Source organism: Nicotiana tabacum, chromosome 8 (genome assembly GCF_000715075.1).
Source record: "Nicotiana tabacum cultivar K326 chromosome 8, ASM71507v2, whole genome shotgun sequence".
Lineage (NCBI taxonomy): Eukaryota > Viridiplantae > Streptophyta > Magnoliopsida > Solanales > Solanaceae > Nicotiana > Nicotiana tabacum.
Window position 1 is genome coordinate 47,600,984 of NC_134087.1, and position 72,089 is coordinate 47,673,072.

At 38.6% G+C, this 72,089-nt stretch overlaps 2 protein-coding genes across 2 annotated transcripts; both read right to left on the reverse strand.

Moving 5' to 3' along the window:
• Positions 1 to 25,806: 25,806 nt before the first annotated feature.
• Positions 25,807 to 26,352, reverse strand: LOC142163084 (secreted RxLR effector protein 161-like). Its single transcript, XM_075220337.1, has one exon. It carries the CDS (start codon positions 26,350 to 26,352, stop codon positions 25,807 to 25,809), a length of 546 nt encoding a protein of 181 aa, XP_075076438.1.
• Positions 26,353 to 29,230: 2,878 nt separating this feature from the next.
• LOC142163085 (uncharacterized) lies at positions 29,231 to 32,138 on the reverse strand. Its single transcript, XM_075220338.1, has 3 exons — positions 32,049 to 32,138; positions 31,785 to 31,863; positions 29,231 to 29,802 (listed from the first exon to the last, which is right to left on the reverse strand). Exons 1-3 carry the CDS (start codon positions 32,136 to 32,138, stop codon positions 29,231 to 29,233), a joined length of 741 nt encoding a protein of 246 aa, XP_075076439.1.
• Positions 32,139 to 72,089: the final 39,951 nt, after the last annotated feature.

Below are 72,089 nucleotides of genomic sequence, written 5' to 3' on the forward strand. Positions count from 1 at the left end.
TTCAGAGAAAATAACGGGGTAAGTGTTCTTAACTTAATTTTGGTTAGATTACCCGAATCTATTACTAGTTTTGATACTAAATCTGTGAATTTAGTTGGAAGAGTTTGAAAACTCTCTCGGATAGATTTGAGGATTTGAGGGTCAAAATGTTATCGAAATTTAATAATTTTGGTATGGTTAAACTCGTGGTTGGATGAGGTTTCATATTCCGTAATTTTTGTCGGGTTCCGAGATGTGGGCCCTACTGGCAAATTTTTAGTGCAATTTCGGATTTTAATGGAAAATATAGAATTTCATATGGAATTAATTCCTATAATTTTTATTGACTGAATCGAATTGTTTATGACTAGATTTGAGAATTTCGGGCACGAATTCGCGAGGCAAAGACTTGTTGGAATTTTGAATTGGTTGCAAAGCGAGGTAAGTGTTTGGTCTAACCTTAGCTTGAGGGATTAGGAATTGTGTCTTATTTGTTACATGTTACTTGTGGAGTACGACATATAGGCATGGTGACGAGTATCTATACGTTGGTGTCAGGCATGCCCGCGAGTCTTATACTTTGATTAACCTGACTCCGTTTCGTAGTGTATATGCTCTATATGATGATTTTTATTGAGGAATATGACTTGTGGAAGTATTATTGTTTTGATGTTGTTTCCCTTGCATGGATATTATTGTTTTGATGTTGTTCCCTTACCGAGATGTTATTTTGATGATGTTTCCCTTGCCGGGATATTATTGTTTTGATGTTGTTTCCCTTGCCGGGATGTTATTATTTTGATGTTTTTCCCTTGCCGGGATTTGATTGTTGTACTATTGTTCCCTTGCCGGGATTGAATTGTTGAACATTATAGAGCATTGGCTCAAGTTGAGAATTGAATTGTTGAACATTATAGAGCATTGGCTCAAATTGTGATATTTTTTATTTTGCCTTGCCCAAATTGCTTTGTGATTGTTGCTTGGGTGAGGAAGAGCGATAAAGCACGAAGGGTGATGCCGTGCACATTTATATTATTCATATGGTAAGGAAAGAGTGTTAAAGTACGAAGGGTGATGTCGTGCCACACGATGTACAATTCCGTGCCGATTATATTGATTTTATGGTGCGGATGAGAGTAAAAGCACGAAGGGTGATGCCGTGCAGATTATATTGATTTTTATGATGAGGACGAGAGTAAAAGCACGAAGGGTGATGTCGTGCACTTGTCCTTTATTTTCCCGATTCTTGTTGATAATTGAATTATGGTTTTCCTTATATTCCTTTATTGGTTTCTTGTTAATACCTGATATTATTGACTTCCTTGCCTGGATTGCTTTGTGAATGTTGCTTGGGTGAGGAAGAGTGTAAATCACGAAGGGTGATGCCGTGTATGGTGAGGAAGAGTGTAAAGCACGAAGGGTGATGTCGTGTATAGTGAGGACAAGAGTAAAAGCACGAAAGGTGATGTCGTGCACTTTCTATTTGTTGTGTTTTTTTGTTATTAACATTTCAAGTATATTAACTGTTTAGAGTCCTTTACTGTGTTGTGATACCTTGTGTTGTAAGCCATATTGTTTTCAATATCTCGCCGCATTTATATAAAGCTTTCAATACTTAAATTTTCAACAATTGTACTTTAATTAAAAAGGGTATTTTCTTTATTCGGACGATTTCAAAAAATAACTTCATCTTTTCTTGTTTATTTTCTAGTTGGGTTGGAAGTTGTACTCTACTTTATATTAAGTAAATGAGGCTCTTTAAATATTTTTAATTGTATTGGGTTATGGACCCTATGAATTGAGTAACATGAGAATGTTGTTGCGAAATGTGAGACGGAGACATGTGGGCACAAGGTGACGAGAAAAATATGATGATTTTTATTAATGACAAATTATGATATAGGCACGAGGTACCAGAGAAAATATTATGGTTTTATTTAATAGCACGTGAGTTGTCCGTACAGTTGTGATATAAATATGGGCACGAAATGTCGTGAAAAATATGAAAGTGGGTTGAGACCTATATTAATTATGATTATGAAATGAGGTGTCATAAGATGACCTTTACTCGAAAGAATTATATTCGAAAGATGCTTATTTGAAAGAGATTTATTTGAAGGAAATATATTCAAAAGATATTTATTGAAAAGCATATTATCTTAAAGATTATTACTTGAAGGATTTATAGGTGAAAGATTTATATTTGAAGGACTTGATTAGATGATTGCACCTGTATTTATTAATTGTTGAGAAACATTTATGGTATTCTTGTTACCTGCTTTTTATATCATTGGTTCATCATTGTTGCCATCATCGGTACCTGCTTCGTATTATTTTTGTACGCTATATTGCACAGGTTTATTTGGTAGTCTGGTCCTAGCCTCGTCACTACTTCGCCGAGGTTAGGCTAGGCACTTACCAGCAGATGGGGTCGGTTGTGCTGATACTACACTTCTGTATATTTTTGTGTACAGATCCAGGTATTTGATCGATAGTAGCTATTCGTTGCGGTGGAAACTCAAGGTAAACCTGCTGCAGCGTTCGTAATCCTCAGAGTCACCTTCAATTGTACTTATTTCCATTTGTTCCCTTTGTTTCGGAATAGTGATGTAATTATGTTGTATGACTACTCCTAGAAAGGCTTATGACTTGTACTACCAGTTTTGGGAATTGTAAATTGTTTAGAGAAATTTCATTTGAAGTTAATAAATATCAATGTTATTTTAGTAAATTTTAGGCTTACCTAGTTTAGAGACTAGGTGCCATCACGACTCCTTCGGAGGAATTTTTGGGTCGTGACAAAGGCGAGGTGTTCAGTAAGATATGGTAATGCTAGAGTTTACTTGAAGAGAATACATTACCAGATTTTGTCCCACTTGAAATGGGTGATATCAAAGTCTAAGTGTAATAGGCAATGGGCAGGGAGTTGGGTAGATATATGTCAACATGTGTTATTACTCATTCCCAAAATTGATAACGTAGTTGTTAAATGGCATAAACCTCCTGAATATTGGCTTAAGATTAATACCGATGGAAGCAAAGGTGCAGAAGGAAATTCGGGTATTGGTGGCATATGCAGAGATCATAGGGGTAAGCTAACTATGGCGTTTGCTTCTTCAATTGGCAGAACAAGTAGCAACATGGCTGAAGCTAGTGCAGCCTTAGCGGGGGGTGGAATGGTGTAGTCGCAATGGTTGCAACAACATTATACTAGAGTGTGATTCCCAGCTTGTGGTTGATTTGATCAATGGTAAATCAAAACCTCCTTGGAAAATGCAGGGCATTATCAGACGGATTCAAGACATTGCCGGTCAACTCAATCGTGCTATTCACCATTGTTATAGAGAAGCTAATCAAGTTGCGGATGCATTAGCAAAATGGAGCATTGACAATGAAGAACTTCTTATTTTCTCCCATCATGATCTTCCTATTTCTGCAATTGGACCTTACAGATTGGATTACATCCAGATGATGTCACTAAGGCATAAACATAGGAAGAATACTTTTTTGTGAAGAGTTTTTTTTGATTGGTAGATTATTGTATATGCAATGGTATATATGCCAAAAAAAAAATAGTTACAAAACATGGAAAAGCTAAAAAGATGATTATTGATCTTTTCATTTTAAACATGGAGCCCGATTGGCCAAGTTACCAAAAATCGCTTATTTTGAAAAGTGCTTTTGTTCAAAAATATTTTTTGAAAAAGTATTTTTGCAAAATAGTAGTTTATGTTTGGCCAATTCATTTGAGTTGTGCTTTTTTGCAAGCTCATTGTGTTTGGACATTCTTTTAGAAAAGTACTTTTAAATATCAAATTACGAAAAAGGACAGTAAAAGTTCTATTCTTAGTTAGTATTATTTAGAAAAGAAAAATAAATTCAAATATTTATTAAAAGAATTCAATTAATATACAAAACATAAATTAAAATTTTCAATCAATATAAAATATAGTTATTTCGAAGCAATAATATTAAGTGTTTGGTATTGCTTATTATTTACATGATAATTTAAATATGTCAAAATATATCATTCAATATAAACTTAAAATCTACTCTTAGGAATAGGAAAAAAAAGAAAAAAAAATTTGATTAAAAAATGTATAGTAGAAATAAAAAGATAAAGGAAAAGGAAAAGAAAAATATTAAATTAATGAGGGATAATTTGGAATATAAATTTAATGTAAGGTTATTTTTATGTTGAATAAATTAATTTTTATTTTTATCTTGAATAAATTAATTTTCTACTCCTACTTCTTGGAAGAAGCTAGAATTTTTAGCTTTTCCCTAAAATAGAAAAACTGCTTTTGCTATTCAAAATTTTTTTTTTTTTTTGGCCAAACACCTTCAACTTTTTAAAAAGTACTTTTTTTGTCCCAAAATCTTGGCAAAAGTCACTTAGTGAAATTAGAAACGTTCTGACTCACCCTTTGTTTTTATCTTTTTATTTCTATTTAATATAATCTAGTCACCTTGGCTAATTTTCTTTTTTTGAAAAACTAGCTATTTTCAACATTAAAAATTCTTGATAAACTTGAATTTCTTATTTATACTCAGATTTTCGAGCAAAAAGCATCTGATGATTCTTTTTTGGTGCGTCAAAATAAGAGAAGGATTTCAATTTCTCTGTCTTTTGTACCAAAAAATGGAAATAAAAATAAAGGTTAAGCTATATTATTCGAGCTGTTTTTTTCTTAATATTGATGGTGATGAGTTACCAAAGATATGATAGTGAAACTAGAAACTAAGGTTAGCAAAGTATTCCTTGGATGACTTTCATTTAAAAAAATCCTAATATAATTTCATTTTTAGCAAGCTTTCGATCGAAACATATTACGAGTTTTCCTGGTGGTAATAAGTGGATGCGAATAAATAATTGATCAATCACCAACTAAGTAATAAATATGTACAGTGAATAATTCCGAGATTAATTAGTTGATCCTGGAGGATTGAAAAAAAATCTGTATTTCATTTATCATCAAAAGCATAATAATCCGAAGTAAACTACATATTAGTCACATTTGTGTATGTTAGGAATTGTAATTTCCTTTGGTGGCATTACGATTTCTTTTCATGCATCCATGACTTGTTATATATGCATAGGAATGACAAACGAGTGGGTCGGGTCGGATATGGTTCGGGTCGGAAATGGATAATGAAAAAATGGATCAATTATCCGATCCGACTCATATTTAATACGGATAAAAAACGGGTTAACCAGCAGATAATATGGATGAATTCTTGCATATGATCACTTTTGGGAGAATTCTTAGTCTCCCTAGCTTGAAGAACCCCCAATTTGAGGCTTTACAAATGTAAAAGTTAGACTCATTGGTTACTCATTGGTTATCCATTTTCTAAATAGATAATATGGTTCTTATCCATATTTGATCCATTTTTAAAAAGTTCATTATCCAACCTATTTTTTAGTAGATAATATGGGTAATTAACTATTTTCTTTTAACTAATTTGCCACCCATATATATGCGCGAATCACTTGATGCACATACAGAATTAATTGTCAAGAAAATGAGGTAAATAAATAAGGAGTACAAAATAAGAAAGAGGTGTCTAAACATGGGATGTTGCACTAGGAAGGTTAGCCTAATTTTTTTAGTTTTAGCCAACCTATTTAGAGTAGGTTATTTAGAGCATGCTTTTGTAAATTCAGTTCTCAACGCTGTATTTAATTTGATATGTATAACTTTTTTGCCATGTGCGTTTTTAATTTGATAAAACTAACTCCGGCAATGAAAAATAAATTTGTTATAACTAACTTCGGTGATGCCTTCATATCTGAAATTGCCTTGTAGGTACTATCTTCACTTCGAATCCAACAATATTTTTCACCAAAAAATTTGATGGGAAAATAAGATTACTCCACCTTTAATTTGAGTACTCATAAAAATCTTTTAATAGGGAGCCTTTTTTTCTTTAATAGATTCTACACGACACAAATATGAATTAATTGAAACAAGTGTTTTAAAAGGCAGGGGCGTGAGTCGGGGCGTTTTACTTGATACAGGGCGGCGCGTAAGCCTCGAGACATAGGGCGTAAGTCTCACGGATCTTTAAATTTTTTAATTTATAAATTAATAATATAACATTATAACACAAAAAATACAAAAAGTACATTCAAAGTTCAAGAAAACTGAAAAAAATTAAAGAAACTCATAGAAAATATAATAGGAAAAATGCATAAGTACCCCCTGACCTATACCCGGATTCCCAACTACACATTTTTTCTTTGCGGGAATCCTTTTACCTCCCTAAACTTATTTTAAATGTAATTATTTGCACCCTTAACGCTGATGTGGCAGAGTGTGTGTAAAGGAGAGTGAAAAGCAAGAAAAAATAATTTTCAGATTATTTTTTATTCTTTTTTACCATTTTTTCTTACTTTTCCTTTTCCTTTTCCTTTTTCTTTGTCTTTTTTCTTTTACTTTTTTTTTTCGGTTCTTCTCTAATTCCGGCGGATATTTATTCACCGGCGACTTTGTCTAACCGTTTTTCTTTCATTTTTTTTTCACACACAAATTAAACTCTCAAAAAGATCTATTCCTAAGCAAAGCAAAATACACTCAGATTTGGGGAAAAAAAATTCATCATCGGAAAACCTTCCCATGCCGGAAAAAAAGTGATGTATTGAAATTTTAACTGGAAAAAGTTTTCTCAGCTTATATTCGTTTTTATTTCTTTTGCTCTTCCTCCCACACATAAATTAAACTTTCAAGAAAAATTTATATATATAACAAAACACACTTAGATCGGGATAAAAATCTATCGCCGAAAAAAAAAATTCGACGGAAAAAATAGTGTTTGTGAAATTCCGACGACCACCATTTTATGCCGCCGGTGACCAAAACAAAAAGAAAGAGAATGAAATAACCAAAAAAAATGAGAATAATAAGAAATAAGAAAAAAGGATAAGAAAAAGAAGAAAGAATAAAAAAAAGTACTAAAAATACATGTGGGGGCACGTGTAGCTCACCACTTGCCAAGAGTTTGGTTGTCAGCGTTAAAGGTGTAAATAATTACATTTAAAATAAGTTTAGAGGGGGTAATAGGATTCCCGTAAAGAAAAAGTGTGTAGTTAGAAATTCGGGTATAAGTTAGGGGGGTACTTATGCATTTTCCAAATATAATATCTAGTAGGTTTAATTTTACAAATATAAATAATGCATTAATGTTAAAAGTTACTAATAAATCAACTATAACGTCTTAAATTTCAAACAATTACAAATTATAACTTCTAAAAATATATTATCAAACTGCATATTTTACCTCCTTAGTAAAAAATACACTATAAATTTTATCAATATTATAATTTAAAATTATTACTTTATGAGTAAAAATAAAATTATTTATAAATAGCAAAATAATAGATGTATAATAATTTTGAGAGACATTAAACTAAGACATGGAGATTTAGCAAGTAAAGATATAAATTTTGGTTATCTATTTTCAGAAAAAATATTCAAATGATATACGCCTCATAATGACATCAATGAGTAAATATGCAATATTATGCTTCATTACTTGAGTTACTCAAAATTTTCATATTTATATAGATGAAAAAACTTTAATTATTCAATTGTGTCACACCTCCTTTTTACTTGCGCCCGCAAGGGCGTAAGGGAGTTTTTCCAATTAAAAGACAATCGAAACGGGATTTTATTTAAAGATTCAGAGTCGCCACTTGGGAGATTTATGGTGTCCCAAGTCACCGGTTGAATCCCGAATCGAGGAAAAGATTGACTTTGTATTACAGTCCGCGAACCAGAAATCCGAGTAAGGAATTATGTTAACCCGGGAGAAGGTGTTAGGCATTCCCGAGTTCCGTGGTTCTAGCACGGTCGCTCAACTGTCATATTCGGCTTATTTGTCTGATTTTAATACATGTTGAACCTATGTGCAAATTCTAACTTTTTACCGCTTTATTATTATTATTTTAAAAGAGAATTGCAACGTCGTAAAAAAGGCGTCTCAAACCACGTCACATCAATGTACCCGTGGTTGTGGACACATCTCAACTCCGTTGAGGTTTGGATTTGGGTCACATAAATGCGCTCCCGAGTTTAAGGATGCAATGTTATTAAAATACGCGCCTAAAGAGACTAACGCATTATTATTTTGGGAAAAGCCGTGAAATTCGCTAAACAGTCCGCTCCCTGAAATCTAAGGATTTGAATATATACATCTCATGAGGGCCCCGCAATTTATGCATTTTTATTAGGCGAAGCTCGCCTTATTTTTATTATTTTTAAAGGTCCATCCTAAAACAATCTATAATTTTCTATTTAATTCGTCTCTAAAATGAAAGCAGTCCTAGTTAATTAATGTGCGTGAAAGATCCGAAATTACATAACTCGATTTCAAACAGTTAAGCCCCAGAGTTGAACAAAGAGAGCGGGACATTTCCAGTACACGACCAAAGTTTCATTTCACAGAAAATGGGCCGCCTGAGCCCGCAATGGTTCATACACCTAGTATCCTATCAATTGAACTTCCATAGCCAGGGCAGGAATTATTTAGGCCTCAGGGATCATGACAGTCCAACTTGATCAATGGGTGTATGGGGGAGCTAACTTACAGGATTAATCATACTTGCATCAAACTCATAATTTCTAATTTTTGCACTCGAGATTGACATCATTTTTAAGCTATTGTAGCACTGATTTTAACACATAGATCAATTCTCATTTGGTTTAGCACATAACTCACAACTGTTTGCTCATCCCTATTAGAGTAGGAATGGTCTTACCTATAACTCACTCTGACGAATCACTTATCCAATAATGATTTAAATCACACATGGAGTCATGGATAATTTCCAATTCGAAACTAAACATACGTGACCTGGACTAATGTGAATATGCACCTATTTGCTGTGATTTGCCTTTGATTTTTGGTGTGACGAGCAATTAACCCGAACAGTGAAACTATTTGACACTATGGACTTGATTTCAACAGAAATGAGTTACATATTAGAGTTAACAGTCCATCACAATTCAAAACAACTCAAATCGGTTAAACAACAATCCTAATTATACAGGTACCTATTGTCCACAAGTTACAAAACAGTACATAGCATGTTAATAATCCAACTAGTCCCTTACAGGCGCATTAATGCACAAATTTATCATACAAATCTTAAAGCTAACTGTATCATAATAAACTAAAAAACAGTAAAACTTTAACGAATGTCAAACAACAATTGTCTTTCCATTCCACTGGAGAAATTACACCAAAACAAGTTCAAATGTGTACCTGGAGAAATGCAACACAAGAAGAGGAGAAAGAATAGTCAGCAGCAGGCTAGTAACAGTCAATACAACAACAATACACCAGCAGCAGCAACTCAATTAATACTCCAGAAAGAAAAAAACCCAGAAAGGTTGTAAACCAACAACAACAGCAAATACCAAGACAAACAGACTCACCCAAGCTTGTATTAACCCAAAACTGAACCAGTAGACCACTAAACCACTTAAGCAATCAAAAGGAATGAGAATCACTGTCCAGAATTCGAATTACATCTACGGATGCAATGAAACAGTATCTTTCTTTTTGTTTTCTGTTCTTAAACTCTCCAACACTCTCTAAAAGAAACTGATCACTTTCAAAGCTCCCAAAATGTTGTTTTTTCTTCTTTTCTTTTTTTCCTTTTTCTCCCTTTTTTTCTAAAATCGATCCCCCATATTTATACCCAACTCTTGAACCCCTTTCCAGTGCCCTTTTTCTTTACAGTTGTCAAAGAGATCTTTTATTATTGCCCCCATGTTTCTTTTACTTTCCAGCTTGTAATATTCCTCTACTATGTGTATCCTTTTAGCTTTTATCATTATCCCCATACCATTATGTCTTGTTCTCCACTAACATGTTAGATTAATAGTTAATTAAGTACTTTACTGACAACCCACTTAGAAGACCATTTGCCAAACTTTTAAACCCCCAAAATACCCCTGAAGACCCTGTGACTGCAGCTATAACCAATTCTCCTAAGTTCTGAATACAACCTTATAACTCACTACTATCTAATGAACATTATCATACCAACACTGAATTCAAACCAATGTCAGATTCATTTCAGACCCTAAACAGTAGGATTCAATTCATCAAACTCAACAACAGCTTAAGCTTGAACCAGGTTGAATCAAATAGCAACAAAATAAAGGCCAAGGATTTTAATGATTCAGAACACCCTTACAGGGAATGATACAGTAGGTTCAGGTGACAACCAAAACAACAGTTCATGTATTTTCAAAATATTTCAACTGACCAAGCAATTCAAAACAATGTGACGACCAACTAAGCGATTCAAACATTGTGATGAACTAATCCTTAATTTATCGATTGTAAAATCGGAAAATGTTCTAACAAATCGACAAACTGACTAGCTTCAATTGACTAAAATTAACGAGTCAACACCAATTACCAAACCAAAACAAATTGACGTGACAGGAAATTAATCTGAAAAGACACATATCGAATGAAGCCTAAAAAACGAGATGAAATAGAGAATAGAAATACCTAAGATGAACGACCAGCTCGGCTTGAACAAAATCCGGCATCTTTCGATTTTGGTCGGAATAGGTCTTAATCACGAGTTCTCAAACGAGAACACACGAATAAAACCTATTTCGGCCTCAAATCTTCAATACAGGCTCTTGATTTGAAAACTCAGCGTTCGTTCATTCGAATTGAGATTCGACAAACTCCAGTTTGATTCGAGGGGAACTAGGGTTGGTTTAGGGACGAGGGAAGTCAGGTGGACATTGGGTGTTAACCTAGAATCGGTTGGATTAGTTAGGGTTTTTTGGTCGATCTTTGATTGAAGATTTGAAGGCCCTGATCAGGATTCGAGGGATAAAAGTTAGAGATTCGGAATGAGGAGGTCGAGGGGAATCAATTGTGTAAAGATGGGGTCGTTTGGACCACCGGAACCGTTGTGAGGCGATTTCCGTTGGGCGGAGCACGGTGGTAAGGGGCGGAGGGTTCGTTTGGTCTCTAAGGCTTAGAGACGAAGAGGTGATGGGGGGTTTGGCTTGGGGGCGGGGTATGGTTTGGGCTTATATATGTGGGGAAGTGATTTGATCCTAGCCGTTAGATCAATTGAGATCGACGGCTTGGATCAACTCACTTAAAGAGACGGTGTCGTTTCGTTTACCTCGAGACCGGTTCGGTCTTTGGATGGGAATGGGTCGGGGCATGCGGGCGATTTGCGGCCATTGGATTAAATGAAATGAAAGGCCTAGATCGACAGGCTTGAAACGACGTCGTTTCTTCGATGCTGGGGGTGGACTGGATTGGGGCGAGTATTGGGCTGATTTTTGGGTAAGAATTGGGCTGTGGCCAATTTGGCCCAGTCCGGTTTCCATTTTGTTCCTTTTCCTTCTTTTTCTTTTATTTCCTAATTAATAAAACTAAAATTCTAAATTAAATTATAAACCAAATTAAAAATAATAATTAATTCCTAATAACAATTATCACACACAATTAAATACCAACCAAAATAAAATCACACAATTGGAGATTACATGCTAAAAAATGCCAAGTACATATTTTTGTGATTTTCATTCTCGCAACCAAATATTGTTTAATTAATTCCTAATTGTAAAATTAAATCCTAAATGCACATGCAACACATATTTTATATTTTTTCTTAATTAAAGTAAAAATAAACATGCACAGACAAATAAAAATAAATCACAAGCAACACAAAACTATTTTATTTTGAATTTTTGGGAGTAGTTCTTGTAGGGCAAAAATCACGTGCTCACAAATTGTTAAAGAATTTTGCGACTAAAAAGTGCTAATTAGTGAGTTCGACACATGATCTACATAGGAACTGTTGGGCGAGCGTGTTTAGGGCGCAAAGTCGGGCGCTTCAGGGCGTAAGATTCATAGAACTAAGCCCCACACATAAGTGTCAAGGCGTTTTGATAGTGTCCCGCCCCGGGACGAGCCCCGAGGCGAGTCCCAAAAAAGCCTTTTAAAACACTGGTTGGAACAATATGTACCAGATAGCAATTAATCCAGCAAGAGTTTGTTGTTGAAGGGATTTTGGAGAGAGGGCTGCGGTCAACTGAAGAGATTAATGAGAATGCACAAAACTTTCTATTCTGTCTTTTTTCTTAAAGCTAATTTACTAAAAAGGATTTAATTATATGTGCTTCAAGTATTAAAAAAAAATGTACTTACATTACTGGTGTAGTTTTATATATATGTTCTTTATCATTTACCATCATTAGCAAGTTTTCAATCTATGTTTGTATCAAAGTTCGTAGTAATTGGTTTTTGTGTAACACACAGTGTGTAAATAATCTTTTAATTGTCAGTTAATTAAGCTCTTTTAAAAAGCAAAGTTCTATGTCATTTTGCTTTTAACACTCGTGCGAAACGAGCATAGGGTAAATAAAATCCCCAAGATGAGCAGACATCGGCCGGGTAAAACTATATGATATATACTATATATTTTGATAACATCGACTAATTTCATGGGATATATATCACCTCCCACTAATAACAAATACCAGGTAACTCTATGAACCAAAGCTTGGATATATAGGAAAAAATCACCTACTATTTTTTGCCTCCATTGAAATTTGAACCTATGGTAAAGGATTACATATATTATCTCTTTTCTAGATTGCCGATGGAAAATTCTCGTACAAACTCAAATGGGATATATACTAGATGATGTAAGCTTGTAAGTGATTAATGCTTTTGATACATGCTTGATCCCCTCTTCTTCTTCTGTGGCAACAGTTTCATTTTAATTTTATCTAAGTAATGGGGAAAGATTTAATGAATAATCCGATTGGCAGCAAGGTCCAGGACTTCAGCAGATCAAAGGGAAAATGGTCATATTTGCCCTTTACTACGCCAAATTTACCCTTCCTCATATTATCTGTCTTAAAATACTCCAGCCAATGCCATTAGGGTGATATTTAAAAGCCGACTATATCGACGAATCGTACCGCACCAAATTAATTTTTATGTTTCTTTTAATAAAACTGTAGATTTTTATATAAATCTACAATTGTACCGATAATTAGGGTATGTTTTTTATTTTATGAAAATAAATCCAAAAAATATCGAACCGTACCGAATAAATTTATATGTGAAAAATATATTTATATATTAAGTTAAAAAATAATAATACATTAAATTTTTACTTGGGCCTTGGAATTATGAAAATGGTTACAAACCAACAAGTAATTAAAATCAAAATCCTAATTCCCAAACCTATTATGCTACTCCTACTAAAACCAAATTATTTCCAGCATATTCACTAGCAAGACACAAAGTATTCGAGCGATTATGAGTAGCAAATTGAATATTTTTAATTTCCTTTTGTATGATTTAGATTTATCTTTTTGAATATTTAATCTTCTATAGACTTTATTCTTGAGTCCCTGTTTAGTTAATATCTTTCTAGTCGCGTGATTTATCTATTCGTTGTGTTTGTTTAGCTTCTTTTACGATGTTGTAGAGTAGTTGGTGGATCTATACACCAGCCATCTTTCATGTTTCTCAATTCATCACCATTTAAATAGTAAAACTGTCTAGAGAGTTTTGCTAAGTCCTATAAAGTATGTATATTGTTGCACTTTACTTTTACTAGTAACTTTTTGTGATGACCAGGCCGGTCGTCTCATGAGTTACCACTCTGTTTTTCCCATTTCTGCTTCTTTATGCTTTGTTTATCCGTGTTATATGATATCGGGTTGGTCGGATCGAATCCGAAAGAAATTTGGTAAGGTTGAGACACCTAGTCTCTTTTAAGGAAGTTTAAGTTGAAAAAAGTCAACTGGATATTGACTTATGTGTTAGAGGGCTCAGATGTGAGTTCTGATGATTCGTTTAGCTTCGGGAGGTGATTTGTGGCTTAGGAGCGCGATCAGAATGAATTTTGGAGGTCCGTAGTAGATTTAGGCTTGAGAATTGGCGAAGTTGATATTTTAGCGATTTCCGGTTGATAGGCGAGATTTTATATGGGGTCGGTATGAATTTCCGAGAGTTGCAGTAGTTCCGTTGTGTCATTTGGGATGTGTGTGCAAAATTTCAGGTCATTCGGACGTGGTTTGGTTGGATTTTTTATCGGAAACGTAATTTGGAAGATTTTAGAAAGTTTGGCTTGAATCCGATGTGTTTTGGGTAATTTGATGTTGATTGAAGTGTTTTTATGATTGGAACAAGTTTGGACAAGGTATTAGGATATGTTGGTACTTTTGGTTGAGGTTTCGGGGGCCTCGGGGTGATTTCGGATGGTTGACGGAAAGGTTTAGACTTGTGAAGTTGCAGAATCTCAGCTGTTTCTGGTATTTCCGAACCTGCGGATTTGGGGACCGCAGGTGCGACGCCGCACGTGCGGAATAGGAGCCGCAAAAGCGGATTTTGGAGGGAACCTCAGATGCGGTAGTTTGACCGCACCTGCGAAGGCGCAGGTGCGAAGAGTTGACCGCAGATGCGGAGTTGGTCCTTTAAGTGAATAACTGCAGAAGCGGTAAATTGACCGCATATGCGGTACCGCAGAAGCAGTGGGCGGGTCGCAGATGCAAAAATCCCTGGCCAGAAGGTATATATTGCTTCCTTCGCGAGTTTTTGCAAAGAACTCCATTTTTGAAGACGGGAAAGAGGCTAAGACATAGGATTTCAAGTGGAATCAAAGGATATCGGTTGGGTAAGTTCCCTAAGCTAAATTACTTGGGTTTAAAATCAGTTTTCGTTATAAAATCACGTTTCCAATTTAAACATTTGAAATCAAACACTTAGCGGTATATCAAACAGAGGCTTATTTAAAAGAAAAGTCAAATTAGTGAAAACATCATAACAAAACCTCTCGGGCAAGGAATCACTCAGAATATGGCCCCTCGGGCAGCCTCTCAGTCACTCGGGACTCGACTCTCGTCACACAGTACTCACTCTCAGCACTCGGCTCATTAGTATCTAATAATAATAGAAATCATAGTAACCGCTGCGGCGTGCAACCCAATCCATATATAATAGTCGACTACGCTCATTGGGGGTGTACAGACTCCGGAGGGGAGAGCCCAAGCGTCATATCGCTACGGGGTGTAGCCCGATCCAATATATATATCGCTGTGGTGTGCAGCTCGATCCATATAAGTATATATGCGGCGTGCAACCCAATCCATATATATATAAATATCCTCGCAATTGGGTTCTCAACCTCTCTCAGTCTTTAACCTCACAACCTCTCGGGCACAACAATGGAAATTAGGGAACTCAGCCCAAACAGTCCTCACAATTTGGAGTAGAGTAATAAAATCAATTTTAATCATTTAATTAGGTAAAACATGACTGAGGATTTGCATCTAGCAGGTAAAGTGAGGAAAATAGTCAAAGTGCCCCTAAGGGTTTCTACAAGTCGGCACAAGGCCCCAAATATGACATACATCCCATAATACAATATAAATATCCAAAATACTGGATAACATAATATTTCCAAATCAAATACGCGGCTTAATAGTCGCTGCGGGACGAACCATGTCACAATCCCTACCGGTGCATGCTCACACGCTTTTCACCTAGCATGTGCGCCACCGCTTTTATCAAAACAAGTCAAATACCGGGGTTTATACCCTCAGTTCCAGATTTACAATGGTTACTTACCTCAAACCGGTGAAAATGCTACTCCGCGGCGCCTTTGCCCCTCGAATCGGTCTCCACTCGCATCGAATCTAACCAAAATTAGAACGAGGACGTCAAAATAAGCCAAGGGGATGAAACCCAAGCGGAAACAATCAATAAATGACACAAATTTTAGGTCATTCGGACATGGTTTGGTTGGATTTTTGATCGGAAATGTAATTTGGAAGATTTTAGAAAGTTTGGCTTGAATCCGATGTGTTTTGAGTGATTTGATGTTGTTTGAAGTATTTTGATGATTGGAACAAGTTTGAACAAGGTATTAGGATATGTTGGTACTTTTGGTTGAGGTCCCGGGGGCCTCGGGGTGATTTCGGATGGTTGACGGAAAGGTTTGGACTTGTGAAGTTGCAGAATCTCAGCTGCTTCTGGTATTTCCGCACCTGCGGATTTGGGGACCGCAAGTGCGACGCCGCTCGTGCAGAACAGGAGCCGTAGAAGCGGATTTTGGAGGGAACAGCAGGAACCGCAGATGCGGTAGTTTGACCGCACCTGCGACAGTTGACCGCAGATGCGGAGTTGGTCCTTTAAGTGAATAACCGCAGAAGTGGTAATTTGACCGCATATGCGTTACCGCAGAAGCAGTAGGCGGGTCACAGATGCGAAAATCCCTGGCCGGAAGGTATATATTGCTTCCTTCACAAATTTTGCAAAGAATTCCATTTTTGAAGACGGGAAAGAGGCTAAGGTATAGGATTTCAAGAGGAATCAAAAGATATCAGTTAGGTAAGTTCCCTAAGCTTAATTACTTGGGTTTAAGATCTTTTTTTTACTGTTTAATCTTGGTTTTAGAGGAGAATAAAGGCTAAAAATGGAGGATTAAAGCTTGAGTTTAAGAGGCCTTTAAATGGGGATTTGAGAGGCCATTTGGACTCCGATTTCAGTGTTCTTAATATGCATAGACTCGTGGGGAGATGAGGAATCTATTTATGTAAAAAATTCTGAATTTCGAGAGATGGGACCGAAGGTCGGTTTTTGGTAATTTCGAGATTTGTGTCATTTATTGATTGTCTTCGCTTGGGTTTCGTCCCCTTGGCTTATTTTGATGTCCTCATTCTGATTTTGGTTAGATTCGACGCGAGTGGAGGCCGATTCGAGGGGCAAAGGCGTCGTGGAGTATCATTTTCACCCGTTTGAGGTAAGTAACCATTGTAAATCTAGAACTGAGGGTATAAACCCTACCGGTGCACGCCAGGGATTTTCACATCTACGACCCGCCCACCATTTCTGCGGTACCGCATATGCATTCAAATTACCGCTTCTGTGGTTATTCACTTAAAAGACCAACTCCGCATCTGCGGTCAACTCTCTGCACCTGCGCCTTCGCAGGTGCGGTCAAACTACCGCATCTGCAGTTCTTTTCAAAATCTGCTTTTGTGGCTCCTGTTCCGCACGTGCGGTGTCGCAACTACGGTCCCCAAATCCGTAGGTGCGGAAATACCAGAAGTAGCTGAGATTCTGCAACTTCACAAGTCTAAACCTTTCCGTCAACCATCCGAAATCACCCCGAGGCCCCCGGGACCTCAACCAAAAGTACCAACATATACTAATACCTTGTTCAAACTTGTTCCAATCATTAAAACACTTGAAACAACATCAAATCACCCAAAACACATCGGATTCTAGCCAAATTTTTTAAAATCTTCCAAATTATGTTTCCGATAAAAAACCCAACCAAACCACGTTCGAATGACCTGAAATTTTGCACATACATCCCAAATGACACAACGAAACTACTGAAACTCTCGGAATTCCATTCCGACCCCTATATCAAAATCTCGCCTATCAATCAGAAATTGTCAAAATATCAACTTCGCCAATTCAAGCCTAAATCTACTACGGACCTCCAAAATTCATCTCGATCGCGCTCCTAATCCACAAATCAACTCCCAAAGCTAACTGAACCATCAGAACTCACATCCGAGCCCTCTAACACCTTTTTTCAACTTAAACTTCTTTAAAAGAGACTAGGTGTCTCAACCTTACCAAATTCCTTCTGGATTCGATCCGACCAACCCGATATCACATAACACAGATAAACAAAGCATAAAGAAGTAGAAATGGGGAAAATGGAGCAGTAACTCATGAGACGACCGGCCGGGTCGTCACATCCTCCCCAACTTAAACAATTGTTCGTCCTCGAACGAGTCAAGAAACATACCTGAAACCTCAAACAGGTGAGGATATCTGCTTTGTATCTCCCGCTCGGTCTTCCAGGTAGCCTCCTCCATGGGCCTCTCCACTGCACTTTCACTGAAACTATATCCTTTGACTTCAACTTCCGAACTTGACGACCTAAAATAGCTACTGGCTCCACATCATAGGTCAAGTCATCATCCAGATGAACCGTGCTGAAATCCAGAACATGAGACGGATCCCCAATATACTTCCGGAGCATAGAAACATGAAATACCGGCAGCACGCTTGACAAGTTGGGCGCCAAAGCAAGCTCATAAGCCACCTCCCCAATCCTCGGAAGCACCCCAAAAGGCCCAATAAACCGAGGACTCAATTTCCCTTTCTTCCTGAATCTCATAACACCCTTCATGGGTGAAACCTTCAACAACCTTATCGCCAACCATGTATGACACATCTCAAACCGTCCTATCAGCATAACTCTTTTGTCTCAACTGCGCTGTACAAAGCCTCTCCTGAATCACCTTCACCTTGTCTAAAGAATCCTGCACCAAGTCGAACCAACCAACTGGAGATCTACATCGCCTCCCATACAAGGCCTCATATAGAGCTATCTGAATACTCGACTGGTAGCTGTTGTTATAGGCAAACTATGCAAGCGGTAGAAACTGATCCCATGACCCTCCGAAATCAATGACACAAGCACGCAACATGTCCTTCAATATCTGAATAGTGCGCTTGGACTGCCCGTCCATCTGAGGATGAAAAGTTGTGCTCAACTCCACCTGAGTACCTAACTCTCTCTGCACAGACTTCCAAAACTGTGAAGTAAACTAAGTGCCCCTATCTGAAATAATGGAAACTGGGACACCATGCAAACGAACAATCTCCCGGATATAGATCCCTACCAACTGCTCTGAAGAATAGGTGGTACACATAGGAATGGAGTGCGTGGACTTGGTCAACCGATCCACAATCACCCAAATAGCATCGAACTTCTTCAAATTCCGTGGGAGTCTAACAACAAAGTCTATAGTGATCCTCTCCCACTTCCACTCGGGAATATCCATCTGCTGAAGCAAGTCGCCCGGTCTCTGATGCTCATATTTCACCTGCTGACAATTAAGACACCGAGCTGCAAATCCAACAATGTCCTTCTTCATTCTTCTCCACTAATAATGTTGCCTCAAGTCCTGATGCATCTTCGCGGCTCCCGGATGAATGGAATACCGCGAGCAATGGGCCTCCTCCAGAATCAACTCCCGAAGCCCATCCACATTGGGCACACAAATTCGGCCCTGCATCTTCAACACCCCATCATCACCGATTGTCACATCTCTGGCATCATCATGCTGAACTCTGGCTTTCAGGACAAGCAAATACGGATTATCATAATAGCGCTCTCTGATGCGATCATATAAGGAAGACCGAGAAACTACACAAGCCAACACCCGACTGGGCTCCGAAATATCCAACCTCACGAACCGATTGGCCAAGGCCTGAACATCAACCGCAAGAGGTCTCTCCCCAACTGGAATATATGCCAAACTCCCCATACTCACTGCCTTTCGGCTCAAAGCATCGGCCACCACATTGGCCTTTCCCAGATGGTACAATATAGTGATATCATAATCCTTAAGCAACTCCAACCATCTCCGCTGCCTCAAATTAAGATCCTTTTGCTTGAACAAATGCTGAAGACTGTGATGATCAGTGAACACCTCACAAGATACGCCATACAAGTAATGCCTCCAAATCTTCAATGCGTAAACTATGGCAGCTAACTCCAAATCATGAACGGGGTAGTTCTTTTTATGGGGCTTCAACTGACGAGAAGCATAATCAATAACTCTACCCTCCTGCATCAACAAACAACCAATCCTAACTCTCAAAGCATCACAATACACGGTATATGAACCTGAAGCTGATGGCAAAACCAACACTGGAGCTATGGTCAAAGCTGTCTTGAGCTTCTGAAAGCTCTCCTCACACTCCTCCGATCATACAAATGAAGTACCCTTCTGAGTCAACTTGGTCAAGGGCGATGCGATAAATGAGAATCCCTGAACAAACCGTCTATAATAGCCTTCCAAACCAAGAAAGTTGCGAATCTCTGTGGCTGAGGACAGTCTGGGCCAACTCTGAACCACCTCTATCTTCTTCGGATCAACCTAAATACCCTCGCTAGACACCACATGCCCCAAGAAAGCTACTGAACTGAGCCAAAACTCACACTTGGAGAATTTTGCATAAAGCTTCTCCTCCCTCAATCTCTGCAATACAATTCTCAAATTCTCCGCGTGCTCCTCCTGACTACGCGAATACACCAGAATATCATCAATGAAGACTATGACAAATGAATCAAGATAAGGCCGGAATACGCTGTTCATCAAATACACGAACACTGCTGGGGCATTGGTCAACCCAAAAGACATCACCAAGAACTCATAATGACTATATCGGATCCTGAAAGCAGTCTTAAGAATATCCGAATCCCTGATCTTCAACTGATGATAACCCGAACGGAGATCAATCTTGGAGAACACTCTCGCTCCCTGAAGCTGGTCGAATAGATCATCAATGCGAGGCAAAGGATACTTGTTCTTAATTGTTACTTTGTTCAATTGTCTATAATCAATGCACATTCTCATTGTGCTATCCTTCTTCTTCACAAACAGAACCGGTGCACCCCAAGGTGACACACTAGGCCGAATGAACCCTTTATCAAGGAGTTCCTGAAGTTGTTTTTTAATTCCTTTAACTCCGCTGGCGCCATACGATACGGCAAAATAGAAATGGGTTGAGTGCCCGACACCAAATCAATACCAAAATCAATATCCCTGTCCGGTGGCATGCCCGACATGTCTGCAGGAAACACATCTGGAAAATCCCTCACAATTGGAACAGAATCAATATTGGGAGTCTCAGCTCTGACATCCCTCACAAATGCTAGATATGAAAGACAACCTTTCCCAACCATACGATGGGCTTTCAAGAATGAGATCACTCTACTGGGAACATAATCAGTCACACCTCGCCACTCGATCCGTGGCACACCCGATATAGCCAATGTGACCATCTTAGCATGACAGTCCAGAATAGCACGATACGGGGATAATCAATCCATGCCTAAAGTGACATCAAAATCCACCATAATCAATAATAATAGATCCACTCGAGTCTTCGAAGCTCCAGTAGTCACCACATACGACCGGTACACACGGTCGACAACAACAGTATCACCCACCGGGATAGATACATGAACAGGTAAGGCAAGAAACTCACGGGGCGTACCCAAATAACAAGCAAAGTATGTTGACACATAAGAAAAGGTGGATCCAGGATCAAATAATATAGAGGCATCTCTGTGGCAGACTGAAATAATACATGTAATGACAACATTTGAAGCCATAAAATCGGGTCTACTTGGAAGAGCAAAGAAACGGGCCTGACCACCACCTAATCAACCTCCTCCTCTAAGGCGACCCTTGGCTGACTAACCTCCACCCCTAGCTGGCTGGGCGGGTGGTGAAGTAACTAGAGTAGAAGTCGAGGGCTGATCCCTCTACTGAGACTGATCATCACAAAGACGAGGACACTGCCTCCTCATATGCCCAAACTCTCTACACTCATAACAACTCCCCGGTGCTAGAGATGGGGACTGAAGGGAACCCCTAGCACCGGAAGGACCAGTAGAAGGACCTGGCATGGAAGAACCTTGGACTGATGAAGTACGAGACGAGCTCTAAGTTGGAAGGGCACTAAGTGATGAGTGGCCCTAATGAAAACTGTGAAAGCCATGACCCGATGATGCTCCATGGTAACCTGGGTGAGCTGAATGTTCTTGCCTGAATGAACTGCCTCTGCCCTGCTAGACCGACTCCTCGAAGGAGCACTACTAAAGCTACCAGATCCCCGAGGCCTCTTGGCCTCCCTCTCCTCTCGCTCCTGCCGGTGAACCGTCTCAATCTCATGGGCGATATCAACAACCTCCTCGAAGGTAGCACCTGTCACCCTCTCTCTAGTCATGAGAATCCAAAGCTGGTACGTGAGGCCATCAACAAACCTCCTGATCCTCTCTCGGTCTGTGGGAACCATCCAAACCGCATGACGGGCTAACTCAGAGAACCGCATCTCATACTGCATCACCGTCGTCTCCCCCTGACACAGCTGCTCAAACTGTCTGTGCAGCTCCTCTCGGCACGGCTGTGGCACATACTTCTCCAGGAAGAGAACAGAGAACTGCTGCCAAGTAAGGGGCACTGCACCAACAGGCCTACACTTCTCATACGCCTCCCACCAAGTGAAGGCAGCCCTAGAAAACTGAAAAGTGGTAAATGCCACTCCACCAGTCTCAAGAATCCCTGTTGTACGAAGCATCCGCTGGCACTTATCCAAGAAACCCTGACATCCTCGCCCTCTGCACCACTGAATGACGGAGGCTGGAGCCTACCAAACCTCTCAAGTCGACGCTGCTCATCATCTGGCATAACTGGTTCCACAAACTCCTGAGCTGGTGCAACCGGCTGGGCTGGAGGTGCCTCCGGTGTCTGGAGTCCCTGTACAACCTGCTCAGGTGTGTGAGCAACGGAAGTCTAAGTGCCTCCCCCGGCCTGAGAAGTAGTTGCGACCGTAGTAACTGAAACCGCCTGAGCCAAACCGGTACACACTGATAAGATATGAGCTAAAGCCTCCTGAAGGCCTGGAATCACAATGGGCACAGCTGGTGCCTGAGCTGGTGCTGTTATAGCATCCACAACTGGGACCTGATCCTGAACTGGGGCAGCTGGTGGATTTGCAGGTGCTGCCCTAACTGCTCTGCCCCTACCACGGCCTCGACTGCGTCCTCGGCCTCAGGTAGCCCCAGCTGGTGGTACTGGCGGTCGTCCATCCTACCCGGTAGCACGTGTCCTCACCATTTGTGAGAGAATGGGATAACAGAAGTTTAGTACCCGGATCAACAAATTCGCATGACAAGAATTTCAAGAATATGAAGTTTTTCCTAAAGGTTCTGCAGCCTCTCGAGGATAAATATAGACGTCTCCATACCAATCCGCGAGACTCTATTAAACCGGCTCTTGACTCGCGAGACCTATATAACCTAGGCTCTGATACCAACTTGTCACGACCCCAAATACCGGCCGTGATGGCCCCTGTCATATTACTAGGCAAGCAAACTAATCAATAACCACAACCCTCTTTCTAATAACAGTAAGCCATTTTCTAACGCAAGTTTTAGATACCAAATTCATTATAAGTGTTAAGGTAGCAAAGATACGCGGAAAGTCAAAATAACAATAAACTACACAGCCCCAACAATTTGGTGTCACAAGTTTAGAGCCTCTAATACAAGTCTGAATACCTATTACATTAATAGTCTAGGAAATGCGAAAAAATAATAAGATAGGAGGGAGAGAACAGGGTTGCGGACGCTATGCAGCTATCTCGAAGTCTCCGTCAAATACTGAAACAGCTGAAAGCCCTCACTCGGTCGCTCGGGCACCTGGATCTTTATGCTTTGTTTATCCGTGTTATGTGATATCTGGTTGGTTGGATCGAATCCGGAAGGAATTTGTTAAGGTTGAGACACCTAGTCTATTTTAAGGAAGTTTAAGTTGAAAAAAGGTCAACCGGATGTTGACTTATGTGTTAGAGGGATCGGATGTGAGTTTCGATGATTCAGTTAGCTTCGGGAGGTGATTTGTGGCTTAGGAGCGCGATCAGAATGAATTTTGGAGGTCCGTAGTAAATTTAGGCTTGAATTGGTGAAGTTGATATTTTGGCGATTTCTGGTTGATAGGCGAGATCTTGATATAGGGGTCGGAATGGAATTTCGAGAGTTGCAGTAGTTCCGTTGTGTCATTTTGGATGTGTGTGCAAAATTTCAGGTCATTCGGACGTGGTTTGGTTGAATTTTTGATTAGTTGGCTTGCCTAGTAATGTGATAGGCGCCATCACGACCGGTATTTGGGATCGTGACACTTTTACATGACATTTATAAAAATATCAAAATTAATCGAATCATACCAATATCGAAAAGAAACTAATATGATTGAAACGATTTCGAAAAGTCTAATTTCGATTATATATAATAGAATAACCGAAAAATTGGTGTGATACAAATTTTATAAAATAACCAGTCGAACCGTACCATTGACATCCCTAAATGTCATGGTTCAAATAGTACTCCCTTCGTTTCAAAAAGATTAGTACTTTTTTTAGTCTGTTTCAAAAGTACAAATACTTTAAAATATTTCTTAATACGAAGCATTTATAGCCATACAGATGTAATGTCAAATTTCAAACAACAAAGTTTTAAAAGTTTTATAGTCAAATGCTATGACTTATTTAATACCACATATTTTTTAAAAAAAAAATTTTAATTAAAATTTGTGGCAAATCAAACAAAGACAATATTTTTGGAACAGAGGGAGTATGAATTTTGCATAATAATTGAAGAAGAGTAAATGCAGGTAACGAATGTACAGAATGAAAGGTCATATCCAGAAGTGGATAAGAGTAGAAAAGGTAGAAGTCACGAGTCCATTATGACTGACGCCTCTTGTCACGAGAAGTTTTTTACCTTTCTGAGTCCTCTCATTTTCTTCAAACCCAAGAAAAATAAAGAAAGAGAGTATAAAGAAAAATATCAATAGTATAAAGTAAAGAAGGAAAAAAAATGTGATAATAAGTAGAAGGCCAACGTGGTCCTATGTTCCTTGGAACAAAATTTCACCATTTTTCGCGATCAAATTCTTATGAACACATCGATTCCCTCCGAGGTCTAATAAAAGTGTCAACGGTAGGAGGTTAGAAATATTAATTTAAGTGGACCATAGTAACTACACAAATATATTACTACTATAAGATTATCTACATGTTATACTCAGGTCTCTTTCTAGTCTATCCTTAGCCTTGATTCTTGAACTGTTACGTCAATCTTGGAACTGATCTTTGCTAATTCTAAACGAAAAGGGAAGGAAAGCAAAGCAATTTAGTACTTTAAGAAATAAAGACTCTATCGTTGTTTTCTTTCTTTGCTTAATTAGGAAAACAAGTCATTTAAGTACTATATATACTAATAGCTTAAGCTTACCACTAAATAGTGGAGTATATTCCAATTTACAAAATTTAAATTGAAAGTAAATTATTACTTGTCGTATAACTGAAATAAAAATAATTATTAGTTCCAAACTTCCAACCTCCTGTATGAGTGCTGTTTTTTTATTAATTGTATGAGGCATGTACTGTAAGCATAAACTTAATTTACACCAGGATCTTAAACATGATAATCTTATACAAAATCGTTACAGAAAACATACCTGAAGCAGAATCTATTATCTTGAAGCGGAAGCGTTAATCAGTTTCTCGCCCCTTGCCCTAACTTTACGTTACCGCCGACTTTAGTGATGAAAAAGAGAATAAAAATACGGTAACCCTAATGGGTGGGGAGAGGACCAATTTATAGAGGTTCTTATTTAATCCGGTACGTCCATCAAGCAACCGATCAGATGGATGAGATTTGCTCATTAATTAAATATTAATTATGGGCCTAATCCTATTGTGCCATATATACACGTAGGAAATAACTTACATTCTCCCACTTGGCCCAATAATCACATAATATTAATATTTAATATAGGGACATTAGTTGCGCATAAACAAATCTCTTCTATAATGTCCATCATAAATACCATAATACGATAAACTACTAAATGTGAGTTATGGTGGTTATATATAATATGTCTACATACTCCCTTCCACATACTACAACATTAGCAATTCATCGTACCAGGTTCATAAGTTATAAAATATTATGGTCCACAATACTGTCTCATTGAGACTTATCCTGTAATATCTCAAAACAATAATGTGTACACCATTATGAGAAACAGGAAATTACTAATGTATATCAAAAACACATAAATGAGCTTAGAGTGTCAAAACATCATTAATACATCAATCATAAATGCAGCCAAGACCCATTTAATGTACATGTTCTTTAAATATCTTTGGCTATAAACCTTTCGTTAGCGGATATGCAATTATGATATCAGTTCTAATATGCTCAAGTGACACTCTATGTTTCTGAACTTCCTCCTTGACGGTAAAGTACTTTAATTCCATATGTTTGACACCTTTGGAGTACTTATCGTTCTTAGAGAAGAATACTGATGCAGAATTATCACAGTAAATTTTCAGTGGCTTGGTAATGGTGTCGACAACCCCAAGTCCTGAAATAAAGTTTCGCAGCCATAATGCATGGATTATGGCTTCAAAACATGCCACAAATTCTGCTTCCATCGTGGATGTAGCAATGACAGACTGTTTGGCACTCTTCCACGATATTGCTCCTTCAGCTAATTGAAACAAATAACCAAACGTGGATTTTCTAGTGTCAATACGTCCAGTGAAATCTGAATCCGAGTATCCAACAATTTCCAAATGCTTGGATCTCTTATACATGAGCATGCAATCCTTCGTTCCTTTTAGGTACCTCAAAACTTTCTTTGCTGCTTTCCAGTGATCAATTCCTGGGTTACTCTGATATCTTCCTAGCATTCTGACCGCAAAACTAATATCCGATCTTGTGCAAGTCTAAACATACATCATACTACCAACAATTGAAGAGTAAGGAATTGATTCCATTTCTTTTCGTTCTACATCATTCTTAGGGCATTGCATGAGACTAAATTTGTCCCCTTTTTGAATTGAAACAATTCCTGCTGAACAATTGTTCATATTAAATCTCTCTAGAACTCTTTCAATGTAGCCTTTTTGAGACAATCCCAATAATCTTTGTGATCTATTACGGAATATTTCTATTCCTATTACATAGGATGCCTCACCCATATCTTTCATTTCAAAATTCTTAGAGAGAAAATCTTTAGTCTCACGCAATATGCTTAAATCATTAACAACAATTAGGATATCATCAACATATAGGATTAAAAATATAAACTTGCTCCCACTGATCTTTTGGTATATACACCGATCAACGGTATTTTTCACAAATCCAAAAGACGTTATGGTATCATTAAACTTTATATACCATTGTCGTGAGGCTTGTTTAAGTTCATATATTGACTTCTTCAGTTTACACACCATTTGACATTTTCCTTTAGTTTCGAAACCCTCTAGTTGGTCCATATAAACTTCCTCCTCGAGGTCTCCATTAAGAAAGGCAATTTTCACATCCATTTGGTGTAACTCTAAATCATAATAAGCCACCAAAGCCATAATAATTCTTAACGAGTCTTTCTTTGAGACCGACGAAAAGGTCTCTTTATAATTAATGCCTCCTTTCTGAGTATAACCCTTGGCAATAAGTCTGGCTTTGTATCTCTCAATATTTCCATTTGAATCGCGTTTGGTCTTAAAGACCCATCTACACCCGATTCTTTTAGAACTTTCTGGCAATTCAACAAGATCCCAGACTTTATTGTATTCCATGGATTTTAACTCTTCCTTCATGGCATCAATCCATTTGTCAGACTCATTACTTTCTATGGCTTGTGAAAATGAAACCGAATCCTTATTAAGACCAATGTCAAAATCTGACTCTTGCAAATAAACCACGTAATCATCCGAAATAGCCATTTTTCTAACTCTTTGAGATTTTCTTAATGGCATTTCTTGTGGTTCATTTGTGTCAGATATTTGTGAGTTAGTTTCTTCATGAAGTGTTTTCATCCAAATGTTGCTCGGTGTTGTCAAAGTGTTCTTCAACAACTGGAACAATATTTGGTATTTGTGTGGAAGTAGGCACATTTCTGGGTAATAGAATATTGACCCCCACCTCTTTAATTTCCATACTTTGCTTTTCAACACTCCCATTAACTTCACCATTCTCAATGAATCTAGCATTACCGATTTCAACAATTCTCGAACTATGGTTTGGATAGTAAAACACATACCCTTTAGATTTCTCTGGGTAACCAATAAAGTAACCACTTACTGTTCCAGAATCTAATTTCTTTTCTTGTGGATTATAAACTCTAGCTTCCGCTAGACAAGCCCAAACATGCAGGTGCCTTAAACTAGGTTTACTTCCTATCTATAGTTCAATAGGGGTCTTTGGAACTGCCTTACTAGGAACCCTGTTTAATAAATATATAGCGGTTTTAAGAGCATACATCCACAATGATTTAGGTAATGAGAAATTACTTATCATGCTCCTAACCATATCTATAGTTGTTCGATTATGCCTTTCTGCAACACCATTTTGTTGAGGTGTTCCTGGCATAGTATATTGTGCACATATGCCACGTTTCTCGAGGAACTTTGAAATGGACCTGGACATTTTCCTGATTCATTATACTTTCCATAATATTCACCACCTCTATCCGACCTAATGATTTTCACCTTTCTATCTAATTGCCTTTCAACCTCATTAATAAATACCTTGAGAGCATCTGTTGCTTGAGATTTTTATTTTAGCAAATAGATGTATCCATACAATGAAAAATCATCGATAAAAGTGATAAAATATTTCTCTCCACCAAAAGATGGAACATCAAAGGGTCCACAAATATCGGTGTGTATAATTTCAAGAAGCTGGGTGCTTCTTGTGGCACCTTTCTTACTATGCTTGGTTTGCTTTCCCTTAATGCAATCCAAACATATAGTAAGATCAATAAAATTTAGATTCGGAAGAATCTCATTCTTTACTAATCTTTCTAATCTTTTTTTTGGATATATGACCCAAACATCTATGCCACAAGTAAGCAAAACTTTCATCTAGTGAACTACGTTTAATTCCAATATTATGTTGAATAGTAAGAAGGGATTCAGAAAAACCAATATTGAGTTTCAATTTATATAAACCATCACTAAGAAAACCAGAACCATAAAAAATAGCATTCTTATATAAATTGAAACATCAATTTCCAAACTTTAAATCAAATCCAGAAATATAAAGTCTTGAAAGAGAAATCAAATTCCTAGAAACTGAAGGTACATAAAGAGTCTAGAATAGATCAAGGTGACGTCCAGTCTCCATGATCAAACGATAAGTCCCTATCCCTTCAATTGAAGCCTTCATACGATTTCCCATGAACAAGAAATCCTTATTTGGATTTGTAGTTTGGATCGTAAGGAATTCCTGCAACGTGGTAGATACATGAGCAGTTGCACCAGAATCAAGCCACCAAGTATTATTAGGAACTTCTTCTAAATTTGATTCGAAACATACAAAAGCACTAATTGTACCTTTCTTTTCAAACCAAGCTTTATGTTTCAGGCAATCTTTCTGATAGTGTCCTTCCTTGTTACAGAAACGACACATATCTGCCTTATGTTCCTTGTTAGCATCCTGTTGAGCTTTAGCAGGTGCTTTTTTCTTCTTGAACTTGTTAACCTTCACTTTAAGTCCTTTACTAGCTCCTTGACCCATGAGGTTAATTGAATGACTCCCTTGTTTCTTCAGTCTTGACTTCTCCTAAGTAAGCATACTGGACAATTTACTAACATTCCACTTATCCTTAATAATGTTATAGTTAATTTGAAAAGGTCCATACTCAGGAGGTAACGAGTTCAGAATAAACTGAACCAAGAAGGAGTCATCCACTTTCATCCCCAAGGTCTGAAGTTTTGCTGCAATGCTAGTCATATCGATGATATGATTTTGCATACTACGTAACCCATCAAACTCCATGGTCGTGAGCTCAGCCATTAGTGTACCGGCGAGAGACTTATCTACAGAAGGAAAACGTTCTTCCATAAACTTCAGGTATTCCCTGTCACTTTCTGTTTGTGGAATAGTACTCTTAATGTTGTTGGCAATATTCATTCGCATAAACATAATGCTTAGCCTGTTAGAGCGTTCCCATGCTTTATAGAAAGACTTCTCATCCGCACTGCTTGAATCAGTAATGGCAGCGGGCTTATCATTCAATAGAACCAAGTCAAGATCCATCATACCTAAGTGGAACTGGACTTGTTCACGCCATTCAGAGAAGTTCAATCCATTGAACACAGTAACAGACGAAGCAAGCGAATGAAAAGGAATAGCTGCAAAATAGATAATACACGCTCACAAATCAATATGGATTCAACAAAACTGTTAAAGCATATCGCAGTTCTTATTTGGGTAAATACTACGACACACTATCATAATTTAAATTCCATTTAGTCTTAATAGGTAATTAAATATTTTTAACCAAATATATATGTCATCTTTGGACAGATAATATATATTTGACTAAGAATATTGATTTACCTCATCATATTCACTATTCATAGAATAATTGATGCACCTTTGGGTAAATCCTTAAGTTCTAGCAATAGAAAAAATTAATTTATCCACTATTTTTAAATTATAGGTATTTTATTAATTTCATGGATAAACTATAGTTTTATGTATGCATATTTCTAAAACATACAAGTTTGGTCACTTTGGCGACTAACAAACTATATAAACATAAATGCACACATAAAATACATATCAGAATATTTTATGCATGTGAATATTTTAAACAATCTAGTTTGATCACTTTGGTGACTAATGATAACGCCCAACTATGCCTTTCAAAGGACAAAGCGGTCGCTGCAAATATAATCCGGCTTTAAGTCCTGAATCAAATCCTCAGGGAACTAACCTATCTATTGCACTCTTCTGTAATGTTATTATCAACTCAGTCAATCTTTAGATGCAAGATTTTTGATCAATAAAGATTGGGTTTTTTTTTGTTCAACTACTATTAAAACAACAGTAAGCTAAAACAAAGAGAATTCAATGGTAAAGAGGTCTAGGGCAGTGATTTCCCCAATTGCTAGTTTAGGTCTTGACTCTTCCGCTATAATCTCGCCTTAATACTCTATGAGGATTAAGAGTTATGAGCTATCGTAATTATCTCTCAATCAACTACAATAATTTACTAGAACATTCTCTCGAACTACTCTAGCTGACAATGAGTATGCAACTCTAAATTATCCCACCAAAGTTTTGTTATCTCTAAACCCACTTTAAATTCAAGTAATGAATTTCTTCAATTACCCAAAAGTGGTGTTGTTCAATAGGTATCTAACCTAATATTCTTTTTCAAGCAATATAAGGTAATGAGACACGATTAATCAAGGGCCCATTCAATTAATCACCATACAAAACGAGTTGAACAATCATATCATAAATCCGGCTCGATTATAACAACTTGAGTCAAAACTTCCACCAACGATTGGTTCCATCAACCCTAGATAAGTGTTTAGCTACTCATAACAAAATAAGAAATAACTACTAAATTGTTCATAATATAAAATTGCAAGAATTAAAAGGATATAGAAAAACTCTAATGTTTGGTTGATCTTCTCACACTTGTTCTTTCTCCAAAAGTAGTCTAAAATTAGCTTGTCCCCCAGTTGGGCGAGTTTCTAAAGCTTATAAAGGTTTTACAAAAATTTCCCCGAAATTACACTTTGGTCCTCAAACTTCTAGCTGCGTAAATAGTGCACCGCGGTCGCGGCCAACCGTGGTCGATTGCGGTGAACACTAACCTTTCTGCCTCACTTCATTAATATGTCGCGTTTCACCGTGGTGCCACCGCGGTCGCGGTGGCCTTCTTGCCCAGGCCATTTATGCTTCTTTGTGTTCGGGTACTTCTCCAGTGGGCGTTTTTCTTCACATTATCGCCTCCAAAACACTCCATGTTGCTTCCTCTCATATAATATTCCCTGCTAAACAAAAGAACACTATTTAGAGCATTTTGTTGGCAATTTATCTATAAAACAACAACAAAGTATGGTCATATTAAGGTGTAAATATCAACTATATAGCCTACTATCAACACCCCACACTTAAATCATTGCTAGTCCTCGAGCAATCCACCACACTCCATCAAAATTTCTTCCCTAAGCTTTTCCTTTAACGACTAACACCATGAACATTTTACAACAATTTGCACCTAGTAGTGAACAACCTTTACCTCAAGAGTCAAACCTTTTGTACCATGCAATATTTTCACTTACTCAAACTACTCTATACAAGAGTCAAGACTTACCTTTTCTTTGTGAATCACATGCCCTCACACCACACACGAGAGTAGTTCCACATATAACGGTAATTAGAACAAGTAGGAACTAAGATAGACAAAATTCGCTCACTCTCAGAAAGAACGTTCACATGCCACAAAGATGCACCATAGGCTTGCCCGTAGTGTAGTACTTTACTAATTGAGCCCATTCAGTCTAAGATCAATAGGACTTTACTTGGTTGTAATGTAGGTTAAGGGACAGGTAGAATATATTTAGATATAGTGACTAACCTCCCTAAGCACTTTTAATACAATTACATTAAACTTAAAGATCATAGTTGTGACAACTAACCACTCCACCTCATTATCAACCATTATCATTGTTTATAACCCATATTTTTTTTATGCTTCAATTTACACACCTTTTCTCTATCTCACTGGTTCCACTAAAAACCAAACCACCACCCCACACTTTTACTTTTGCATACTTCCATTACCGTTCAAGTGCTTATTAGGAGGTAAAAGGGTTCAAAAGGCAAGCTATTCAAACAATTGGGTAAGGTTCGCAATGTGGTTTCCAAAAATATAAGCTTATAGGCTCAACGGGGTTAACTACGATGTATTGCATTCAGGGGGGTTTACTTTATATATCTGGCTCAACAAAGAAATACCTATGTCACTTCTAAAACTAAAAGAAACTACTATTTCGCTTTGCAAACACACAGGGCAAGTTCTAGGCATCAAATATGAAACATGGAATACAGTAAAACTCACACACACATGGCACGTGACTCACTCCGGATTGAGTTATCAAGACATTCTCTTTTGAGTGTTCAAGTTAGATACAAACGTACAATTTTAAGGCACTCTAACAGGATTTAACCAATGAAGCTAGGCGTTACACTCTAGTGTCTATTGTGTTCAGGTGTAAAAATCGATTTTTCGCTCGTAGCCCATTAATCCTAACCTAAAACTAAAAAGAACAAAAACAAAAACTACCTAAACCCGGTTCAAGCTAAACCCTTAGAAAAGAACCGTGGCCTAAAGAAAAATCAAGGGGGAGTTACTACACTACCTAAAAATAAAATAAAAAAAATCTTTTTGGTCTTTTCTCTAGACTACTTCCCTCAAGAAAATTGTCTAACGGATCCGTCATCAGGAAGAGTCTCCATATTCCAATTTTTTTTTTCCGACTTAGTCCCTCAAGAACCCCGCCGAAAGAGATCCGTCGTCGGGACAAGTCACTTACTATTTTAGCTTTCCTAATGAATTATTACTCTACATCAAAACAATCAAAACAAGACAAAACAAGAAAAATCAAACAATCAATTATTACAATTACGAACATACAATGAAGTATCCCCACCCTACACTTAAAATGAATACATGTCCACATGGCTTAAAATTTAAAGAACAGTGAGGTTAAGGAACTTCCCTGAAGGCTCACTCTTGATCGGAGACAGTGTCTAGGTTCACGTTGCATGCGCGTCCCAGTGCTCTCAACCAGCCCAAGAATTTCTTCTCCGATTTCACTTGCCTCTCAGCCGCCGCATCAACACGGACACCCAAATCAGTGACTGAGGTACGCAACCCAGCCATATCCTGCTCCAAAGCTATCATAAGGGTGCTCCGGCGTGGCTGTGATGGGTTTGCCACATCAACTCTCAGAGGAGGGGGAACCTCAGCATCATCATCATCATCAGCCAAATCAACATCAGAGTCATCAACGTTCACCACCGGCTCTCGTCCAATTCCAATTTTTCTCGCCCGGAATGGGGCTTTTAGTGGCAATCTCCCATCAACCCGAGGGTCTTCGGGGACTCGAGCAATACGGCACATCAGAGTGATCAGCGAAGGGAAGTAGTGGCCCTTGGTTAGCTTAGGTGATCGAATAAACATCTCTTCATGAATGAGCCGGGCCACATCAAAATCACTGTGGGACATAAAACAGTGGATTGCGGACGCCCGTGGTAGATTAACATCTGTCGTGTTGCTAGATGACAACAATCGACTGTTGACAACGGTGAGCCAACACTTGGCCTCCCAGTTCAGACAGTGGGAGTTGAGAGTAATCATGTGCTTGATCTATAGGTGTTCTCCGTCCGGCACACAGATAGTATCAAGAAGAGTTCCCTACAAGGCCCGTGTTCCACTAAAAGTACGATAAGGATCAAATTCACCCCGAAACACAGGCAGCCTGTATACCCTGCGGATGGCGTCAAGGGATGCATTTACCGGGGTATTGCGCACCATCACAACCCCATTCTCATGTTCTGGAAAGTTCGCATAGAACTCCCTTACTAGTTAAACATTACCCTCCTCCAGTACCTCGAAGAAGATGTCCAGCTGACACCACCGCAGCTCATTAAACATATTGGGGCATTCTACCTCCAAAGCCGTTCGATCAATGTGCACCTCATGTTGTAGCTTCTTGGATGCTTTCTGGTTGTACCTATCCTCCGCTGCCCTGGATACAAATCGAGTGATATTAAACTAAGGTGCACTAGCTTGGCTCCTAGCTCGTGAGGAGCTTCCCGGTCCACTAATAGAGGGTCCGGTGTTTCGTCTCTTCCTGGAAGAACTCATTGTACCTGTCATACAATGAAACGCCTATTAGTGAGTGCGCAAAATATGTGACTATGTATAGTTACTCAGACTTCACCATAACCATGTCACAATAGCTCCTTATATCTCCATTGTGGCAATTTCCCAAACACTTTGTGAGCAAGGCACTATCCAGACACGTATAGCCCTCATGAGTACATCAAAGCTCCTCCCCAATCAAGTATACTACCACACCAACACACCCCACACTTACTTCATTCAATCACCCACCAATAACGTCGTTCAAACATGCAATACACAGCCCCTTCACCAATCAAACTCAAAAATGAAATTTAAAAGCAAAAACAAGAAGAAAAAGAGTATACCAACAAGTATATCCCAACACAACATAAAATTACATAAACTACAACACAATACTAAAGAAAAGAGAAAGAAGAGGTGAGGAACATACCGTAGTTGAAGAATGGGGAGAGGAATGGAAGTGGGGAATGTTAGTATGAGGGAAGAAGAAGAAGAAGGAGAGAGTATTGGAGGGGTTAGGGTTTAGGGAGAGAGAGAAATTGGAAATATCGGGGAGGGGATCGGTGTTTTGGGTTTAAGAGGGGGGGGGGTTTGGATTGTAAAATTAAAAAAGGAGGAAAAGAAATAAGAAAAACGAAAAAAATAAAAAAAAATTAAAATTACATGGGACCGAACGCGGTCGATTGCGGTCCACCGTGGCTGCGGTGGGTTTCAAAATCCAAGGCAGAAAGTTTACGCCTCACCGCGGTTTACCGCGATCCACCACGGTCGCGGTGAGATGAAAAATCTGAGGCAGAAAGTTTACGCATTACCGCGGTCGCAGTGCTGGCGCTGATTTTTCTTTTAATATATGAAGTTACATGAACACACTAACAACACACTCATGGGTTACCTCCCACGCAGCGCCTGATTTAACGTCGTGGCACGATGCAAGCATTTGATCATCAATTCTCATCCGCACACTGGGGCTCTCCCAAAGTGATTACCACTCTATCCCCTTTTTCTTCATCCATGCCAAGGTAATGTTTCAACCTTTACCCATTTACATTGAACTTGTTTGTCCCATCTTCTGATTCAATCTCTACAGCTCCACTCAAGAACAATTGCACCACTCTGAAGGGTCCTGACCATCGGGACTTTAACTTACCTGGGAACAATCTCAATCTCGAGTTGTATAACAACACTAGATATTCGGGTTTGAAGTTCGATCCAAGATGTGCTTATCATGCATTAATTTCATCTTTTCTTTGTATAATCTAGCACTCTCAATGGCCTGGAACCTGAATTCCTCTAGCTCATGTAACCCAGTGATTCTGTTAGTACCTGTTGTCTCCATGTCTAAGTTTAACTGCCGCAATGCCCAAAGTGCTTTATGCTCTAGCTCAACTGGGAGGTGGCATGCCTTGCCAAACACCAACTTGTACGGTGACATACCAATTGGGGTTTTAAAGGCTGTGCGGTATGCCCACAATGCATCATCCAATTTCTTTGCATAGCCAGTCCTTGTTGCATTCACTGTTTTTGTGAGGACACTTTTAATCTCCCTATTGGACACTTCAACTAGCCCGCTCGATTGTGGGTGGTACGGGGATGCCACTTTATAACAAACTCCATATTTTTCCAACAGCCGTGCGAATGCTCTATTGCAGAAATGGGTTCCGCCATCACTGAGTATAGCTCTTGGGGTACCAAAACGCGTGAAAATATTCTTCTTTAGAAAGCCTAGTACCTCCTTGGCATCATTGGTCGGGAGAGCCACTGCTTCGACCCACTTGGAGACATAGTCAACTGCTACTAATATGTACCGTTTACCATACGAGCTGACGAATGGCCCCATGAAGTCAATCCCCCACATGTCAAAAATCTCTACCTCTTGAATTGTGGTCATTGGCATCTCATGTCTACGAGATATGTTGCCAGTTCTTTGGCATTCATCGCAGCTTTTAACCCAAGCATGGGCATCCTTGAACAGAGTAGACCAGTACAAGCCTGACTCCAACACCTTAGCTGCTGTCCGAATTCCTCCAAAGTGTCCACCATATAGTGAAGCATGACAAGCTTGCAAAATAGAATGTTGATCTTTCTCGGGGATACACCGCTGGATCATGTTATCTACACATATTTTAAACAATAGAGGTTCATCCCAATAGTAATACCGACAATTACGAAAGAAATTTTTCTTTTGAATTAAGGAGAGTTCATAAGGTACAATACCACTTGCTAAATAATTAGCAATATCAGCATACCAAGGTGCCTCCTCCATTGTCATTGCCAGTAACTGTTCATCCGGGAATGTCTCTGTTATATCCTCAACCTCTACCTTCTTTTCAGCTCCTTCCAACCTTGAAAGGTGGTCATCTACTTGGTTCTCTATCCCTTTTCGGTCACGTATTTCCAGATCGAATTCTTGTAATAGAAGAACCCAGCGAATCAAGCGTGGCTTTGACTCCTTCTTTTCTATCAGGTACCTAATTGCTACATAGTCAGTGTAAACAATAACTTTCGAGCCAATCAAGTATGACCTGAATTTGTCGAATGCAAAAACAACAGCCAACATCTCTTTTTCTGTCACAGTGTAATTGAGTTGCGCACCGCTCAGCGTTCTGCTTGCATAATAAATCGGGTGCATTAGTTTACCCTGTCGCTGCCCCAAGACTGCTCCTATGGTGTAGTCACTTGCGTCGCACATGAGCTCAAATGGTTGCTCCCAGTTAGGTGCAACAATGATGGGTGCAGTCACCAATCTCTTCTTCAGCTCCTCAAATGCCAACCTGCAATCATTAGAAAACACAAAGGGGTGATCCTTTTCAAGGAGTTTGCATAATGGGTTAGCAATTTTGGAGAAATCTTTTATGAATCGCCTGTAGAACCCGTCGTGCCCAAGGAAACTTCTCACTGCCTTGACTGAAGTGGGCGGTGGTAGTTTTTCAATCACGTCAACCTTAGCATGGTCGACCTCAATTCCTTTACTGGACACTCGATGTCCTAGGAGTATCCCTTCCTATACCATAAAATGGCACTTCTCCCAGTTCAACACTAAATTTATCTCCACACATCTTTTGAGCACTCTTCTTAAGTTGTGAAGACAATCCTCGAATGAATCTCTCATCACGGAGAAATCATCCATAAAAACCTCCATAATATCCTCTACCATGTCTGTGAAAATGGCTAACATGCACCGTTGAAATGTCGTCGGTGCATTGCAAAGCTCAAAAGGCATTCTCCGAAAGGCGAAGATGCCATATGGACAAGTGAAGGATGTTTTCTCTCTATCTTTGAGAGTTATTGATATCTGATTGTACCTCGAATATCCATCCAAGAAACAGAAGTGTGAGCGCCCGGCCAGCCTGTCCAACATTTGGTCAATGAAAGGCAAGGGGAAGTGATCCTTCCGGGTGGTTGTGTTCCATTTTCGGTAATCCATGCAAATTCGCCATCCCGTGACTGTACGAGTTGAGATCAACTCATTGTTCTCATTTTGCACAACAGTCATTCCCCCCCCCCTTTTCGGCACACATTGGACAGGGCTAACCCAATTGCTATCGGAGATGGGGAAGATGATTCCCGCATCTAACCATTTGATCACTTCCTTGTTTACTACCTCTTTCATGTTCAGGTTAAACCTTCGTTGATGTTCTCTGGAAGGTTTGTGCCCTTCTTCCAAGAGAATCTTATGCATACAGAAGGCTGGGCTGATACCCTTTATGTCTGCATGGTCCAGCCAATGGCAGTCTTGCTTTCCTGCAGTACCTGTAAGAGCTGTTCTACCTGCACATCTAACAAAATAGATGATATAATAACAGGCAAAGTAGAATCGGGGCCTAAGAAAACGTACCTGAGGTGAGCTGGAAGCGGCTTCAGCTCCAACTTGGGTGGTTCCTCTACCGATGGCTTTGCTGGAGGTGTAGCCCTTTTTTCTAACTCAAGGGATTCGAACTGAGGTTCCCTTTTCCAGAATCCTTGGCCTTCAAGTGCCATGACCCACTCAGCCAACCCTTCACCATCCATTTCTTCTAAATTTGTCAGACATGCCTCCAATGGATATTTAGCAGTCAGGATCACATCATCTTCTTGCAGGATCACTTCCACTGCCTCCACTAGACATCAATTAGCATATTCACTGGGTCTCCTCATAGATTGCTGAACATTGAATATGACTTCTTCATCGTTCAGTCTTATTTTTAATTCCCCAGTCTCACAATCGATCAGGGCTCTCCCAGTGGCCAAAAATGGCCTACCTAAAATGATAGGTATCTCCTCATCTACCTAATAATCCTGAATAACAAAGTCTGCAGGGAACACAAACTTCCCCACTTGCACCAACACATCATCAAGAATCCCAGTAGACCTTTTTACCGTGCGGTCAGCCAGTTGCAGCAGCATCGAAGTCAGTCTAGCTCTGACAATGCCCAGTTTGGTGTATACAGCCAGAGGCATCAAATTTATGCTGGCTCCCAAATCACATAATGCCTTTGCAAAGGCGTAACTCCCAATCGTGCATGGAATAGTGAAGCTACCTGGGTCAGACATCTTTTGAGCCATCGGTCTGGTCACTACTGCACTGCAGGTCTGCGTCAGAGTCACTGTGGATAGGTCCTAAAAATCAAACTTCCGTGACATTAGGTCTTTCATCATCTTTGCATAACCTGACATCTCCCTCAAGGCATCCATTAAAGGAATATTCAGCTGAATTTGACGCAGCATCTCTATGAATTTCTTGTATTGATCTTCCTTCTTTTGTTTTACCAGTCTCTGAGGGAATGGTGCAGGTGTCACCCTTTGTTCACTGCTTATTGGCTTCTCTCTGTTGGGGTTCTATGGCACAAGAGGCACCACCTGTTCTGCAGCTTGTTCATTTACCTTAGCCTTACCCTTTTCATCTTGACCCTGTTCAACTACCACTTCAATCAGATTTGTTAGTTCATCTACCTCTAGTGGAATTGGAGTGGCTGGCGTAGTCTCTTTGCTGGCTTGTGCAACCTCCTACTCTTTGTCTAAATCTCTCCCATTCCGAAGACTTACTGCCATCAGCTAATTCGGGTTTTGCTCCTTGGGGTTAATATTTGTATCCGCTGGCAATGTTCCCTGGGGGCGATTGTTTAAATCCATAGACAACTGCCCCAACTGAGTTTCAATGTTCTTTATAGCTGAGTCATATACTGCCAACTTTTCTTGCATCTTACCATTTGTCCCAGTGAGTTGTTGGAGCATCCCCCTGATCTCTATCATGTTGTTATCTTGCTGCTGAGGAGGTAGCTGATATGTCAACTGCTGCTGGTTCTGCTGTGGGTAGCCATGTTGTCTCTGGTGGTATGGCACCATTTGGACTTGAGCTTGCATGCCCCCAGGCTGAGGCATGTTGGGTCTGTATTGCTGATTTGGTGCCGGTCTTCACTGTTGTCCTCCTTGTCTCTGACCCCCAAAGTTGTTAACATAAATCATATCTTCCCTTGCTCCTTGATTTTCACCTTCTCCGCTCCATGAACACACATAAGACTGATTAACACAGGGTGTACACAGTCCTCCATTTGTCGTGTCAACAATATGCACCTGTTTGGTACATATCTCATCTATCTTTTTTGTCAAAATACTCATCTGAGTCATGAGTGTGGCCATGTTCTCTGCCTGCGAATTATTTGGGTCAAGAGGCACTGAATGCACTATAGGTGCTAGTGTTGTACCTCTAGTCATCCACCCCGAATTCTGGACATCTTTTCAAGAAGGACTTTGCACTCTGTGAATGTCTTACTCAAAAATGCACCTCCAGCTGAAGCATCCACATTGGCCTTTAGATTGTCAGCTAATCCCATGTAGAATCTCTGGCCAAACATCTGATCTGGAATGCCATGGTGAGGACACTTCACCAGCATCCCTTAAATCTTTCCCAGGTTTCTTGCAAGGTTTCAGTCGGTTGTTGCATGTACTGCAATATTTCATCAATCTGCCTTGTAGTCTTGTTGGGCGGGTAGAACTTATTCAAAAATTGCTTTACTAATTCCTCCCAGGTGATAATGGAATTTATTGGGAGCGAATTCAGCCAAGTCTGAGCTTCCCCAGTCACAGAGAACAGGAACAGTAATAGCTTGATAGCTTCTGGGGTCACATTTGGCTGCCTTTGAGTCACACAAATTGATAGAAAATTTTTCAAATGTTGCTGAGGGTCTTCAATGTGTGACTCGGAAAACAATCCTTTATTCTATAGCAGATGCAGCATGTTGTTGGTGATCTGGAATGTCTCCGCTTGAATTGCGGGCACCGCTATGGCAGTTGCTAGGTTATCAGCTGTGGGTTGAGCCCAATCATAAAGTGCAGCTTCTGGCACAAGAGGTGCCACCACTCTAACATTTGGGTCATTTGGCTCATCCCTGATGTTTCCGTTGACGTTCTCTACGTCACCCATGTTAAATTCAAGCTGTTGTGGTTGTTGTGATTGTTGGATCCTCCTGTTGGCACAGTTCAATGCCCTGAATGTTTTCTCGGGGTCTGAAAGTCCTTCAAGCAGTTCTCCAGTCCTCGAAGAATTTCTAGGCATACACCTGAATTCCACAAGAGTTCAAACGTTAGAATTTCAATGAAAATTGTTTAACACCTTTGAAAATTGATTTGAACTAATAATTTTTAACACAACTTCTAAGTTGTAATAAATAACACCGTTAGATTCCCCGACAACGACGCCAAAATTTGATAACACCCAACTATGCGTTTCAAAGGACAAAGCGGTCGCTGCAAATATAATCCGATTTTAAGTCCGGAATCGAATCCTCAGGGAACTAACCTATCTATTACACTCTTCAGTAATGTTATTATCAACTCAATCAATCTCTAGATGCAAGTTTTTTGATCAATAAAGATTGGGGTTTTTTTTAACTACTTCAACTACTATTAAAACAACAATAAGCTAAAACAAAGAGAATTCAATGGTAAAGAGGTCTAGGGCAGTGATTTCCCCAATTGCTAGTTTAGGTCTTGACTCTTCCGCTATAATCTCGCCTTAATACTCTATGAGGATTAAGAGTTATGGGCTATCGTAATTATCTTTCAATCAACTACAATAATTTACTAGAGCATTCTCTCGAACTACTCTAGCTGACAATGAGTATGCAACTCTAAATTATCCCACCAAAGTTTTGTTATCTCTAAACCCACTTTTAAGTTCAAGTAATGAATCTCTTCAATTACCCAAAAGTGGTGTTGTTCAATAGGTATCTAACCTAATATTCTTTTTCAAGCAATATAAGGTAATTAGACACGATTAATCAAGGGTCCATTCAATTAATCACCATACAAAATGTAGTTGTACAATCATATCATAAATCCGGCTCGATTATAACAACTTGAGTCAAAACTTCAACCAACAATTGGTTCCATCAACCCTAGATAAGTGTTTAGCTACTCATAACAAAATAAGAAATAACTACTAAATTGTTCATAATGTAAAATTGCAAGAATTAAAAGGAGATAGAAAAACTCTAATATTTGGTTGATCTTCTCACACTTATTCTTCCTCCAAAAGTAGTCTAAAATTAGCTTGTCCCCTAGTTGGGCGAGTTTCTAAAGCTTATAAGGGTTTTACAAAAGTTTTCCCGAAATTACACTTTGGTCCTCAAATTTCCAGCTGCGTGAACAGTGCACCGCGATCGACCGCGGTGAACGCTAACCTTTCTGCCTCACTTCATTAATATGTCGCGGTTCACTGCGGTCGCGGTGGTCTTCTTGCCCAGGCCATTTATGCTTCTTTGTGTTTGAGTACTTCTCGAGTGGGTGTTTTTTGTCATATTATCGCCTCCAAAACACTCCATGTTGCTTCCTCTCCTATAATATTCCCTGCTAAACAAAAGAACACTATTTAGAGCATTTTGTTGACAAATTATCTATAAAACAACAACAAAGTATGATCCTATTAAGGTGTAAATATCGACTATATAGTCTACTATCAACTAACAAACTATATAAACATTAATCACATACATAAAATAAATAATAAATGGCTTCACCAACTTAATAGCCCTAAACAAATTATTCATAGCCCAAGAAAATTAATTATGTCATACTTGAAGGACCTAAACCAGTCTCCGCAATTATTAATTAGCTCCTTACTAGGATTGGCGAAACTAAATTTATGGGCAAAGGTTAGTGGGTTTAAATTGAATCGCGACATGGGCATCATTAACAGTATTCATGTTTCATTAAATTCTTGCACATTAACGCAACTTCTGACACCAAAGTTGTTCTATACTGGAAAAATATTTTCAAGCCACTTTTGAAGAATAATAACAAACATCAAGTTTTAACCAATTAAAACAGTGAACAACAATGGATAATATTGGTTTGGACTTTTGTTATTCGGAAAGAGATCATCAACGACAGTTACAGTTAAGACTTAGAAGAACTTTCGGTTGTTTGCCTTTTGATTTATTTATTACTTTATCATCTATCAACCAAGATTTAGAATCCCAGCAATCATGATTGAAAGTTTAAAATAAAGAAAAAAAAATTCCTAATTGCCGAAGATAGCACATGATTTCTGAAGCGGTTCACAAATATGTAAAATTTGTTTACGAAGATTTTCTTTGGGGTAGGGGTAAGGTCTGTGTACACACTACTCTCCCCAGACCCCACTAGTGGAATTTCACTGGATCGTTGTTGTTGTTTACGAAGATTATTCGTTCAAAATCCAGGCTACTGATACCACATGTAAGCATAAACTTAATTTACACCAGGATTTTGAACATGATAATCTTACACAAAATCGTTACAGAAAACATACCATAAGCGGAATCCATTATCTTAAAGCGGAAGCATTAATCGGTAATCGGTTTCTCGCCCCTTGACCTAACTTTACGTTACCGCCGACTTTAGTGATGGAAGAGAGAATAAAAATACGGTAACCCTAATGGGTGGGGAGATGACCAATTTATAGATGTTCTTATTTAATCTGGTACGTCCATCAAGCAACCGATCGGACGAATGAGATTTGCTCATTAATTAAATATTAATTATGGACCTAATCCTATTGTGTCATATATACACGTAGGAAATAACTTACATGTACCACGATCCAAATGGAGTACATGTCAATCTCAACTAATTTAGAATTGAGGGTAGTTGCTCTTGTAGTTATACTATTTAATTAATATTTATCACTCTGAATAGACAAACTAAAAGATAGTCTAGTACACAAAGTATATATCTTCGTGTACAAAGGGTCCGAGGAAGAAATATATAATATATGGTTTAGGGTTTGGAGGCAAACTATTTTGCTTTGTTATACATAACACACTCTTTCTTTTTAATACTATCATATCATATAAAATAGAAAGATCGAGTACTGTAGGACTTCTCCTTGGGTATACAGTTTTAAGACATTTCCTTAAAAAACTTTTCTGAGAACATAACAATTTAAAAAAAAAAAAAAAGAAGAACAACTATTCAAACACGTTTATTAGTTTTTTTTTTTCTGATTTTTTTTTAAACAACTGTCCCCATGCCACAAACTTTATCTCTGCTTTGAGTGTCTCTGTTGTTCCCCTCCTTGTTTTCTAGCTACCTCGAAGTGTCAACCAATAAGTTGAAGGGGCCACAAAAATATAAGCATACGTGCCACGTTATTTATCACAAGTTTTGCATAACTTTGTCAAAATGTCATTTAAATATCCTACAAGAACTTTCAATTCTGAAACTAATCAGCAGCTGACATGTTTGGGAGCCATACTTCAATACACAGTTTGAGCAAAGGTCTATATCTATCCGTGTGTCCTTTTTTTAATCTCATTTTAGATAGAATGACCAAGGTTTTCAAAGTTTAGAAAAATTAATTCGAGATGTAGTTGAATTTTCATAATTCTTGTCGAGGACTATTTAATTTATTCGTTTGTTATGTATAGACCATTCTCTAAATTGGAGAAAATTTTGAGCTGAGCTTTGATTTTCAGTGTATAAAGTTCCCAAACTTGAGAGTATTGGTGGGCGTTCAAGCAGTTCGGATTGAATATGAGAATTTCGGTTTAAATTTTCGATTTTCGGTTGAAAAAATGACAATCCAAATAAGTTCGGATTGTATCGGATTTTTTAAGTTCGATTTCGAATTAATCGGTTTGGATATTATGAATTTTTGGTTTTGAGCATATAAGTTGAGATGTTTTCAGTTTTTACAAAAATAAATATCCAAATGAAGTGCTCATGTTAAATTGCTCGAAAAGTTCTTCATTCTTGCTGCAATCATCCAAATAAAGTATTCAAGTAATGAAATTATTATAGAAAAATACAACAGAGACATTAATACGACCGATAAGAAGTAGCAATAGTAAAATCATATCCAAATAAAAAATATTTTCACAATAACTTAGACATTAATATTGAATATATGAGATAATATCTAATGGGTATGATATTGAACTTATTACTATTGACATATGGATAATGGACTAAATATAAAGTATAAGAATTTTGAATTTTCGAATATCCAAAAATCCGAAGTACCAAATCCAATATTCAATCCGAAATCCAAAAATTTTAAAGGTTAAATCCAAAATTCAATCCATAATCGGAAAATCCAAACCAAAAATCCAAAAAATTACGATTTCGGTTTGAATTTCGGATTCGCCCAAATTATGTCCAACCCTATACTTGAGAGCCGTTAGGTATTACTGCATTTTTGTTAATCCTTTAATTGTTTATGTCGTAAATGAAGGAAAATAATTACTCTCAAATATAAGTTGAGATATTCTTTTGAGAGAGAAATCATGATCATGTACAAGTAAAAAAAAAGTATCAATTATAAAAGATCAATGTTAGGAGAAGGAAACAGAATTTTGATTTCATGCTTAATCAAACATTATTTCCATTTTTACAAGCTAAATAGTCCTCACACAATGTATCTTTATTCTTTAAATGCAATTTAACAGAATTTATATACGTCAACATCATTCATCTTCCAATATGGAAAGAAAGAAGTAACATCGATTAGTCTTTTTCTCTGGATTTATCAATTTTTGGAGAGTCAAGAACAAGATTTGTCCTAATTGATAATTGATTAAAGCCTTATCTTTACCTTTTAAATCTTCTCTGTTTGAATCTGTGAATTATTAGTGGAAGCCCCACTCTTCAATCCATACGATCTTTGTCCCCTATATATGTATCTGACCCTCTCACTTATAACCATTTCAAAAAATTCATTCATTTTCAAGGATCTAGTCGATTTTCCATTAAACAGAAAAATTTGCTCATATTTGCCTAACAATGGAGTACTATGCATTAAGGAATGAGAATACATCTATTTATATATAGTAGTAGATCCTTTTACCTATTACCCTTATTATTGAGCATGCTCATTAAGCAATTACATTAAATCTGTGAAAATGATTAATGTTAAAAAATTTGAGTTTAACTTTTATACATTGAAAAAAAAGGTTACAATATTATGGGCGAAATACATAGTTTATCCATCAACTTTGGAGTGAAATCTCTGTTGCACACCTCTCTTTCACGGGAAACCTTTTACATATTCAACCTTTCAAAAATATGTCTAAGACACACCACTTTTGACCAGATAACACTTGCGTATTTACACACACAAAAAGCGCGTGAAGCCCGTAAAAAATCCTATTTTTTGTCTCCCCTTCCCACAAGAACCCCTCCCCCTCCCTCTGATCTTCTTCCTCATACCACCCTCCCCCTCATCTTCTTCCCCAAATACACTTTTTGAAAGAACATAGAATTTTAGATCTAAAATTGAGCGAAATTCGTTGGTTTATTGTCCAAATATTATGAAAACTATTTATTTGTGATAGATTTAAAAGCTTTAACAATATTATTGAAGGTTTGGTGAAAAAATCTAGAATCCACCATTATTGGATATCGAAAAAGTTTGAAAATTCAATTGGGTCTTGTTGATTATTGAGTTGTTGAACTCAATTTGTTGGTCGATTGTTTTCAACTAGTTGTTTAGATAGTGTGGTTGAATTTTAGTATTGTTAGAAACTTTCTCACAAACAACTTGGTGACAACAAAAATGGTGCTTAAGATATAAAATGGGAAGACGAAGAAGATGAGTTTTAATTGTAATTTCTAATATTTTTTTCCTTTATACAGTTGATGACACGTGTTATGACCCTATTAGAGCGTGACTTTTATGTTGTCTGAAAAGATTGGTCAAGCACAAAAGTGGTGTGTCTTAGACAAACTTTTGAAATGTTGAGTATGTAAAAGATTATCCATGAACGAAAAATGTGTAACAGGGATTTCGCTGCAAAATATCGATGAATAAACTATGTATTTTACCCAATATTATGTTACTTAAAAGATAATTACTGATAGTTCCTTAGAGGATTTGTGACCTAGAAAATAAGATAGGTAATGAAGATGTTATAACATGTCCTTGCTCATTACTTTCTTTTTTATATAATATAGATTATATATAGTTACGTAACAAGAGGGATTTGTGACATGCAAAATAAGACAGCCAAATCTCCTCTCAATCAGGGATTGGATGGTTATTCATTTTTTTTTTTTGGGTTGAAATTTGATTAAATGACAACCTTATTAGGAATTAAACTATCCCTTTTAATGAAAATAATAAATTCGAAGCTAAACAATCCATTAAGTAACAATATTCGTAATTAGTTTTCGGAAAATCTGCACTAATATCATGCACGTGATATCAGTGGCGGATCCACCCTTTAAGGTGGGGTGGTATGGCACCCGCTACGTCGGTAAAATTATTATATATTTATGTAGAATTTTTTTAAATTAGGTTAAATATTTGATCTCGCCACGCTCAGTTGCAGACTAAACAAAGGTGCCATGGTTGGTAGACTTTTTGGAAAATTTTTCTCGTGCGTAAAATTCGAGTTCGAATTTATCTTGAACCTTATCTGACTTTCCCTTTTCGTGTGCTTTTTATTTCCTTTGTCCCAATCATTTTTTTTGTTGGCACCCGCCAGGGGCGGATTTAGGGGAGCGCAAGGGGGTTCACTCGAATCCTCTTTGTCGAAAAAATACATTGTATATATAAAGCAAAATCTGTTTTTTACCTCTATATATTAAATTTTGAACCCCCTTAACACAATCTAAAAGTGTAGTTTAGGGGTCAAGGGGGTTCAAAATCTACATAAGGTCATGAGTTCAAATCCCACCACTGGATACACTTCAAATCCTAGATCCGTCTCCAAATTTTTTTATAGGAATATTTCTGTTTTCTCTTTCACCATGCACCGACATCAAACCCTAGGTAGGAGTGTAAGAAACAGTAACTGTACGTCTGAAGTGTCAATTTCCGGATATGCTAAGAGCCAAGAAAAAGGACCCAAAAATGGAAGGCAAAAGACAACTAAAGCATTATCATACTAGTCAATTGATTTGGGTTGTTCAGTTGTCAATACCACCAAGAATGACAGCATTTGGTGTTTGCGTCATGTCCCATAAGACAGCAATGAAGTCGGTGACGGTAATGATCCGATCGATCGTTTTGAGTATTTGTGTTCTTTTCGGCTATTTGAAGTTTTGTGTAGCTTCGTATAATGTATTAATGACTTATGTGAATCGCCGGTACTGATTTTCAGGTGATTCGGAAGTGATTTGGAAGAATGAATATTTTATGTTTGAAGTTTTAAATTGGAAGAGTTGACCCAGTTTGACTTTTGCATATTTGATCTCGGAACGAAGTTTTGATGGTTTCGTTAGGTCCGGATGGTGATTTTGAACTCGAGCATATGCCCGGATTTGCATTTGGATATTTCAAGAAGGTTTCGGCACAAATTGTTGAAAGTTGAAGATTTGAAAAGTATATAAGTTTGACCGAGAGTTGACTTTGATGATATCGAGTTCAAATTGTTATTTCGGGATTTGGAATAGCTTCATTATGTCATTTGAGACTTAAGTGTAAAATTTGAAGTCATTCCGAGTTGATTTGATATATTTCGGCGCGAGTTTTTGGAAATCGAAAGTTCATTAAGTTTGATTTGAGATACGTTTCATCGTTTCAATGTTGTTAGGCACGATTTGAGGCCTCGAGTAGGGACGTGCGTGATTTAAGCAAATAAGTTCCAATTTCTATTTTAATTGAAACATTAGATCCTATTGTAATTACGGGGTCATAGCAAAATGAATCGTCGAATTTGGACATCGTATGAGGAGTTTATGATCATTTTACTAAGAACTAGGTTGCTAGATTTTCAGATTAATTACGAAATTGCCACTGATTTCATATTTAAAAAATCTGCACTATATCCAAATATTGAAACCAACATATTCCTTCATTATAAGACCAAAATCGAGTGATTCAAAAGCCTAATTTGACTGAAATTTGACAAGGAATCTATTGGAGGCATCAAAAACGAGTTTCAGAATTGTTTTGCACATGAAACGAGACAGAATAACTAGACAAAAAATATAATATCGAGTGTTTGTTTATTTAGTCATATTTTGAGTTGGGGAGCTCGGATTTGGGTAATTTTTAGAGATGATTTTTATCATATGGATTGTGGGTAAGTGTTCTATACTCGATTTTAGTTATATTTCATGAATCCATCTTCATTTTTGGCATTTGATTGATGATTTCAAAGTGAAATTTGGGGGGTTTTGCCTAAAATTTCATAAAGTGAATTTTTGAGTTTTGAACATCGATTCGGAATCGGATTTGAGTGAAACTTGTATGGTTGGACTCGTAATTGAATGTGTTATCGGATTTAGTAAGTTTCATCGGATTCTGAGGTGCGGGCCTGGGGTTGACTTTTTGGTCGATTTCAGGTTTTTGATTAAAGATTCGACCTTTATCGATTGAGTTTGTTTCCTTGGACATTATTTGATTTATTCGAGTTTATTTTAGCTAGTTTTGAGCTATTCAGAGGTCGGTATGCGCGGGATGGCATTTTTGGAGCATCGTTTGGCTTGCTCGGTATTGGATTTGGTTTGTTCGATGTAAGTAACACTTCAAAACTTGGTGCTGAGGGTATGGACCCTGAATATATGTGTTATGTGTTTGGTGTTGAAGTGATGCACATGCTAGTTGACGGGCGTGTGGGCGTACACCGTGTGAATTGTTACTCCGTTATTTCTGTGGTGCTGTGTAGTTATATGGAGTTATCTGTAACTATGAAATCTCAACGTACTAGAGACATTGAGCTGTGATCCATGTTAGAAACCATGTCTAGGCTATATGCTTATTCTATTGGGACCCACTGAGGTCATTTCAGCTGTTGAAGTATTTGCTTACATTGCAATTACATAGTCGTATGCATTTATATGCATATCATATCTCAGTCTCTATTACCATTTATTGATACATCACATAATTATTTTTGGACTGATTTTCATGACATGGTGAGCCCGAGAGACTGCAAAGATTAATGACTGAGCGAGGCCGAGGTCTTGATTGTGAGGATATTGATGGGATCAGGCACGCCGCAACAAGTATTATTTATTTATGATGGGGGTGGTCTACACACCGCATCAGATGTTATTGATTTATGCCATGATTGGTTTATTATAACGCTTAGGCTGAAGGAGTCCCTCCGTACTCTGTACACACCCCCAGTGAGCGCAGGTACCTACTGAGTGCGAGTGCCGAGTGGCTGAAAGGATTGAGTGACTGTGAGGACTGAGTGACTGTGAGGATATGAGTGATTGGGAGGACCGAGTGCATTGATTCAGCGAGAGTATGCATATGGTTTTATCATTGCATTGTACTATATTTGGCATGCATACATTGACATGTAGGCATAGAGATGTACTTTGCTCATGTCATTTGATAATGAAACATCTTACCTGTTGTTGGAAGTTTTTGAGAAAAATCACAGTTTTCAAACTTACTCATATTGTTGGTGTTTTCGGTGAAAGATTTGGGATTTACTGTTATACTTGAAAAACATGTCTATTTTCAGTAATTGTGAACGAGTTGAGCAGCATACCTCTGAGTTATTTCTTGTACCATCTTATTTATATTGTTATGAACTATTGCTTGTTATTGGAGTTGGACTCTAACCCTTGTCCCAACTCGTCACTACTTTCAACCTAAGGTTAGGTTTGTAATTTATTGAGTACATGGGGTCGGTTGTACTCATACTACACTTCTGCTCCTTGCTTGTAGATATTGGATACTGATATTGTTGTGTATGGAGGGAGCTGAATTTGAAGATGTACATGCGTTCCGTTACAACTGCCTCTTGTCCTTGGTAGCTTTAGAATTTTTAATTTGTTCATGTATATTTCAAACAGATGACATATTTATTTCATACCAGCTTTGTAAACTCTAAATCTTAGAATCTCATGATTTATACTACCAGTCCTTGAGGAGTGTATTAGAGTCAGTTAAATATTAATTGAATCGGATTGTAGTTATTTGGCTTACCTAGCGGGTGATGTTAGGTGCCATCACGACTAGCTGGATTTTGGGTCGTGGCAAGTTGGTATCAGAGCTCTAGGTTCATAAGTTCTACGAGTCATGAGTAAGTGTCTAATAGAGTTTTGCGGATCGGTATGATGACATCCATACCTATCTTCGAGAGGCTACAAGGCATTTAGGATAAACTTCCCATCTTTCTTTCCTTATAGTGCGACATTGATTCAGTTTGAAGCGTAACTCTTTGAATTCCTTTCACGCACTTGTATGCGGATGTGAGCATTCGGTATTGGATGTGCATCAATGACTTTGATTCCATGGATAAAGTGTGAGATATGATTTCGGTCTGATGATGATGGGTTAGTATGGAGGACTTGAGGTCGGGTTTTGACTGTAGCTTGAGCATAGAGATTTCAATGAGCACATGTTTTTGGACTTATAAGTCCGGTAATGTCCTTATTAGTGGAATTTGTGGCTTAGTGAGTGGTTGAATAGCTAACTGATGGGTATAATGTGACTGCAGGATGTGTATGAATTGAATGTGACGAAAAAAGTTTGCTTGGGATGTAAAAATTACTATTGGGTATTTGATTTCTGTCTTAATGTGATGTATAGTCTCGAGTTATGAGTTGTTATGTAGAGAGTTTCTTTCTACTAGCGGGTTATATGTGTTGCGATTTGAGTTTGTATTGGTCGAGCAAGTTGAACTGACCGTCACGAGGATGAATGCGAGCTTAATAGATGATTTGAGGTATTGTATGGTTTGTGTTATATGAACTTATGAAGGATTTAGTTGAATATCACTACAGATCATGGCAGTAATAGAGTATGGGCATTGTGAGTTATCAAGTGTTTTGATCTATGGCTTTGAGCTGGGTGGGGGAGTCTGCTATCAACGATTTTATTGCATGGTTACATGCTGTATGGGATTCGGTTGAGGCATACTTGTGAATTAGTTATGCTTTGCAGAGGTTGAGATCAAGGATGACTCGAGTAAAGGAATTTTTAGATACGGGTTATGTTACACTTTATGGGTATATGGAAATCATGGAATGATTGAGTTGTTATTGTGGAAGATGTAGTGCGCATGGAGTAGGGAATTTGCTCGGTTGCGTTAATGCGGGGTTACTTCTTTGAGTGTTGTCGTGCTAATGGGGCACAGGTCGTTCGGCCCGTTTGGTCGGTTCAATTAAGATTTGAGTAGAGTGGATGACTCTCGAGAAGGTTTTAATGGATTCAAGAATTATATGTAGCAATTGAGAATTTTACGGTTTCGTATATGGCTAGAATCTGAGATTTACATTGGATGGTGTCGAGACTCGCGGTATTTCTGTATCATTATGGATTCTACATTTTAGTATTAGGAAGGTGAAGGAAATGACTTTAGATTCATAGAAGGTCTCTTTAGAGAAGGAGGCTCGGTTGTGGTACCTATAGGGTGCTTAACATGGAATACATCTTCTTATGGGCCTTAGGGCGGTGTGGTTTTATGCTACGATCTCTTGTGGTGAGCTTGGGGGTAAGGATCGTGGTGTTCTGGAAAGGAGAAGTGTCAACTTGAGGGTAACTCGGAAGGAACTCGATGAAATAGGACAACCTGGTAGTAGGTTGGATCAACATGTTAATGAATATGATCGGTTCTTTGGGTACTCATGATGTGGTGAGTCTCTACAGGTGTTTTGTGGCAATGCTTTTGAGTTTTGGTGACCTGCGTGGCTTGGTTGAGTTAGAAGGATTCGGTTCTAATAGTCGGGTTATGTGCAAATGGATTTCAAAGTGCTCAATGGTTTCTACCACGGTTCGAGGTGTATATTTTCCATTGGTATGAGGAACTTGTTGCATATTGTAATTTTCTCCCAGATGAGATCAAATAGAAGTTTCCTGGCTAATTGAGTATGTAGTTTGCTTGTGACTCAGAGTTGATTATGAGATTCTCGTACTTTTCATATAATGGCATGATAAATGCGGCGTGTTGTGTAGGATTGAGATTTGCATGTGTAAGGTCATGGTTCAGTTTTGAAGGGAAGGTCATAAATTCTTAGACAACACGGACAATTTCAGATGCCTAGATGAATGTTATTACTGTTTGGTATTGCCTGAGAAGGGTGCACATTTCAGAAGGGACATTGTGTTTAACTTACAGATGCTTCATTGGTATTGCGGTACTTGCCTGATTGATCGACTATTGATGTTCGGATTTTGCAATGCGACACGGAAGAATTATAGAAGTATTCCTCGTGGGATGATCGTGTATGAGGGATGTGTTAGGCATTCAGGCGGTGGAGTTGGTATCAGATATGGTGATTCATGTGTTCTATGAATTTGGAGTCCGGGAGTTCTCAGAAGCAGATTGTTTCGTAGTGGTGGATTGTGAAGATGTGGCCAAAGCTAGCTAGATGATAGTATGCATTATGGTTAGGTCATTGCGAACTTTTGGAGAGTTAATTATCTATTTGTGGATGACCGGAGTTGATTTGGTGGCCCATTGGTAAGCTTAATGAGGATGTGTATCCTACACCTGGTCGGATTTGTTGACAGCACGGTAAGTGTTGAAGGGTGAGTCACTCAGTCATAGTTGAGCTTGTTAGTATTCTGATATGTTCTATGAGTTACTCTTCTATGCTGTGAGGGGTTATGATTTGTTGGTTATATGCACACATGGTGCGGTTCTGTTTGGGTCTTATAGCAAAATTCTAGCGGAATAGTTATCAGGGTGCTTAATGGTTGATTACGCCTTGGTTATGGCCTTTGTCCGGTTGTGATATATGGTGTTGTTTACTTCTCAGTGGTTATGGTCATGCACTTTTGGTACTAGACGTCAAATTGTGCGTGGTTGTCGAATTTGAGCATTGTGACTTGAGGTATTTCATGTAGACCGTTGTTTGATTGGGTCACGCATTGCAGCGAATTTATGTTGGGATATGATCCTTTGTGTTAGTTTCGTGTGTTTTGGTTTTACAGTGTGTGATGGGTTCTTAGCATTGCGTTGTGGTGGTACTATTTGAGCTTGCGGGACGGTTTTTCTCATTTGAGTCATCTTTCCTTTTTAGGTGCATTGAGTTATTGCGTATTGGTGCACGGATTGCATGGTTTGCAGATCTAGGTTGTATTGGTGTTGCATGTCAATATGATGGTTGTGTTTGACGAGGTGAGGTCATTGGACCTAGGATGAGTGCTATCGGATCTGATACAGTATATTTGGATAGGATAATATTGGAAGTCGTCTTAGAAATTGGCTATAGTTCTTGTCGAAGGAGGGATGGTTCCATGATTTGTTGATTTGATAAGTGGTTGCGAATTGCTGTGTGTTTCTTTCATCATCGGCAGTGTACGAAGATTTTAGAATGAGGTTTGTTTGATATGAGGTTTATTACTGGTATTGAGTTATTTTGAGCAGCTACTTTGATCTAAAATTTTACTACGAGTACGCGAGTCGTGTGGTATGTCATGTGAGTACATCTTGGGTTATGGTTATGGCTTGATACAGCCTGTTCAGACTTATACAGTGTGTAGATGCGAGGTTTGGGTCTTGTAGAAAATTTCGAATATTGAAAATTGGATTCTGTGGTTTACGGGCTAAGGTTGAAGAATGATCTTCAGTTATATTGTGTTGTTGGGCCTATATGGAATAGGGTGACGTGAGATCACCCTCGGGTATGTGCATGGTAAGGTTAAACGGCGGTTTGATGGCTTTGCAACGACTCTGGGCACGTTCGATGACGAACATATGTTTAAGTGGGGGAGAATGTAACGACCCGACCGGTCATTTTGAGCGTTAGTGTTCCTTTAAGCTATATTAAGTCTTGGGTAGTTTCGTATGATGTAATATGATTTGTGTGAATCGTCGGTCTTAGTTTTTCAGGTGATTCAGAAGCGATTTGGAAGAATGAATTTCATGTTTGAAGCTTTAAATTGGAAGAGTTGACAAGGTTTGACTTTTGTGTATTTGACACCGAAACAGAGCTTTGATAGTTCCGTTAGGTCCAGATGGTGATTTTTGACTCGGACGTATGCCCGGATTTGCATTTGTATATTTTAGAAGGTTTCGGCACAAATTGGCGAAAGTTGAAAATTTGAAGGTTTGGAAAGTTCATAAGTTTGACTGAGAGTTGACTTTGATGATATCGAGTTCAAACTGTTATTTTGGGATTTGGAATAGCTTTTTTATGTCATTTGGGACTTATGTGTAAAATTTAAAATCATTCCGAGTTGATTTGATAAGTTTCAGTGCGAGTTTATGGAAGTCGAAAGTTTGAAAATTCATTAAAATTAATTTGAGGTGTGTTTCGTCGTTTTAATGTTGTTATGCATGGTTTGAGGCCTCAAGTAGGTCCGTTATATGTTATGGGACTTGTTGGTATCTTCGTACGGGGTCTCGAGGGGCTCGGGTGAGTTTCAGATAGGTTTGGGTTGTGTTGCGCTTGTTTTTCTTTTGTTTCAACGTCTTTTCTTCAAAGCATAAATGGTACCACATTAAGTAAATGAGTTTTGATTTCTATTTTGATTGAAACATTAGATCCGTATCGTAATTACGGAGCCGTAGCAAAAAAATTCACCGAATTCGGACATCGTATGGGGAGTTTATGGTCATTTTACTAAGAATAGGGTTACCAAATTTTTTTCAAATTAATTACGAAATTACCACTAACTTAGTATTTAAAAATCTTCACTATTTTCAAATATTGAAACCAATATATCTCCTTCATTATAAGATAAAATGGAGTGATTCAAAAGCCTAACTTGACTGAAATTTCACAAGAAATCGAGTATTTCTTTATTTGGTCATATTTTGAGTTGGAGAGCTCAGATTTGAGCAATTTTTGGAGGCGATTTTCACCACATGGATCATGGTAAGTGTTCTATATTCGATTTTGGTTATATTTCATGAATCCATCTTCGTTTTTGGCATTTGATTGATGATTTCAAAGTAAAATTTGGGGAGTTTTGTCTAAAATTTCATAAAGTGAATTTTTGAGTTTTGAACATCGATTCAGAGTCAGATTTGAGTGAAACTAGTATGGTTGGACTCATAATTGATTGTGTTGTCGTATTTTGTGAGTTTCTTCAGGTTCCGAGGTGTGGACCCATGTTTGGCTTTTTGGTCGATTTCGGGCTTTTGATTAAAGATTCGGCCTTTATCGATTGAGTTTGGTTCCTTGGGCATTATTTGATGTATTCGAGTCCCTTTTGGCTATTTTCGAGCCGTTTGGAGGTCCGTATGCCGGAATGATATTTTTGGAGTATCGTTTGGCTTGCTCGGTATTGGATTTGGCTTGTCTGATGTGAGTAACACTTCTAAACTTGGTGCTGAGAGTATGAACCCTGAATATACGTGTTATGTATTTGGTGTTGAGGTAACGCACATGCTAGGTGACGGGCGTGTGGGCGTGTGGGCGTGCACCGTGTAAATTGTGACTTCGTTATTTCTGTGGTACTGTGTAGTTACCTGATCTCGTCTGTTACCTTGAAATCTCTACGTACTAGAGCCATTGAGCTGTGATCCATGTTATAAATAATGTCTAGACTACATGCTTATTTTGTTGGGAGCCACTATTTCTGTTGTTGAATTATTTGCTTACATTGCAATTACATACCTAGTCATACGTATTAATATGCATATCATATCTCTGTCTCTGTTACTATTTATTGATACATCATATCATTATTTTTGGGCTGATTTTCATGACATTGTGAGCCGAGAGACTGGAAAGATCGATGACAAAGCGAGGCTGATGGCCTGATTGTGAGGATATTGATGGGATCGGGTTGCATGCCGCAACAAGTATTATTAATTTATGATGGGAGCAGTCTGCACCACAGCAGATGTTATTGATTTACGCCATGATTGACTTATTATAGCGCTTGGGCTGAAGGAGCCCTTCCGGAGTCTGTATACACCCCCCAGTAAATGCAGGTACCTACTGAGTGCGAGTGCCGAATACTTTTACTTTTGGTATGTTAAATATTTAGCTTATGTGTCAAAATCCGCCTGTCATCAAGAAAATTCGTGTTTAATTAAACAATTAAATAAAAGATTTTTTTTAAATTCGTACTCATTATTATCAATTAATATATAGTGCTAATTTTGAAATTGTCACAATACTTTCTTTTCTTGGCATCTAATCGATTGCGCACTGAACTTCCCAATATTGACAAGAAGAGCACATGGGTTTTAAGCTAAGGAATTCAAAGTAATTACTAAGTACTACTCACCTTTTTATTTTCTTTAGACACTTGGAAAGTTTGAATTTTTTTAACCTAAGATGGGGCTGAAAATGCTACAAGATCTTGTAATATAATTGAGATGCATTGTCATCAAATATTTGATCTATAATCCCTAGAGCATATTTCAATTCTTTCCCTAGCTACAAATCCACACTACGCATCTCTCGTATCCCTTAGCTTGAAATTATGTAGCGTCCTGGTTTCTCTTTATCTTGTGTTTAAGAGGTATTTATTAAAAAGATCACAATATTTTTTATGTATATATAGATTTCATCATTTTTAACCTTTTCAATAAGAATGGAGTTCAGTGGATGTGGCTGTTCTTCCCTTAACCAGAGGTCTCGGGTTCGAGCCTTGGTTATGGAAAAATCCTTGATAGGGAGTGCTTCCCCCGAATGGGGCCCTACGCAGCGCGAATCCGGATATAGTCGGGCTCCAATGCGGGTACCGGACACCGGGTGGGAAACCAAAAAAACATCTTCAACCATCATAATTTCACACGTAATGAGACATGTACTTATACGACCGTCATTTGATTGCCTACGTAATTAATGCAGTACTTCTCTTTTGTGGAAAAAGAAGCAAGAAGGGTTTTTGGATTGAAACTATCAAGAGTCCGGAACCAAAATGTGATTTTTTTTTTACTCAAACTATACAAATAGAGGGTAAAGAAAAAGTTACATTTTTATATATAGCGCCATAATACCTGGCGCTATATATTAACAGTAACGGAATCGTTAATGTATAGCGCCAGGTATTGTGGCGCTATACTGTAAAAGCTGACATGACCAGGTATTTTATATCCCCTCCGTCTTCTTCTCCAATTCATCCATCCCCCATTTTTTTAAAACTCCCCACTTCTTGGTCCCCCCCCCCCCCGATTCTGCCCGATTTTTTTAAAAAATTTGGGTCCCCCCGACATATAAAACTCGAAGAAAAAGGGTCCCACATTTTAGTAGAGTTTCCTGCTATTGTTGATTCACAATTCCGGAGTCAAAATTTCAATCTTTTTGCTTTGCCAAAATTCTAAATCGAGGTATTTCGATTTATTTTAAGTTGAAACATTTATAATAATGTATATTATTTGATTTGTATGTGTTCTATTTCGGTTTGTGTTTTTTTTCCCGAAACTAGCATGTTAAATTTATCCGAATTTAATATTAGTATTTTATAATGAAATATAAATTAGTAAAATAAATTTGTCTGTTAATATCCTGATTTATATATATGTTTTTTATTCCGTTTTGTATTTTATTTGTAATTAAATTTATTTGTTGTTTATGCTTAGTTTAGATTATTTTTTAGCGTAGTAAAATCCAGACCTTTTTAATGTAGTAAAACGTAGACCCTTATAGCGTAGTAAAATTTAGAGCCTTGTAGCGTAGTAATGTGTAGTATTTTAGCTTAGAATATTTTTTGTTTAAGTATCTTACACTAGTATTTGAAAATGCAAATTTTGTACAATTAAGTTAATAATTGTATCAACACACATAATTAGTAATTTGTACAATTAAGTTATTAAAAAATATGAATTTAAATTATAATAAAAACACATTATATATATATATATATATATATATATATATATATATATATATATAATTTTTACAATTAAGTTATTAAAAAATAATAATTTAAATTATAATAAAAACACACACACACACACACACATATATATATATATATATATATATATATATATATATAATTTGTACAATTAAGTTATTAAAAAATATGAATTTAAATTATAATAAAAAACACATAATTATTAATGATAGTTTACAGTTGACGACATGGACGCGACTATACATCCCGGCCCTCGGACGTTGGATCTATTAGCTCTACAGCCCCAACATAGATCCGAGTATATATGGGATGGACAGTTGCTTACGCAGACTTTCCGGGCTAGGAGAGTGGATCTATTGTGGGAGTTTTTGAGTCCTCCCCGCGTTCTACATCCCCGTGTGGTCCATTATCTGGAGAAAATGGGATTATATAGGATTATTAGGATTGGCCGGATACAGCTCGACTATGCTTTGATCACGGCGCTGATTGAGCGCTGGCGACCGGAGACACATACTTTCCATTTGCCAATCGGCGAGGCCACCATCACACTGCAGGACGCCGAGATTTTATATGGCTTGTCCGCTGATGGCTTGCTAGTTTTACTGCCTGCGACCATGAGATATTATTCGCGGCAGACATATTGGGATATGTTGCACATGCTCACGGGTTTCATGCCGGAGGACGAGGAGGTAGCGTCTGGGTCCAGTCGTATACAGTTGGTCCCCATTAGATACCACCTGGTGCAGATCCACCATACTATCACCGACGAGTCAGCGGAGGTGGATGTACAACGATATACGAGGCTGCTGTTGCTCCTTCTATTTGGCGGGGATTTGGGGGGGTCTTGTTCCCGAACACTTTGGGGAACCTAGTGAGCCTCCGTTTTTTGCATCATATTGCCCGGTTCGAGGATACAACTATCTACAACTGGGGTGGTGCTGTCATCTCATACCTGTACAGGCAGATGTGTCGGGCTTGCATCGGCACACAGAGAGACGTTTGTGGCTTTCTGCCTCTTCTACAGGTGACAATATATTCAAATAATATGTCTATTAGTTACAATTCTACTTAGTTATAGTTAATCTTATAATTTACGTTAACTTTGTATGTTAGGTTTGGGCCTGGGAGCGATTTCTGCAGTTTCAGCCACCTCTACCACAACTACCGGTTAATGTAGAAATTCAGCAACTCCCTCTAGCCTGTAGGTGGGTTATGCGTCGTACTCTTTCACGAGAGTATGATGCCTATCATAATCTCCCCCTCTGCAGGGATGTGTTGGATCTGCTGGATGACGCACAGGTGAATATCTATCTAAACTTACCTGTTATAGATTAACTTAGTGCTGCACATACTAACTTTTTGTGTTCTTATTTGATAGTTCATCTGGATGCCGTATAGAGATTAGGTGATAGGTACCCTGTTAGCGTATTGCACGTTCGGCCGAAATATTTGGAGGGCTTCTGTCCCACTCATATGCCTCGATATTGTCGAGCATCATGCCTCCGAGCGGGTATTTCGCCAGTTTGGCCTGCCGCAGCCTATACCGATTCCGCCTGCATGGCATGCTTTACATTATGAGAGGGATGATCGGTCCAGGGCGGACGACACATTTATGGCATGGCTTAACGAGCTGCTGGGTACTTGGGACAGGCGAGGGGACTTGACCCGACCTCCGCAGCACTTTCCTATTCAACGTTATATGGCATGGTACCACACTGTTTCCCGACTTTTTATCGGGAACCCAGTTCATCAGGCACATGGTCGGTACGTCCCATACGCCGGGAGACACGAGGCCCTGGTATGTTTTCTGTTATTATTAATTATATACCTATAATTTAGTGTCAAATATGTAGTTTATATTCTTTACTTTGTGCAAGCGATTGGATTGCATACCGTCTATCATATGGGGCAGCAGATGCAGAGTTATGTCCACGATCCTGTGGCCATGCAGGAGTATAGTCGTCGATTCATGGATGTGGCTGCCCAGACACTGCAGCGAGCCCGATCGGATCAGCGTTTGGCACACGAGGCTGATTATATGGACCCAACGCGGTACCATCGAGGTCGTGGTATCCCATGAGCTGGTGGTGCCCGACGTGCAGGTGGTGCCGGACGACGTGGTCGTGGGCGGAGAGGAGGTGGTCCCCAGCAAGGGGGCGTTGAGTCTCCTGCTGCTGATGTTGCTGCTGATATGGCAGGTGGCATGCATGAGACGGACATGTCGTCTTACAGCCTTGGAATTTATCACACTCCAGTGCCATCGCAGGTGACCCCATCGGGTCAATTATTGATCACGGGTTCGGATATTCAAGGAGTGGATTGGGGTAGATACTTCCCAGGCCCGTCCACCACTGTTGAGGATCGACCGACCCGAGATTTTTATAGTGGGTACCGACTGAGTTATGGCTCCACATCACATGCGCAGGTATGAATTTATTAGTATTGAATCTTTAATTTGTTTTAACTGTAACTTATTTATTTTCTTTAACTTTATTAATTTCCTTTTTAAGGGTTCATGCGATGCTGCGACAGATGACTATATTCAGGATCCAGACATGATTATGGTAAGACAATATAAATTGTTGTGAATTGTTATGTATTTTCCTATACTAAGTTTCATATTATTATGTAGCCTTCTACTGGAGCTGACAGCACCACTGATACATGTCATCCTGCGCCGCATCCAGCTATAAGGAGACGATTTGATGATGATGATCCTGATAGCATACCCGGGCGGGAGGGGATGCGCCTCAGGCCAACGGCTGCATTGAGACACACCGGATGTGGGACACATTGACATTGCCCAGACAATATTTTTTGTATAAATTAACAACAATATTTAATTGAATATGCTCATTACTTTTTTTAGTTCTCCATTTGTTTGATAGTTTCATAAAATAAAATGTAGAACAACACAAGCAGTTAAACTTAACTTCTACTTCAATTAAAATAAAATTTAGTACAACAAACAAGGAAAACATTACTACAGCACAAACACAAACATAGCAGGCCAACACAATCAAAATACATGAAATATGAAAAATACACTAAACACATACATGGCCTGTTTAGCCCCTGTTGCCATTTATTTTCCGCTCCAACCACTTAAATCGTTCTTGCAGTTGTTCTTTTTCTTCTTCTACATCTTTCAGTTTCGCCTTCACCTCCGCAAGTTCCAATTTATATTTTTTTTACCTTCCTTTTGTGCTTCACAATTCCATTGCGTTTTCCATTTTTCTTCTCCTACCTCCTTCAGTTTCTCCCTCAAGTATGCAATGATTGTATTACTTTCTTTTTCTTTTTCTCGTTGTCTTAAACATGTATTATAAAGAAACTACAGTTGTTCTCTGTAACATTCCTGATAACATGGTTCATCGACCCATTCCTGAAAATCACAAATAGGTTCGCCGGGAACCTTGTAAAACTGGTTCATACAGTGCCAGTAGCGGCGTCCAACTTTACCACCGTCCCAACAATTTTACATCAAGCATGCTATTCCACAGTTGCACTTTGGTGGACGAAGAGGTTGAGCCATTTGTGAAATAAATTTGTCTGTAATGTAAAAAAACTTTACTTGTATTGAAATATTTGCTTTTACTAAATTTTGAGCACACAAAATAATTACAATGAGCCCGTTATTTATAGGCGAGAGAAGACACACATAACGTACTATGTAATAGCGCTATATTTTGCGTGTTAAATATCATGATGTTGACAAGACATCTTTATGTCAGCTGGTCAGCTTTTTCAGTTCGACAAGACAACATACACAAAACGTACTATGTAATGGCGCTATATTTTGCGTGTTAAATATCATGATGTTGACAAGACAACTTTATGTCAGCTGGTCAGCCTTTTCAGTTCGACAAGACAACAAATACATAACAAATATACGGATAGTTTTATTAAATTAATATTTAAATAGGTAAAATAGAAAAGTACAAATCATAGTTAACAAACATAATTTTATTTCATATATCTTGCAACATAGACATAACAACTAATTATTACAACATAAACTCATGGGTAGTTAGGTACACTTGAAGAACACCCACCACGAGCTTGATTAGTTTTGCCACCCAAACCAGCTGAAGGACATTTACGATGGTCGTGTCCTGTTTGCAAGCATATACCACATTTGCGCGCATAAACAATGTCACTAACATCCATTTGGTTCCGTATACGCGTTCTCTTCTGCACCTGTCTTTTACGCAAATAGGACTTGTTACACACCATTTTAAATGGTTCCGGAGGCCAATAATGCTCAGCACCCACTGGCTGCAACTGACCAGTATATGTGTTTAGGTACTTGGAAACACTATATTGTTGATAAACATAGTTGGTCTTCGCATAACCAACACGTTGAAAACACTTGATGGCATGTGAGCAAGGCATGTGGTAAATGGACCATTTCCCACAGGAGCATAACCTTGCAGATTCATTTACAGTATGTACATTATTACCTCGATTATTATGGATAGCGGTGCGAACTTCAAAAATACCTCTTTCGTTATCATACTGCAAAAATGAATGCCAATGTGCTCGTCGTCTGTATTTCTCAAATCTCTTCATAGGCACTGGCATAAATTCAACACCCCTCTCCATCAATTCCGTTGCAGCTGCAGACCGTTCAACTAACCTCTCTGCTATCTGCTTGAACGATATCCACACCATGACTGTGACGGGCAATCCTCTTGCTGACTTTAATAACCCGTTGAAGGACTCTGACATATTGTGAGCACATGATTTTTGTTTTTTCGCGACTATCACTACAAAAAGAAACGAAAATAATAGCAATTGGTCTTGCTGTACAATTTCTGGATTTTTACGTGGCACTTTGTTAATTATTTATGATTTTGGCCCATTTTTATTTTATTAAAACAAAATACAAAAAATGTGTGTCATGCGTAGTTTAAACCATAATCCGGTTATTAAATGGAAAATCATAAATATGCATCTTTGTCCTGATTGTTGCTTTGTTTGATTTTACCTACTTTAAATATTTTAATATATGTGTGTAAAATAATGGTATTGAGTATTTAATTAATGAATTTTAATTTAGTTTATTTAGGTTTTTGTTTTTAAAATAAAAAAAAATATATAGAAGAAAAGAGTGCAAAAATTGGCTTGAAATCGAGTTGGGCCTGCTCCCATTTCAAAATATGAGGCCCAAACCAAGCCCAGAACGTGAGCTTGCCCCTGTCCAGACCAGCCGACCTCAGAAACGTCCAAACGACGTAATTTCGATTTGGTTTGATCTGGGCCGTTGATCTCAGAATGATCAACGACCAAGATCACATTCCCCATATCCACTAACGAACCCGACCCGTTCAAACCCGGACCAACCCAACCCCTTGCATTCGAAACGACACCGTTTCCCTCCAGTTGAAAGATCCTGGCCCTTCATCTCGCCTCATCCGACGGCCAGGATCTATCTATCCACTAACTATATAAGCCTATAACCATTACCCTGCCCCCTATCCAAACCCCCAGGCCTTAGTCGTCCCCTCCACAGACCTCAGTCCCCCAAACCCTAACCGCCTCTGTACACCTTCACCATGAAAGTCGGCGGCATGGACGCCGGTGACCCCCTCTTTGACACCATAGGACCACCTCATTACCCTGAGCATAGATCTGTTATCCTTTTCCCTCGAATCAGATCCTAGTTGCTTGAATCTTCATTTAAAGATTCGAGCAGAACCTCAACTTACACCGATGCACCCCAGTTTCATACCAGATAGTCCCCGGACCTCCCTCATGACCAAACCATGTTTGGTTTGGTCCGAATCTAACCATGGAAACCCAAATCCCAAATCTACCATCTATGAACCCTAGAAACCCCAAGCCTGGTCCGTGTCTGTTTGAGCCAAGTGATTAGGGTCTAATGGACCTTAATCGAAGTGTTTTTCATTTGAGAAACACTTCGATTAAAGTCCGTTCAACCCCAAGAAGGGTCTGTTCAAATCCAAGCTAAGGCTTCCTGATTTTTAAGGTTTTTAAGGTAAGTTTGTTTTATTATTATTCAATTCATGTGTGTTAAAAGTTTGTTCGCATGATTTGCTTTAAGTTTTGTTGATTGTGTCCTGCCCACCTTGCCCGGGCCTCTGTACATGGTCAAGTTCTTTTTATTCACTGATGATGTGTGTGTTTTGTAAACTGCATATTCGGTTTGAATTTGTAATTGGTCATTCAATTAGTTCCCAAGGTCATTTCTGTATTGACATTGCAATCTGAACTCCTTGTTGATACTGTTTGGATTTCTGATCTTTGGCTACGATTGTACATGTTATGATTAGTATAGTCTAGTCGACATATGTCGTCAATTAATTTCAGTAGTTCGAATGTTAACAATTGAATCTGTTGCCTGCTGCAACTTTGTTTGAATCAAAGTAAGAATCAAATATGGCTACTTATAGTTGCTGTATTTGATTCTGAAAATAAAAAGGTTGGATTGTAAGCTGCAATCTGAATTGGAGGGCATGTGCATTGGTGCACAACATGTGCATAAAAGCCCTTCTGATTAAAATAGTTTGACAGCATGTGTTGTCAGATTATATTCTTGCTGCCCCTGTCTGCTTTTTAGTTTAATAAATGTTAAAGGGTACTGTCAGGAATATCATGGGAGGGTTGTATACTTAAAGGTTTGAGTGGAAACTGAAAAAGAAGACAGCACATGGGAGGGGTTTTCTGATTGATGAACAGGCTGTTTAAATGACCTGATGTTAGGCTTATAAAAGGAGGGGGGGAACTTCCATTAGAAAAGGACTGAACATTGAGAACTGAGGTTTTGAAAAATAGAACACTGAAAAAGAATTCTTTTGATAACTCAAATAGATTTCAAGACCGAAAATTGGCACTGGATTTTGAAAAGAAAAGAGATAGTAAGAGAGATATCACAAAGGGGCTTATACACATATGAGAGAGAAAAACATACAAAAATCAGAAACTGTTTTCTTCCTGCTGTTTGTTCGATTCTCAGTTGGTTCAACCTGTTCAATCAGTTCTGTTTTCTCTCAAGTATCAGCTAAGTTTATTGTTTGGTTCGTATTGGCTGTTTCTCTTGGAATTGGATTGTCTGAATTTTGATTCTACTCCCCTGCTTATTGCTGTCATTTTGCTGCCTTTTCCCTCGTCTATAATTGCATCTTGCACTGGAATTTGTCATGCTGCTATTTATCTGTTACTGCTGCTGTTTCGTTTACACTGCTGCTCAACTGACTCCCCTGCTTTCTTCATTGTAAGCATCTCCCAGGTACACATTTCGAATTTGTCTGGTGTAACTGATGTAGCAATGAAAAGTTTAAATCGAAAGATCTAAAGGAATTATAATCATCTGTTGCTTTACTTACAAATTTTTATAAATGTTGTTAAGCTGTGTAAATTTTAGTCTGTTTAGTCCAATAGAGAATACATTAGTAAGTTTGTACTTAATTAAAGTTTATGCTGATCTGAAACCGCGACATTTGACTCGTTTAGTAGTATACAGGATGTAGATACAATTCATGGAATGTGCAACTATTTAATACGATTGATAAAATAAAACTCGCTCTTTTAGCATGCTTTGAATAGGTAAGGGCGAATGACTTTTAAATCTAGCCAAATATTATACAGTTTCAAATCCCCAAGTTTCGACTTCCTTAAGCAGTTTATAGGACGGGTTTTGAACATCATCAGTAACACCCTTTAATAAGGAATTCTATTAATCCTGTTTAAGCAAGTTAATTTAAATTCAACTTAAGGATGTTGTTCGGATTAAGTGTTGTATTTCCTCAATCCCGTATGTAATTTCTTTGTCAAATTAAAGCATTTTTCGTGAGGTATGACGTTTCTTCACTTTGTAAATAATTAATCAGAAATTGATAAGAATCCGGATTTGGCCAAAGCACATAATTGAATTAGCATGTATCTTTCTTCTTCTATTTTTAGAGACAAACGCATTAGAAATGTAGTCGCTTTAGGATATCCTTTCTAAAATTGAGATGAGCCCCGACAAACGAAAATGCACAAGCTGCGGGGCCCTTCAAAGGTATATGTTAAAAATACTTAGAATTCGGGGCAGGCCGTTTAACGAATTTTACGGCCTTCCCCAAAATAACAATGCGCTAGTTGCTCTAGGCGCGATTTAATTAAATTACCTTCTTAAAAACGGGTGCACATTGATGTGACCCAAATCCAAATCTCAACAGAGTCAAAATGTGTCGACGACCACGGGTGCATTAATTGTGACGTGGTTCGAAATGCATTTTCACGACGTTGCAATTCTATAAAAATTAATGACAATAATAAAAGCGGTTTAAACTTAATAAAAGCACTTAAGTCATAACATGTATTGAAATCAGATATTTAGCCATTATAACAATTTAAGCGACCGTGCTAGAACCACGGGATTCGAGGGTGCCTAACACCTTCCCTCGGGTCAACAGAATTCCTTACTTAGAATTTCTGGTTCACAGACTTCATTTGGAAAAGTCGAAAATTTCCTCGATTTGGGATTCAAGATAAACCGGTGACTTGGGACACCAAAAACCAAACCTTTCCCAAGTGGCGACTCTGAATTGAATAAATAATCCCATTTCGAATATTGTCACTTAAATTGGAAAAACTCCCTCGCGTATCCAACCCTTCGGGGCCGGGCGCGCAAAAAGGAGGTGTGACAGCTCTGGCGACTCTGCTGGGGATTTTACCCAGAACCACTGGTTCAGGGTTCAAGAATTCGAGCTTAGAATAATTGTTATATTTGGCTTTATTATCTGATCTTTATTACATGTTTTTGCATAACGTGCTAAATGTTGTCTTTTACCGCTTTGATATTGTCTGAACTGTACATATAAACTGTGCCGAAACCCTTCTCTTCTTACCTCCGGGGAGAAGCTCGCTGGTCGAGACTCCCTATTCTGTTAGTGTCAATACCTGAAATAAGAAAGAGGTTGGACAAGTTACAAAGCCGGACGATCTCGCGGGTCCCCGGTACGTAGCCCCCTCCTCGACTCGAGTTGTCCGCTCGGGTACACAGTCTAGAACATATACCAAGGTTTAAACCTAGTATAACGAAACTTCATGCCGGATCCCTAGTAGGAACGCTTATTTGCATCATATTGCATTTGACTTAGGGGACTCAACACAGGGGTTGGGTCCGTCTAGGACAGGCAACCTGAAATGAAAAGACCATCCTGCTGCATCCTATTTGTTTGCGCATTTATTTGCTTCAGTTCCGCATGCTGACCGGTTTCTAAAAAGAAAAAAAAAGAGCAGCATAGGGAGATAATTACTTATTTTTGGGAAAAATAATGTCCAAGTAGTGTCAAAACCTCGCCGTAATTTTTCTAAAAAAAAAGAATAAAAACCAAATTTGTCTTCTAAGTTTGACTTATTAAAAAAAACATATAAAAATTTTCTTTTAATTACTTTCAAAATAAAGAAAAAGGGTATTTATTTAAAAGTAAAAAAAATGGAAAATTCATAATTCAAAAAAATAAAATGTTGTTTCTTTTGTAGTACCTCTTCTATAAATTCAGACTAATAGTCCAAATATTTCCTTAAAAAAAAAATAATAAAAAATATATATTCTTGCTTTCTGGGTTTAATCGATTTTCTCTGTTTGCGATGTACCGAACTACGCCGGTTTGATTCTCACCGGACGTGAGATACGTAGGCAACCCCCATCGGGTTCAACCCCACCTTTTACTAAAAAAAAAGCGAACAAATAGTAATAATAATAATAAAAAAAAACGTGTCAAAATTTTGATTCTGTCACGAATAAATCAGGTGATGTTGCTTTGTCATAAATAGCCGAATGTTCCCGAAAGGGACGCCGGAAGGCTGACTTTGCATAAATAACCACCTTCGGGTCATTTTTTAGGATTTTCATCCAATTGACCCATACAGCCTCAAAATCTTCATCCCCGAAGTGCTGAAAGGCTGTGTTCGAAAACTTGATCCTCCTTGTAAAATATTTTGAGTCAAGTTATTTTTGTTAAATAAATGTGCAGGATGAGCACAATGCAAAATGAACATTTTTCAATAATGACCAAAATCCCTGTCAAGTTACGGCTATGGTGGAATGATCTAGGTGCTGAAGGACAAGATGAGGTCAAGAAATATCTGAAAGGTCTCGTGGGTTTGTTGGAAATCCAGCCTCGGGGAGATATCATAAGAGATTTGGTTACCTACTGGGACCCGGCGCACAATGTTTTCCATTTCTCTGATTTTGAACTCACCCCGACTTTGGAAGAAATGGCTGGTTACATCGGAAATGCTGAACTTCCGTTAAGGCAAAAATACTTGGTCGCCCCAAGAGCTGTCACGGTACATCGGTTCCTGGTTTCATTGAAGATACCCAGAACGGTCCACAACCCGGATCTGGCTGCCGGTTTCTATACTCCATGCTTCATATATGATAGGTACGGTCATGAAGAGGGATTCAATAATCCAATCAACAAACTGTGCAACAAAGGTATTCGTCAGAAGTGGGACAAACACAGACGGGTAGCCTTCATGATGATGTTTCTGGGCCTTCTGGTATTTCCAAGGAAAGACGGAAACATTGATTTGAAGATATCCGGGGTCGTCAGCACTTTACTCACGCAAAGTGACAGTACTCTCGCGCCTATGGTGGTATCTGACATTTTTCGAGCTCTCACAACTTGTAAAGCTGGGGGAAATTTCTTCGAAGGTTGTAACTTGCTCCTACAAATGTGGATGACCGAACACCTCTGCCATCGTTCCGAGGTTTTGAACCATGGTTCCCCGGAAAAGACTTGCATAGAAGAATTTTACACGAGAACCAAAGAGATCAGTTTGCCCAAAGGAGTCCTGGCATGGACCTCGTTCTTTCAAGCTCTTACTGCCAGCCAAATACAGTGGACACTGGGATGGTTGCCTGTTGATGAGGTCATATATATGCCGGCAGCTAGAACTCATTTCTTACTGATGGGGCTTAATAGCATTCAACCTTACGCGCCCTGCCGAGTTTTGAGACAGCTCGAAAGATGCCAGACAGTACTGCATGAAGAAGATCTTAGCGCTCAAACAGTCGAGATAAGTCCTGACGGACAGTTTCCAGAAGCGAAAGTTCGCCAAATCTGGAGTGAGTGTCAATATCTGAAATCAGATACTTGCGTACGGGATCGAGCCAAAGGTGAGGCGACACTAGGTTACCTTGCATGGTATAGAAGGAAACTTGAGCATGAAAGGCCGGCTAAGAGACCCCATATCCTGAATTTCTCCGAAACGTCGCAAAGACAGTGGGATTGGTTAGCAAAAGAAAGAGGCTATTGCGCCGAAATCAACAGGTTGAAGCAACAAGTGGAAAGCTTGAAATATGAGCACAACGTGCAAGTTGCTACCGATATGGGAGAGCGGAACAGGTTAATTTAGGAAAACGAAATGCTCAGAGCCCAGATAAAACAGATAAGGATAGATGCGGATAAACAGCCAAGGCGTCGATCAGATGAGCAGTTGATAAAAAGGCTAAAAAGCGAAGTCAGGGAATGGCAAGAGGGTTTAGAGAAATCTAAAAACGTCATGGCAGAGCTCAGGGCACAGTGGGATACAAAAGCAGATAAGCATCGCCGATACTTGAATCAATTGAAAGGCGACCACGAGAAAACTGTTGCTAAAATGAAGAGAGAGATGGCTACACTTGAGATCAAAGCAGCTAATCAGGCCAAGGATTTCCAAATTGAGAGCAGATACTGGTACGACTTGTTGGCCCAGATGAACTTAGAAGTACGGCAACTGAAGCATCATCATATACAGGATGCTCAGGTATTCAAGATGTGTAGTGATCAGATAAAACGCCTTCTCATAGAGAAGAAGCAAACCAGAGATAGGATCAAGTCCATTGCCCATGCCATCACCAGACGATGTCTACGATGTGAGAACATGACCAGTGTTACCGTCCTCTCGGCAGTGATGGGTTATGTCAAGCAGACCATGCATGAACTGGAGCAGCTTGAGAGGGATCTCACACCTAGGACCGCGGCAAGGCCGAACGATGCCCCGCGGTCACCCATTTTCAAAACCATAATGTACTCATAAGTCCAGTCTGTATCTTAGCATCTTCTGCCTGTTTTTCCCCATCAGGGTGATTTTAGTCTATTTTGAGTCTAGGTTTATTTTCAAAGTTTGCTCTTTCTTTTGCAAAATGTAGTTTGTAATAGACCGTTTCAACAATAAAAAGGTTGTTTCTTTTACGCTCATTTGTGTTTTTGAACTACGTAATGATCTGATTCACGTGGCGTCGTGATACGTAGGCAATCCTCATCGGATCCGGTCGCATTTTTACCGCAAAATAAAAACATAAAAGAAAAACAAAAAGAGAAGAAAAAATGATAAGAAAAGGGAAGCCTAAAAAGAATGCCGGAATGACGCATGCTTTCGTCGCAAACATGTAGAATTCACTTAACTGTATAGGTGCATCATGCTCAACGTGAGGTTGCCTATCTGTTATTTATTTCGAATTAACCGCTCGTTTGTCGTTGAGTTCGCCCAGGTTTTTGGAAAAGACGGTTGGTTTGGTGAAAGTCTGGCCTCGCACTCATACTTCACGAGGTCAAAGAGAAGTGTTCAACTACCTGTTGTTAAGACCGGAAGCAGTACTCACACTTACTTCACCAGGTCAAAAGGAAGTGTGGAAATGTCTTCAGAAATTCCGTTGCCAACAATCCCTGTTTCCGAGGAGAGCTTGATCTCAACCGTCCTCACACCTGAATCCGCAACTGCGGAAGAAAATAGAATCCTACGACTCCGCATGTTGCAAATGCTGGACGACTGGAATAACGGAAAAGAACCGCCAAGTGTCGTCCCTGGATTCCCTGAATTGTTTTCCAGGACAAGCGGGACTTCTAATGTCCCCATAAGCTATCCTGCCACCCCACTCGGGTACCCAGCCATCTCGGCCTTCTCTGCTGGATTGCCCTCTGATTCTCATCCCCGAGTGTCAGCAGCGGAAGTAAACACAAACAACTTTGCTGCACCACCTTGCCTGATCACAGCACAACCTGCTGCATACAAACCGAATTTTGACTCGTCCTCGTTCACGTTCCAAGCACCATCTCTCTCAATGGAACCAACTCGGTTCACCACCAACACTTTTCCTCCACAGCCTCAGTGCGAGCTTGCATCTGGGCAAGATCAGAACCCCAGAATTGCTGAACAAAATGAGATGGCCAAAAGAATGAGAAGCCTTGAACAGAGTTTGAAGAACATGCAAGGTTTGAGCGGACAGAAAAGCGTCTCTTACACCGATCTATGCATGTTCCCTCACGTGCACCTGCCAGTGGGTTTCAAGACCCCAAAGTTTGAGAAATACGATGGACACGGTGACCCCATTGCACATCTTAAGAAATATTGCAACCAATTGCGGGGAGCCGGCGGAAAAGAGGAACTGCTAATGGCATATTTTGGGGAAAGTCTAGTAGGGATAGCCTCGAAATGGTATATGGACCAGGAAATGTCCCGATGGCATATATGGGATGATCTCGCCAGAGATTTTGTGAAACAATTCCAGTATAACATCGACATTGCACCAGACCGAAATTCTCTGTCGAATTTGAAGAAGAAACCTTCAGAAAGCTTAAGAGAATATGCTATTAAGTGGCGTGAGCAGGCGTCGAGGG

Coding starts and splice junctions, on each gene's coding strand:
- LOC142163084 (XM_075220337.1), bottom strand. CDS start 26,352: ATGCTAGGAAGATATCAGAGTAACCCAGGAATTGATCACTGGAAAGCA.
- LOC142163085 (XM_075220338.1), bottom strand. CDS start 32,138: ATGATAATGGTTGATAATGAGGTGGAGTGGTTAGTTGTCACAACTATG. Junction 31,864..32,048: donor TATTAAAAGTGCTTAGGGAG/GTTAGTCACTAT, acceptor TGTCTATCTTAG/TTCCTACTTGTTCTAATTAC. Junction 29,803..31,784: donor ATGTGATTCACAAAGAAAAG/GTAAGTCTTGAC, acceptor TCTATTTTGCAG/CTATTCCTTTTCATTCGCTT.